The 69,799-nt window shown below is 31.4% G+C and overlaps 9 protein-coding genes and 1 non-coding gene across 18 annotated transcripts; 1 reads left to right on the top strand and 9 right to left on the bottom strand.

Moving 5' to 3' along the window:
- Positions 1-433: 433 nt before the first annotated feature.
- Positions 434-7,404, bottom strand: LOC137808424 (folate transporter 1, chloroplastic-like). Of its 2 annotated transcripts, XM_068609526.1 has the most exons (12): positions 7,223-7,404; positions 7,027-7,143; positions 6,869-6,945; positions 5,835-5,911; positions 5,297-5,390; positions 4,508-4,601; positions 3,810-3,883; positions 1,644-1,754; positions 1,025-1,096; positions 885-905; positions 712-779; positions 434-581 (listed from the first exon to the last, which is right to left on the bottom strand). In XM_068609526.1, the coding sequence occupies exons 1-12, from the start codon at positions 7,224-7,226 to the stop codon at positions 449-451; spliced, it is 942 nt and encodes a 313-aa protein (XP_068465627.1). In that variant the 5' UTR covers positions 7,227-7,404; the 3' UTR covers positions 434-448. The 2 variants fall into 2 exon arrangements, with proteins under 2 accessions (XP_068465627.1, XP_068465626.1); XM_068609525.1 differs by lacking the exon at positions 7,223-7,404 and having other exon boundaries at positions 7,027-7,150.
- A 2,561-nt stretch (positions 7,405-9,965) lies between these two features.
- Positions 9,966-13,310, bottom strand: LOC137808422 (uncharacterized). Of its 3 annotated transcripts, none has more exons than XM_068609522.1 (2): positions 12,523-13,310; positions 9,966-10,795 (listed from the first exon to the last, which is right to left on the bottom strand). In XM_068609522.1, exon 1 carries the CDS (start codon positions 13,118-13,120, stop codon positions 12,527-12,529), a length of 594 nt encoding a protein of 197 aa, XP_068465623.1. In that variant the 5' UTR covers positions 13,121-13,310; the 3' UTR covers positions 9,966-10,795; positions 12,523-12,526. The 3 variants fall into 3 exon arrangements, with proteins under 3 accessions (XP_068465623.1, XP_068465625.1, XP_068465624.1); XM_068609524.1 differs by having other exon boundaries at positions 9,966-10,107; XM_068609523.1 differs by lacking the exon at positions 9,966-10,795 and adding an exon at positions 10,924-11,241.
- A 947-nt stretch (positions 13,311-14,257) lies between these two features.
- Positions 14,258-16,274, bottom strand: LOC137808421 (peroxidase 72-like). Its single transcript, XM_068609521.1, has 4 exons — positions 15,873-16,274; positions 15,431-15,622; positions 15,090-15,255; positions 14,258-14,892 (listed from the first exon to the last, which is right to left on the bottom strand). The coding sequence occupies exons 1-4, from the start codon at positions 16,095-16,097 to the stop codon at positions 14,480-14,482; spliced, it is 996 nt and encodes a 331-aa protein (XP_068465622.1). The 5' UTR covers positions 16,098-16,274; the 3' UTR covers positions 14,258-14,479.
- A 4,148-nt stretch (positions 16,275-20,422) lies between these two features.
- Positions 20,423-29,219, bottom strand: LOC137808420 (uncharacterized). Of its 2 annotated transcripts, XM_068609519.1 has the most exons (17): positions 28,924-29,219; positions 28,755-28,846; positions 28,556-28,594; positions 28,397-28,453; positions 27,952-28,026; positions 27,523-27,588; positions 25,974-26,016; positions 25,595-25,640; positions 24,856-24,949; positions 23,094-23,146; positions 22,872-22,956; positions 22,672-22,774; positions 22,498-22,590; positions 21,969-22,035; positions 21,708-21,774; positions 21,525-21,578; positions 20,423-20,775 (listed from the first exon to the last, which is right to left on the bottom strand). In XM_068609519.1, exons 1-17 carry the CDS (start codon positions 28,958-28,960, stop codon positions 20,638-20,640), a joined length of 1,209 nt encoding a protein of 402 aa, XP_068465620.1. In that variant the 5' UTR covers positions 28,961-29,219; the 3' UTR covers positions 20,423-20,637. The 2 variants fall into 2 exon arrangements, with proteins under 2 accessions (XP_068465620.1, XP_068465621.1); XM_068609520.1 differs by lacking the exons at positions 23,094-23,146; positions 24,856-24,949 and having other exon boundaries at positions 28,924-29,176.
- A 1,980-nt stretch (positions 29,220-31,199) lies between these two features.
- On the bottom strand, positions 31,200-35,634 carry LOC137808419 (uncharacterized). 2 transcript variants are annotated; one of them, XM_068609518.1, is made up of 6 exons: positions 35,121-35,634; positions 34,918-34,999; positions 33,183-33,818; positions 32,964-33,083; positions 31,858-32,115; positions 31,200-31,548 (listed from the first exon to the last, which is right to left on the bottom strand). In XM_068609518.1, exons 1-6 carry the CDS (start codon positions 35,479-35,481, stop codon positions 31,389-31,391), a joined length of 1,617 nt encoding a protein of 538 aa, XP_068465619.1. In that variant the 5' UTR covers positions 35,482-35,634; the 3' UTR covers positions 31,200-31,388. The 2 variants fall into 2 exon arrangements, with proteins under 2 accessions (XP_068465619.1, XP_068465618.1); XM_068609517.1 differs by having other exon boundaries at positions 32,964-33,818.
- On the bottom strand, positions 35,593-35,664 carry TRNAH-GUG (transfer RNA histidin (anticodon GUG)). Its single transcript has one exon. It is a non-coding gene; the product is annotated as a tRNA-His (tRNA).
- An 11,282-nt stretch (positions 35,665-46,946) lies between these two features.
- On the top strand, positions 46,947-51,138 carry LOC137808418 (uncharacterized). Of its 2 annotated transcripts, none has more exons than XM_068609516.1 (7): positions 46,947-47,367; positions 47,842-48,433; positions 48,837-48,953; positions 49,045-49,110; positions 49,231-49,296; positions 50,109-50,162; positions 50,952-51,138. In XM_068609516.1, the coding sequence occupies exons 1-7, from the start codon at positions 47,234-47,236 to the stop codon at positions 51,039-51,041; spliced, it is 1,119 nt and encodes a 372-aa protein (XP_068465617.1). In that variant the 5' UTR covers positions 46,947-47,233; the 3' UTR covers positions 51,042-51,138. The 2 variants fall into 2 exon arrangements, with proteins under 2 accessions (XP_068465617.1, XP_068465616.1); XM_068609515.1 differs by having other exon boundaries at positions 49,042-49,110.
- Positions 51,139-54,205: 3,067 nt separating this feature from the next.
- LOC137808417 (phosphatidylinositol/phosphatidylcholine transfer protein SFH12) lies at positions 54,206-58,689 on the bottom strand. Its single transcript, XM_068609514.1, has 15 exons — positions 58,667-58,689; positions 58,322-58,442; positions 57,849-58,062; positions 57,267-57,366; positions 56,913-57,179; positions 56,646-56,723; positions 56,437-56,538; positions 56,308-56,357; positions 56,043-56,142; positions 55,857-55,931; positions 55,667-55,729; positions 55,281-55,383; positions 54,697-55,082; positions 54,511-54,585; positions 54,206-54,406 (listed from the first exon to the last, which is right to left on the bottom strand). The coding sequence occupies exons 2-15, from the start codon at positions 58,347-58,349 to the stop codon at positions 54,395-54,397; spliced, it is 1,653 nt and encodes a 550-aa protein (XP_068465615.1). The 5' UTR covers positions 58,350-58,442; positions 58,667-58,689; the 3' UTR covers positions 54,206-54,394.
- A 1,795-nt stretch (positions 58,690-60,484) lies between these two features.
- Positions 60,485-64,069, bottom strand: LOC137808416 (thioredoxin domain-containing protein PLP3A-like). Of its 3 annotated transcripts, none has more exons than XM_068609513.1 (9): positions 63,913-64,069; positions 63,747-63,839; positions 62,370-62,444; positions 62,215-62,262; positions 61,965-62,107; positions 61,786-61,858; positions 61,576-61,637; positions 61,164-61,261; positions 60,485-61,097 (listed from the first exon to the last, which is right to left on the bottom strand). In XM_068609513.1, exons 2-9 carry the CDS (start codon positions 63,828-63,830, stop codon positions 60,985-60,987), a joined length of 696 nt encoding a protein of 231 aa, XP_068465614.1. In that variant the 5' UTR covers positions 63,831-63,839; positions 63,913-64,069; the 3' UTR covers positions 60,485-60,984. The 3 variants fall into 3 exon arrangements, with proteins under 3 accessions (XP_068465614.1, XP_068465612.1, XP_068465613.1); XM_068609511.1 differs by having other exon boundaries at positions 63,747-63,835; XM_068609512.1 differs by having other exon boundaries at positions 63,747-63,830; positions 63,913-64,063.
- Positions 64,070-65,035: 966 nt separating this feature from the next.
- On the bottom strand, positions 65,036-65,961 carry LOC137808415 (ATP synthase subunit a, chloroplastic). The gene has a single exon (XM_068609510.1). The coding sequence runs from the start codon at positions 65,959-65,961 to the stop codon at positions 65,062-65,064; it is 900 nt and encodes a 299-aa protein (XP_068465611.1). The 3' UTR covers positions 65,036-65,061.
- Between the last annotated feature and the right edge of the window lie 3,838 nt (positions 65,962-69,799).

The raw sequence follows: 69,799 nt of genomic DNA, 5'->3' as shown, positions 1-69,799 counted from the left end.
ATGAAAGAATATAGTTGTTTGATATAAGTTATTAGTTTAAATTAAAACAAAAGATCTAAGTTAGGATCAAACTAAAAATGAATTACTTATTAAAATTGATAGATGAAGAGTTACTCATTAAAAAACTTTATATATATATATATATAATGTTTTTCTCACTCAATCAATTCAAGATTTTAACTTCATAAATCTTAATCTTATAAATATATTCCATAATCTTTCTAAATTAACTTAAGCTATACTTAAATCTTATTATTATTATTATTTACTATATTATTGATTTTAAGCAATTATTAAAGAATTAAAAAGTAAAAACTATAAAAACATATCTATTTATTAATTCTTTTTTATGTATATAATTTTTGGTTCTGTTTTTATCTATCATTTTTTTGATAATCGTGTTAAAGATCAAGGAGAGGAAAAAACCATGAAGGAAAATGAAATACTCTCAGTCATTCCTTCTAGTCGGTTTAAGCAATTTTAGAACATTTTCATACACAATGAATGTTATTGAAGAAGCAGGAGCATTCTTCAACAGGTTTGCGGTAATTCCTTTGTAATAACCTCGAACACCTTCAAATCTGCAAGAACAGAACAAAATATATAATGGCAAGAAAAATAGTTCAATATCAAAATGATCAAGTTTCTCTTCGCCATAATTGTCAATAGAGAGATATAAACTAAATCTGGGTGAGTTTTAATGCGTAGTACCGTGCAGTTTCTTTCACAACATGCCAAGTGTCCTTATATCTTGGAACCCCATCACCACTAGGTCGTTGCTGCAGAGACAGGAATTTCAGAACAGCTCAGAGAAAGATGCAGTGATGCACAGTTAATAGAATGGAAATATGCAATGTATCTTCGTCGTAAAGACGTTCCAGTACCTGTAATCGGGCTCGCATAACCTGAAAGAAAGGGGGTGAAATGCCTCGTAAGAAAGCAACTTCATCAATTACTGATATATCAATTTCAAGGACTATATAAGATATAATCCTCCTTCAAAAGAGGGGACAGACAGTAGTACCTGAAATGGATAGGTTAGCAGTATCGCAGCAAGTTTTGATGTTGCTCCAAGAACAGCATAATCAACAGAATTCTGGGAAAAATAATACAATATGAAAACATTACAACTGTAAGCGTTGGATAAGAAGAATGTTTAATTTTTTATAACTCAAAATCAATTGCAACCATTTGTAAACATCAGATAAAAAAGTAAGTTAAGAGTACCAGACTCGAACATATCTTATAAAGCTATAAACTTGAAACAAATAAAATGTAGGATATGCATAAAGCTACATTTCTCTCATTTAAATGTCCCTGAATACTACATAATCATTTGAAAATGGTGAATAAAAGCTAACTGAGGTAACTAATATGAGCTAAAATATAGTGAGACCAAAAAAGTACACAATCAAGTCAAAACTATAGGCATCCCCTACTCACGTGCAGGAACCATCTGAGTCGTGATTCAGGACATGCATCATTTTGCTCTACCAAACTAAAGTCATGATTGTAAAAGAACGACTTAGAGAGCAATGCAAGTGATCAAAAAGGTCAATCATAAAAAAAATCATTTGAAAAATGTAAATAGTCCAATGCATGTGAACTCCAGAGTTAAATGGATCCAAGGTCCTCTAACTCACCAGCAATTTATCTGGGTTTTGATTATGAACTGTACTTCTCTTACTCCTAAAATCAACAGTCATTTTACGCAGTTCCTCATATGCTGTGAACTGAATAGCACCATGAGAAACCTGTTGAGACATAATGAAAAACGCAGAAGTATGATTTTGAGACTTTTGTCAATACTTAATATAGTTGAAATAGGCATCGGAATTTTAAAATTGGCCTTCCACACCCTAGAGAAAAAGTAGCAACCTAATAATGGCTTTAGAGAATATAACTAAAAAGCTTCGGCAAAAAGTTATCATAAGCTAAAGATTTAATATAATTAGTTTTCAGAATGTACGGAACCTAGTTATTACTACTAATATCCTGGTAAGGAAAGAGTTAACAAATTTAAGTAAATATGTAATCCAACCAACGAATTAGATTTTATGACAAGCATATTCCTCCTTTACTATTAAGCTTAACACTATTCCAACCAAATTTTCTGCAAGGTACTTTTTATTACCATGTAATCACTGGTAGTGAACTGAATTTTTTTAAAGAAGAATTTATCTATTACAATTTAGGGATTTTATGAAAAAAATTAAAAAATAATTTAGAGTAATGGTCAACATATGGTTAAAACAAGAATTTCCTTCAGGGAGTTAAAAGCCATTTAGTTAAATGTTTCTAAGTTGTACATATTTTGGATAACGATTCCCAAAATATTTTCTCAAACAAATTTCATGATGATATTGTATTCTGAAAAGGAAGGTTTTGGTGTACACTTAATTCCACCAAATTCAGGAGAATTTTAAAATAAAGTTTGAGAATAAAATGTATACACAACCTGAAATTTGGGGTAGTTGCAACTTCTCACCTTAAACTTTTAAACTGTCAGTAACATCACAACAGATCCCTTCGCCCTACTGCCACTAAGTAACAGAAGGAATGTTTGTCATGTGATGATCATCTACCGTGATCACTAAAATACATTGGCACTGGCACTATATTTAAACATAATAAGCATATATTAAATGTCATTGGGCAAAAATATTGGAAGTGAGTTTAGTAACCTTTTATTTTAATTGTACTTTTGCTCCCCTAATGAATATTATCAATATTGCTTTGTCAAATCCTCAACCCAGCAATCTCTTCATAGCTTCAATGTTCAACAACCTTTAGAAAAATAGCTCGCACTCTCAAGAATACCAAATCAAAAGTTTCCATGAAACTACAGGTAAAAGAAGTATTCTAATTTCACTCATGATTTTTACTTGAATAATTCCCACCAGACTGCAATTTTTAATCGTGTCCTCACATAGAGTATGTGTGAATGCTGGAGATGATACGGAAAATCATTTGCTGAGATAAGTCAATGATCATGTAGCAATCATACAATAACCACATCCTTAATAACTTAACAGCAATTTAATGGAAGGATCTCTTGTGTTTTTAATATTGTATAATAGTAGGAGGCACAGACACCTCTTTAGAATATAGTGTTAGCATTTGACAGTTTCCAGATAAATACTTGTTGGACATGTGTCAGACACTCGTCAATTGTGTTGCAATTAAAAAATAGTTTGATTCAAACACTTATTGGACATAGTTTGAGTACAAGTAAAGTGTGTATGGTGATACCTCTTCGTGACAAAACACATCTATAAGAAAAAAGTAAAAAGAAATCATAAAATCAACTTAGTTTATAAATATTAAAGGCTCAAACATTTTTTTCAGGTTCCTTTTCACAGACTTAACTAGTTGTTCTAATTATTGACAGATCTGATTTTAGTATTTTATTGTATGGGCTGTTATTAATGAAAATGTAAAGCTGGAAAATTTGATTTTACAATGTAAATTATACATATATATATATACATATATATATATATATATATATACACATACATACATAGATGTGAAAGCATTGTCCCCATGTCCTATACTTCGGTCATTATGCCCGACTAATCAAGTCGGTATTTAACAATAATGTTAAATGGAGATTCAGGGTTCATAGTGGCTACTTGCAAAGGTGTGGTGTTCATCATAAATTGCAAAAGATAGACCTTAATCTTTATTTAAGCACAATACCACACATAATATTTAATTTACAACTAAAATTTTTAAGTGCCAAGATTGACATTAAAAAACCAAGAGCCAGCAACATACCAGAAATAGACCAAGAGCCAGCAACATACCAGAAATAGACCAGGAACAATCCCTTTGTAAAGTGCACTAAATCCTTCTTCCCTCAGTATGGTCTTAAATGCATCTGATATTGCATTTTTTAAAATAAAATTTCACAATTAGTTAGCAAATCATATATCGACGAATATAACTGCAATAGACAAAACATGCTAACATATATAGTGATCATGAGACTATCACATTGCAAATAGTAACTTACAGTTACTAAAAGGAAGGATCAATAATGAAGTCAGTTACTCTTGGGTTACAAATTCATTTTACATGAAATCTAAATCTCATCTTCTTTCTCTCTCTCTCAACTCAACCTTAATAAATATCATCCAAGACAAGACAATGCAATAAAACAAATACAATGAAAGTGCATGCTTAATACTAGTTACTATTGAATCATTGAATACACATAGTAGAGATATAGAATCGATCATGATTCCAAGACCACTTTTGGGTGAGAGAGATAGATGCTCTGTCAAATACTACTACTCAAATTCAACTTTTAGATATTAATTTCAAGAACAATTAGGAGTAAGGTGACTAAAATTAAGAATAGTCTTGTGTAAAAGATAATAATTAAGCTATGCAATTATAGCTAACATCTAGAGTCAAAGCACAAAGAATATGAATGCTGTAAAAACTAAAATCCCAAGGTAAGAAGTTAAAAAATGAAGTTAATTTAAGATGGAGAGCTGACCATAAATCCCAGAGTATGGACGTGTCTGATGAAGTGGAGTTTGAAGCTGCAATCTTGTTTTTACAAGCCAGACAGGATTTGTGCACAAGGAAACCTGGCTAAAGGCAATGGAAACCAAAATAACTTAAGATTCAGTTGTGATCCCATCCCACACAAATATGTGCCACAATGTGTTTGGCAGGCTTTTGAATCCTAATCATACAACTATGAAAGCTAAGCAAAGATCACAATGGATAGAAATTTGAAAACTTGAGTGTATTAGTTACATGTTCAAACAGTACTTTTCATTAGAAAATTCATCAAATACAGTTTACCTAAAGTACTTCATTGTGGTTTTGATTCCTCCAAAGTGAATGTAAATTGAGGGGCTCACTTTATAGAGTCTTAGAAAGTGTGGGCTTGAAACCTAACTCATCTTCACAAAACCAAAAGTAAGGCTTGCACTTACTTATACATATTATAATTTGGTCATATCTCCCATCGACGTGAGATCTTCAACATGGAGAAAAGTAACATATCCATCAACGAGAAAGAAAGGGAATAGATTTAAATGATTTCATATTTTATTATATTTACATGTATTATCTCACAATCTAAATTGTTGATTTTCAAACCAATGGCCTTATCATCTCCTTTTTCCCTCTAAAGTGAATCACTCACTTTGGATATGTCAAATTTCTTCAATGTATCACATTTCATCTCTTGGCAAAATTTAGTGTTGTACAACATACACACCTAGAGTTATACATGCGGCTTTCTATTCATAACATTGGGATTTTTCTCACTTACCAAACCTCCTGCTTCAGCAGCTGAGGCAAGATGAAGACCTGGGCTCAACTTCCCCTCCCTGTTCCTTGCATATCTTTGTTTGGCTTGGTCATAGCTGCAATATAAAAAAAAGGTTTGGTACACTGACTTCGATCTTCTAGGAAAGCAAGCAGATGGACCAGTAAACACTAACGATAATAATTAATCACTCAATTCTGGCAGGTAAAAAAATTAAGACGGGGAGGATAATCCTTTGGCAGGATGAAGAACAGTGAATTTGAAGTTGTTTGGTGTTAAATGAAACTAGTATTAACTGTAACTAAGAGATATTGTCATACTAATTTGGTGAGTGAGTACTAGAGAGATTTTCAAACTTGTTGAAAAAAGTTAAAGTTTAAGTCGAGAGAATGCATATTTGCACAAACACTAGGACTCAAACATCCAAGAATCCGCCATCCTATATAATATCATTCTCTCCTTGATGTCAGATATAAAAATGATAGGATAAAACATAAAATTTGACTTCAATCAAATTATCACTGATGGAACTAGTACTTACAAAAAGAAATATAAACCCCATGAAATGGTAGACCCAAGAACCCCAGGAAGAAAGCCTGCATATAAGCCTCTTAATCCCTGCAAGATACAGAATGGAAAATAAGTAACAGATTCATAGTATTACATACACAAAGTACTTAAAGCAAAAAGTGTCTCCCTTAAAGCAATTTTGCCATTACCTAACCAATGAATAATATGTGGAAGGAAGGACATTGAGCCTTACTATTGGTCTTAACCACAAGTGCAACTGTGATAATATTTGTGAAAGTAAGACCATGGACAAGGTGAAAGATGAAGTCTAATGACAAAAGCAACCATTCATCAACCAAAAACACTGACTCATGATTCCCCCGTCCCCACAATCACCCTTGCCTGTTGGGCCAAAAATGGGCAACAAGAAACCTTGGCACGTACTCCCTCTGTTGCACTTAATATGACATTTAAAGTTTTGATACAAGTATTAAGAATGCAATTTGGCATAGTGCTGACTTTATCACATTTCCAGATGAAAATACTTGCAACACAGTCTTTTCTTAATTAAAATGATTAGAAATTTCAAAATCTTAAGGATCTCGCATCTTATCTAATGATAATTTTGCAATTTCTAATAAAATTCAATCCATAAAAGAGAAAGTGTTCAAAGGAGTGAGTTAAAAGTACTCGTCTTGTCAGATTTATTAGTGCTGAACATCAGCTGTACTACCTAGGAAGGGAGTAAATGTAATTCAATACATTCTAACAACTCTATACCTAGAAGGTTCAGCAACCATTCTATCAAGATAATTTGCTCTCTTAAGGAATAAGGACATACGAAAATCATAATAAGTAGCATACTTCACGAATCACGATATGCTAGCAAAAGCCATGAGCTCAAACAAATGACTTAAGGCAACCTTCCTATGTATATAGTGATCAAAATACATGACCATTGAACAGAAAAAACTGAATCTCCGATTGACAATTAAAGAAGAACGTTGATAATTGAACCCCTTAGTTGTCAAAACATAGACGTAGGTGGATTGAGAAATGACAAACCTCGGATCGAGCAATGGTGAAAATGGCGTGAGCAGTGTTCTTGTAACCGGGAAGATTCGAGACTCGACCATCGTTAACTGCAGAATCAAACAAAGCTTCTTAGAATGGAAGGTGCGAAAGATCAGAAATCTTCAGTTATACGAGAAGAGAGAGAGAACCTTGGAACCTAGTTCGAACAACATCAAGGGGATGCATAACGGCGACGGTGGCGAATCCAGCAGCAGCGCCGGCGGTGGCGTTCTCCCACTGCCATTGGTGGCGCTTGGACGATTCCGCTGACATAAATACGATATAATATGGGAAGTTAATTGGATCTATCACATCACATTAATGAATAATATTGTGTGTACTTACCCATTTCTACAGCCCTCAAAGAACACTCTCTTAACAGAGTAAAACGATAGTTCACAATAATAGTAACAACAATAATCTAATCGAAGACAAAATGCACATCGTTTCGTTCTTCTGAAGATCGCTGCCAACTACTAGGCGTCAGATTTCACTGTTATCTCCGTCTTCAAAATAAAAAATCATCTTCCTTCCTGCTTGTATTTAATCGGTATTTTTTTTTTGTGATCTCCACGTTTATCTCTTTTTTTAAAAAAATATTAATTAAATAATTTTTTATGAAAATAAAAATCAAATCAGACCAATTGTAATTGTATACATATTTTCTTCTAATAAATATTAATAAAAAAGTATAGTTATATAAATATTAAATAAGACTATCAAATAATAATTATATAAAAATAAAGGTTAATAATTATAAACAATATATATTAAATATACATATAAAAAAACTATAAATAAATTATGAAATTAAGAAATAAAAAATTAATATAATTCTTTTGTGTTATATGAAAAATTAAAAATATTTAAGTAATTTAAAACAATAATAAATACAGAACAGAAATGTTTATTATATATATATATATATATATATAATATACATTTCTCATATCCAATCTAAAAAATTAGGTATTAGTCATATTTATACTAACATTCATATTTAATTAATGGAAAGATTTTTCATCAAAATTAGAATAAGTTCGGACAACACCATTTAAAACGGCTTATTTTTTTAAAAAAAAACACCTAAATATCCTCAATAATAATAATACATTCCACACAAAAAAATATAAAACAACTTCATCATATTGAAAAATATCCTCCATAATTAGTTTTCTTATTTTCCAGTTATTTCTTAAGATTAATTATCATATTTTTCTTATATTATCAATAATGAGAAAGAGGAATAGTGCATCTATATTTTTAAGAAAATAAAACTAATAATAATTACATAAAAAATAGAGATGATTCATAGTATTTTATGTTATTGAATAGGTAAGTGATTTGTAGGGTCTGTATTTATTTTTGACATTTAAATAGTTTATTTTTATAATTCTAAAATATAATTAATGATAAAATGAAATATGAAATGTATATTGTTATAAATGTATACATTAAAGAATCTCTCCTTGTATTGTTATAAATTATTTGTATTCCTATGTTTAATTAACATAAAAAGTGAAATACTTTTCTTAAATTAGTGTATTTCTAAACTACTTTGTAATTTTCTCATATTAACTTCTACAAAAGATTGTTTTTAACTTATTTATAAACTAAATTTTTGTTTTCGGAAAAGATTATTTAATTTTCATTCATATTATGTTTTCCTATAAATGATTATGAAAAGAAGTTATCCAAACAAGCTCCATAAAAATAATATAAATAAATATTAGTATTTAAGTTTTATATATAACAATATATTATAATAATCTTAATTAATATCCTTTGAAGTTTCATCTATAGTTAGAACTTCATAATTTCAATATTCTTAAATATAATTGATATCTTACAATCAATCATGCTAGATCCTTAGTCGATTAAATTATGTTTTTCTCTCCATAATATGATGATACCATGTAACTCAAATAACAAAAGAAGAACTAAAAATATCTATGGCTGTGGAAATCGATGGACATAGTGTTTGGCAATCCAAGCAAGACAAGAAATGAAATGAAAATAAAATCTGTGTTTAAAAAAAAGTAGATTGCCTGCATTAACATGTTCAATCATTTGAGTCAATCATTGGATGAAAAATCAAATGATTCACATCTCAAATTCTTATTTTATATTAGATTTATCAAGATAAAATACAAAGCAAAAGCTCAATTCCTGTATGTATAGTGTATATTTATCCATACCCATTTGCAAAAGCTCAGATTCTAAACAGAATATGTAGCTCGCCACCAAAAACTAGAAGCAAAAACTGTTAACACATTCTTAATAGGTAACCAATCGTGATCACCTTAAATAAACTTAGAAATATATAATTACAGTCTAATACACGTTTAGACTTACCTTTACAAAAATAATTGTCTGTCTTTTAAAAGCTTTCTCTAGAATTTTTGTTTTCAAACACAACAATTTTTGTATGATACTTTTCAAAACAAGTTTCTTCAAAACATTACCCTCAGAACATTCAACTTTTTTACTGTGTGATACTTTTAAAATCATACTCAGAATTCTGATATGTCATTTTTCAGTCAAGTTCTAACTAAACTATTCTCTCGTTTGAGAGGGTTAAAATTCAACTCGTGAAAAAAGAAAGCTTTTTTATCCGTAAAATTATGTTCATTCCCAGAAATAATTTAGATATTCCAACAATTATGGGGAACCTGATCCCCAAAAAATATAATTATCAAGAAACGTGATTTCAGTAATGAAAATGATTTCGCATTCCAAATACCCCTAAGATAAATTAGACTTTCACTTAAAGCAAAATTAGGAATTGACAGTTACCAATGCATTAATAAAAATGTAGGCTTGGCCATACAACAGAATTTGCCTATCCTCAAACGTTGGTTCCATATTTAGGTCCAATTCTCTCAAATGGTTGAAAATCGAAAGGTATTCAAACAAAAGTTACTTTGTTCGATAGTCACTGTTAGGTTTCCATACACTAGTCGAAACACAAAATAAAGACCAAATGTAGACAATTATTTCAGTAAACCAAGATCTGCACACGACATTGACCCCATAAGTGTATTGAAAGCTTCTTTCTTAGCAAGAAATTAAAAATTCAAGATAGCAATACGTCAGAAGAAACAATTATTATTAATACGGCAAATAAAGTTCATCTCTCATAAGTTAGCTTGAACTGGAAGTCCAAATCTCAGCACCACTCTTGGAACTGGAAGTCCAATGTCTAGAGACGGCGTCTTTCAAGATAACCGCTGCGTATAAGAGACACTATCAAACTCATTCTCACTGTTTAGCTTTCCTCCTTGATAAACTATTCTGCTTTCAGACTGATTTACCCATGCAACTATGCAAGGATAGGTTTTAACATAAAATGAAGTGCAGTTCGCACATAGGAAAACTCGTTATATCGGGGAGAAAATTTCCTTCAAGAGTCAATCAAAACTTGTGACCCACAGCATATGCACATTGCATAAGAGCAACAGGTGGAAGAGATGTATCAAAACCTCATAAAAGGAGATAAAGAATAAAGTCAATACCACAAACTGTAGTACCGTACACACCCAATAGATAGCAATCGGGACATAACAATTCCAGTTGTCCTACACATGATTGGGCGGTTATGGTAGTTCAGTTGACAACCAATTGGATCTAGAACTTAAGCATCAAGTAGCATGTATATGTTGGTTCAAAAATGATCCCTTTGTCATAAACCAATTCTACAACATTGGTTAAGAAATGATAAAAAAAGGCAATGAGGTGGGAGCATAGTGTGCTTAGCAAAGTTTTCAAATACAAGAAGGCATAGCAGTTTCGCATTGTAACAAGGCATTAATTGAATTCCATCACCTGCCGATAACTTGGGTGTGAGGAATAAGCTGCGACACTTGATCAAAGCAAAAAATACTCTACCCCATGTTTTGTACGTCACCTTGTCTTTTCCTAGGCAAGTCCAAATATTAAATACTAATTAGAAATTGAGATTGCCAAAAATCTCTTATGGTAGCGTTTAAACCAAATTATACACGGTATATGTATAACACTATTTCCCATTTTCAGGACATACATGCTGATTCAACTTACATCTTACTTTTTATTGTCACAGTTTTCCATATATAATTCATTGCGCTAGGCAACATTAGTTGTCTATTAATAATTTCATAGAAGTTCAACCTGCCAACACTTATTCTTATCTTTAAAATAAAATCCACACCATTTGCAAGAATCCTTTTAACATTACAGTGTATGAGAAAACAGACAATTAACATTTGCTCATCACGTACAGTAATTTGTCTCAAGGAGGGATAATTAATCACATTGAACCTAAGAGCTTGAAACTTTGGTTGTTGTTAGGATCACTGCTGGCAAAATTACTTTTTCTTTGATCCCTACAAATGACCATGTAGATAACTCACTACATCAAATCTCAACCATTAAAAAAAACTACTTAAGTTACTTTCAAGTTATTTACATCCATTCAGGATGCTTGCTTCGGGATATGTAATTACATTCCCAAGAATGCTTTTCTTGGATTAACTAAAACACATGTTTGGTTAGAATTTAATATTCATGGAAGTATTTCTTTCATAATTTAAATTATAGTAAAAGAAGTGGGAGTGTGGAAATGAGAGTTACCAGATGTTATGGATAGTTATATGATAACAACATCCCCATCCGTACTCATGACATGGGAAATAAAGTCAAATAAGAGAATGACACTTCAATGGGAATTGAATCAACAAGCCCAGAAAAATATCTTTAAAGCTTGTGACGAACACAGGAATGTCATATTCCCAAGTTCACATTTCTAGGAATTATGTTACATAACATGGAACAAACACACCTCAGCACTATGTTATCATGCTCTAATTGTTCAATTAAACATAGATATTCCATTTGAGCTAACGAGCGTAGGTGACAAGTAGGTGACAAATAGCTAGGCAGATAACTCAGTTTATGTAAACAAGTTCTCTAGATAAGCATCGTACTCAGGTATTATGCCTGATTGGTTTTGCGATAGTTTCAAATGTCATCAACCCAAATTCCCAAATCCAGGTAAAAGCTACTTCATGTAGCTTCTTATTTTCAACATCCGTCATCAGCTTGGAAAGAACAACCATAAGATCCACTTAGCCTTCGATAATTTTACAAGCCGAAAACTTTCTAATTCTTTATTGAATAATGGAATCTCTAGTAACCCACTAGCCCCAAAACAAAATGTCATGAAACACAACTAATAAATTGGTGGACAAAAAGATTTTAAACTGCATTAGCGGACACGCGAGACCCAGCTTGCTGAGGCCAAAAAACCGTAGTGCTCAAAAAGCATAAGAGTTCCATAAAAATCAACTCATTGTGCTGATTGAAATAAAAAAAATGTAAGAGTGATACATGCTCTATTTAGAGCTTATTGAACTAGTAGCTAATGACAAAAATACTAACTAATCTCTACTGTGAGAACTAAATAACAACCTATGTCGGGGAAAATGACCAAAATCACTGCAAATGCGGCTGATGGGGTCTCAATTATGGTGGCAATATAGTTGTCAAAAACTTCCAAACTATGAACACCACGCGAGCAACATGTCAAACATGAAAGTACACTCTCCAGCGACCCTAAACAAAACACAGGATCCTACAAGACAAAGCTAATCAGCAACATTCCGTACCTCATTATTCCATGGAAACCTTTGCGCCAACCGCCTTCATCTTGGCAATGATACTCTCAGCCTCTTCCTTCGTGACCCCTTTCTTCAACACCGCAGGCACCTTCTCCACCAAATCCTTCGCTTCCTTCAACCCCAAACTCGTGAAGGTCCTCACCTCCTTAATCACCTTGATCTTCCCCGCCGCATCGAAACCCTCAAGCTTCAAATCAAACGCCGTCTTCTCCGCCACCTTCACCTCTTCCCCCTCTCCGCCGCCGCCAGCCTTCGGCGCACCCCTCGGCACGCCCCGCACCCCCATTCCCGGCACCATCAGCATCATGATCGGGAGCTCGTTGACACCGCGCTTTTCGCGCATCACGTCCACCAGGTCCATCACTTCCAGTAATGTCAGTCCCATCACCTCGTCCACGATCGCTGCTACATTCTCCGAAGCGTGCGACTGCGACGCGCCGCAGTAACCGCGCGCGTGGGAGGGTCGTGGTTGGGGTTGCGCGGTGCGTAAGATCGAGATCCGTGCGGAAGCGAAGGGAGGGCTTTGACGTGGAGTGAGGGTTTGAAGGAGATGGGATAAGTGTTTGAAGCGGGAATAGAAGCTCATTGTTAATGGTTGTAGAAAAAGTTAGTGGTGAGTTTTGTTCCTCAACATCGCATTGAATTGGATATGGGAATGGAAGAAGGTGTTGGAGCGTAATGGTGTCAGTGAGTGTGATGAGATGAGAGTGGTGACAGGGTCTCTGTCTTCCGCCTAAACCCTACACCAAAACGACGCTTATCTCATTTACGAATTTGCCCCCTCCGTTCACACTGAAATGGAAAGTGATAGAATAAGCACCCTCGAATTTGGGCCGGGCCGGGCCGGTTTGGTTTCCGGCAGTTTCTTCCTGCACTCCTACATTTTTTTTCTGCACCCCACAATTTTGTAAATTCCGAAACTGACCCCCACAATTTCAGGATCTGGGAGTGTGTTACGGATTTATCAATCCGGAAGTGAATCATGTTGCATTCCGGATGAGGGGGTGTTCTAGAAACAAAGTTTGCATAAATTATTGATTTCCGGATTGCTGAATTCGGAAGCCTAATTTCTATTACGGATTTATGGATCCATAATGATTTTTTTCAATTATGGATTTCTGAATCCGGAATGCATATTTTGAATTATGGATAGGCGGATCCGGAATGATTTTTTCAATTATTGATGTTTTGCATTTTTTATTTTGTATTAACACTATCATTCATTTACTACCGGAAGCATCAATCTGGGAGATTACCAGATGCACCAATCCGAAAATTTACCGGAAGCATCAATCCGAAAATTTACCGGATTTCATAATCCGGAATACAAAAAAAAATAAATGTATAGTTTATATAGGGACAGTTTTATCTTTGCGCAACTTTGTGGGAGTGCAGGAAGAAAAATGTAGGGGTGCAGGAAGAAATTGCCTTTCCTTCTTCATGCACTCCATGGTTTCCCATATGCACCCTCCATGGTGGAGAAAGACGAAAATACTCTTAAGGAAAAAGTATTAAAAGTAATTACATTGAAAATAAGATCTTAATTAATGAAAGTTAACAGTGTCACATTTTAATAACTAATAAAAAATTAAAATCAGCAAATACAACTTTAAATTTTAAAAATATGTAAAACTTAATTAAAACTTTATGAAATTATGCAGAAGAACTAAAATTTAAACATGATTACAATGCAGCAGTTTGATTTCTCTTCACAAACAGCGAGTACCTAAAAATAATACCTTCATTAGAGATAAATTGGAATACACAAATTTTGTGACACACACAAAAGTGATACAAAAAAGCCTAACCCCTGTGGAAACACACTGACAAAGGGGTCATGATGAATTCAACTTTATTATTTAAGCACAAACAAACATAAATTAAATGTTGTCACACATGCATGATTATACTATGTTTTATAATATCTGGCAATGATATTGCTTCTTCAAGCGTTGATATGCCGGCAGTTCTCTCTGATCTCTCCCCTGGAATTTGTCAAAGGAGATATGTTTCCCATCTTGATCATGGACTTGGCGAATTGTTCAAGGAAAATGTCATTATTTTCAGCATAGGACTGCACTAGTGCAGCTGATTCTTGTGTTGTGAGAAGGATTTGATCAGAACTCAAGAGACCCTTGTAAGCCAAAAGGTTCTTGAAGTAGGTGTTGTCAAATTTATATGGGGTGGCATAGTCTAGGAAGAACAGGTTCTGATCACCCCCAGATCTTGGACACCTATTGCGCAATGCAGTAGCATAGTATTGGTCAAGAGCGGATTCTGGCTTGCCATGGCCACTGATTTGGCTATAGAGTCTTTGCCTGAAGGTGGTGCATCTGGCATTTCCTATAGTATGGCTCCCTATACCAATTGCATAAAACTTGTTTAGAATAGGAAACATATAAGATAACTTTGACTCAGATTGGTGCATGGTGACATGGGGATAAGAGCACATCAACAATAAAGTCTTATCTCATTGTGCCTATCAAAATTTACCTATATGTACAAATTTGAGCAGAAAGAGTAGAAACATGCAAGTTTGAGTTTAAGGAGTATACCAGATAGAGCAACTAGATCAACAAGGTGAAGCCCCTGAAGCTTGAATTTTGTTAGGATGGTCTGGAATGTGTTGTTTGGGGCTGGAATGTTGTTGTTGGAGCCACTTATGCTTGCATCTCTAGAGTCCCTTCTGCCTAAAGGTACTTCCCAACTTGGTCCACCACTCTGTACATGTATGAAAGGGACAGTGAATCAGGCTTGATAAAAATGGGAAAGTCAGGTATTTCTTGTACAAAATTTTAAAAATAGGAAATGAAATTTTTGTAATTAAAAGAAAAAATAAAAACAACATTTTTTTCTGAAACCAAATCAACATGAGAGCGGTTTGTGAAGTACTTACAAGAACAACTGAATCTCTTGCAGCTAGAGTCAAGATGTCAGCACAAGAAACTGTAGAAGGGCATTCTCTCTCTAATGCAGCTTTAATTGCATCAATGACTTCAAATCCTCTGGCTGAATTACGGTTGGGATTTGATCCCTTTTCACTGATGATGCTTCCACTGCTATCTAACAGCAATGAAGCATCACAACCCTGCAACATTAGCCTTGCATTAAGAATTTGAAAATGCATCTGGATATATATACATATAACATAAAATAACTACACATGTATATGTTTAATGAGACTTATATATAAGCACTAACATCAAATAATAATTTAACTATAGGATTAAGAACTACTAACATCATATAGTTATGATGATACTAATAAACGCTAATGATATGATGTGTGTTTGCTATACATAACTAAGTTTTGGTTACAAAAAATAGAAGGGAAAGACCTTGACAAAGCAATCATGGAAATGAAGCCTGAGAATAGAAGCTGCAAGTCGGGGTTGCTGTTCAACATACGTTGCAAGGATGGACTTGACGATATGCTGAGCTTGTGGGCATGAATAGTCATAAAACTGAGGGTAGAGGTAACCCTCTTGGTAATAGTTACAGAGGCACAAGGGAGCAAAGGCTAGCAAAGAAAGAAGCAAGAAAAAGCTCATGGAAGTGGCCATTGTTGTTTATTTCAATATCACTTCAAGTTACAATAAAGATAGAAAGTGGTTGAAGAGAATTAAGCTGTCAAACTCGGTTGCATTGCATGGTGCTGTGATGGGGAATGGTATTTATAGAAAAGAAAGATGATGGAAAATTACTGCATTACAAAAGAGATTGGAGGAAGGAACGGAAAAAGTTGGAGTTGGTAGTAGCTAACCAATTTTCATATCCTCATAGACGAGAGAGAAAAGAATGTAGTTAGTAAGCTTTTCAATAAAATAACTCAACTAGTGTCTGAACGATTCAAATATTGTCAAAATTTATAATATCATAACTTCAACATGAGGGTTTGGTGTTATGCATTTATGTCATGTAACAGGTTATTGAAGGTGGAGTTAGAAATACCCTTTGGAAATTATAGTCTGGGAGCATTATAATGTACTGCCACATTACATATATCACGTTTTTATTGGATTAATGATGTAGTATTGTAAGGAGCACGTGAGAGTTTGTAGTTGGCATGCTTAGTAATCACTTGAACCTATCATTGTGTAAACAAATGGTTTGAAGTTTAAGATCTAAGGTAACATAATATTATAGGAAAAAGCAAACATGCTTGACATAGAAATAGCCGAAATTGGACCCTATTCCTTCGGCAATGTTAACGTATTCTTGCAGTTAAAGTCATGTTTGATTATACCTAACTGGTGGTATATCTTATTTCAAGACCTGTGACGATTCTTTGTTATTTCACATACCCAATCTTTTGCTTTACATTAGACAAGGAAGATCAAACCTAATGGTAATTTTAAGATTAACTTTTGTTTATTGGAAAGTGCTTGTTATAAGCTTGTAAATTTTATAGAACAATTTCCTTAAGGTCAAAGACTAATTGGTGTTTAATCAACAACTAAAATAAAGATGATTTAGCAGGACCAAGCTACCTCAGTCATGTAGAGCTTCCAAATGTATACGACAATATCAGATGGCAGCTTGGTCAATCTGCAGGTTATGATCTGTGTCTCATGGCACGCCATAAAAATTAATTAAACTTGACTCACCTAATCAGTTGACTTTCTAATATACTTCATTTCAAGTTTTTCTATATTACAAAAAAATATTTATTAATTTTTCTTATTAACTTTCTCACATAAGATAGATTTTGTTTATCTTAATTTCGTTGCTTCACTGATGTATGTTTATCGATAAATTATAGATTTACTTTTCTTTCGTTAATATTTTTAGGGTTATTTTTTTAAGTTACACTATTGATTTTAACCACAGTATTATTTATACATTATTTGTTCTTTTTGTTTAAACGTTATATTTCACTGTTCTTGATAGGAAAAAAGTCATCTTTTTAAATAATTACGGGTGGTTATAATCTTCAATTGTGATCATCGATCGCGGTCCGAGATGAAATATTTGTAAATGTACTCCGACACTCAAATTAGGATTCGATATTTGGTGATTGGAGTATTAATTATTGTAATAGATGTTTACATTTGTCTTGGTGGAGTGCATATTTATAGCGTCGTAATAGACCTCTGATTCTAAGCTTGAATGGTGATTCATCAGGTTAATCTGAATATTATGATAACATCTCGTACTATAATTATGTTAATTATATTATAAGGGATGTTTGTTAGGTCTTGAGAATCACTTTAATCATGTCAGTTGAATGATTTTTAGATAATTGACCCATGTTTGAACTTTAAATAGTATGGCGTCGACACTAACATTCATAATTTTGTAACCACTACATTAATCAACACAAGACACTAATAAGTTAAGTGTATGCTGTTTTAATTTTATTGTAAATTATGTTGAAAATATTTAAAAATACAATATAATATATATATATATATATAACAATGGAAACTAAAAATACTATTAAAATAATTTATCTATAAATGAAAACCACAAGAGTTTAAAGTTAATTACAAAATATAATTATCTTAAAATAGATTTATCTAAGAAATTTACATAAAAGAGTCATATAAATATTTTTACTTTTATCATGTTCCATTTGTATATAGAAAACTTCAATAGTTAATTATAGTAAATAGTTATAATCTAATAAGTCAGTTAATGAGTTAACCCCAGTGAGAAATATATTGAAACTGCTCTAGTGGATGTGGATGCCTTTTGACTTGAAAACCTTGAACAAGAGTTTAATTATTATGTATCTGTGTTTTGATATGTTTATAGGAATAAGTAAAGAAAAGTAATAAGGTAATAAAAGATAAATTTGTGATAAGATGTGGTGATGGAACAGGTATGGTTGGATACCAACTATTTTTGCACAATATATATATAATATTTTCAACTCATTCCTTTTGTTTTAGCATTCTGAATATAAATGTTAGCCTTATGAGCATTGAAGAGAATAAATAATAGGTTTGGATTAAAAATTGTGTTAGCTCCAACTGTGTCACTCTCTTTCTGTCTTTTATCATATCATTCAATAACTTCACCTACAGTTGTCAAATCAAATTCATCTAAAATTATGCGAAGGGAATGGTTAAGGCTGCTGCTAATGCTGAAGAATGTGAAGAAAGTAGAAATTTAGGATTACTGATAAAATCGTATTTTCACCTAACATGCTGTGAGAGAAGAAACTATATACTATTTTAATAAGTTGAATAAGTCTTATTGGCAAAACAAATGGTATTTTCTTTAATGTTTGTATTCAGTCCGTAAAATGAAAAAAAATATATTTTCCTTTTATTTGTTAAGATAAAGATTATTAAACTAAAATATAAAAAAATAATATTTATGAAACAAAAATTTATTAAACTAAATATTGTTTTCCCTGATAACTTATTTAACTTTTTATTTTTATCTAAAACGCTACAATCTACAAATCATAAAATCAATAAATTAAACGGATCCCGCTTTTGAATTGTTTATAATTTGGAAAATTCAGTTGTTGTGTATGAATATGACACTCTAAAAATTGGAATAAAATTAAAAACATCTGAATAAACCTTGAATATTTTTATATAACCCAACTTAATTAGGGAGGTTAAGCCGCCAAAGTTTACTCGTTTAGAAATCATAATCGATTATCTATATAAATATTTTAGTATTATTATTTAACTTTACATAATTTATTATTATTTTAGTAATGATATTATTAATATTTATTTGTATGTGTTTTTATAAAATAAATAATTTAAATAATAAATAAAATAATTTGGATATTTTATCAATGTATATGTTTTTATATTGTAATAAAATAAATAATTAAAAAATAATAATGAATTTTATATTTTATAACTTGATATTTTAATATGTTATTATTTAAACGTATAAAAATTTTTATCTTTAAGATTTGATAATATTTTTGTAATTTAAAATTTATTTTTATGTCAAATTAATTTTAAAAGTTTATTTTATAAATTATTTTTTAAATATAATACAAAAAAAATATTATAATACCCCCAATCACTTATATTACAAACTCTTCACTCTTTTTATCTCAAGAAAACAATCTCATTTTTCACTCTCTTTTTTTCTCCTTCCCTTCTTTTCCATTTCCACCTTAATCCAACTAAAACATATACTTTCTTTACAAATATACTCTCAATAACCCGAAACTTGAAGCTAATATTTAGGTTTTTTTTGTGTTTTTGCATTTCTTAAAGTATTGATTTTCACCATATTTTTTCTTTTCGGTAGTGTAAACAGTATTTGAATGGATCCAAACACACTGAAAAGCTTCTAGGCAACTTCTCCTTCACCATATCTTTTAGGACATGCACTCAACAAAAAATTTAAAACTCAACATTGTCATTGGTTTCATTTTGCTTACGAATACAGAAATTCAGAAGTGATTGTTATATACTCCGTATTTCAATATCTGAAAAATCCTTTTCATTAAGTTATGAATTCTAGATTTTCATATCCACAAGTGAGTTATGAATTCTGAATTTTCATATCCAGAATGGTGTGTTGTAAATGGTGTTGAAAATCAACATCCGTAACTCATTTATCTTTTGCTCCAGATCGATCATCAATAACATAAAGTCAATTTGCTTCCACTAGTTTCACAATTATTAGTACTAATTTGAAACATTACATACTCGATATTTCAATTAGTTTGAGCAACATGATTTGCAAATCAACAAAATCATTAACCACATTCAAGGACCATCCCACTATGCGCATGCTTGGCTTAAATTAACTTTTAAGAAATAATAGTTCATATTCAAAAAAAAATTAAGTTGACAGAAATTACAATTATTTATTTAAAATAAACCAAAAACACATTTAATTTTTTTTAAATATGGAATCAAACAAAAACGATAGAATCCTATCAAAATTTCTATAAGATTCATTAAATGGAATTTAGCAACTAGGTTCATACTATAACTACCCTTTCCTTTCTTCTATCTGTGAATTTATGTTTACAAGAAAACATCAGAGAGGGTTTTCAAAACCCTTCCAATGAGTTGATCCAAACAACATATTTGGCAGAAGAAATTCCCAAAAAGTAGACAACATGGTGGCAGATTGTTAGTAAATAAAACAAAAATGAATGACGGTACACTTTCAAATGGCACCATATTTTCTTTCTGAAGGTTTCCATGCACCTTGTGAAGGACCAGGAGAACGTTCCCAGGAGGCTTCACTGCCGAAGGCACTATTGACTTCTTCTGGGCGTGAGTAGCTATGCCCAACTCCACTAACCTATTTTCGTGACACATCAACAAATGTCAGATATGCAAATGAAGTAGGCAATCCTGCTAAACAAACTTGCAAACTGCAATATTGATCTTTGCTGTGCAGTCTTACGGCATTTCATTTTTGTTAGTTTGAAAAAAGATAGGAAAGTACAAAATTTAGGAACAATATCAAACCCATGATACGTCTAAAAATATATCAACAGCAATGCTGGCAACACAAGCTTGCACATTATCTATTATTAGGTAAATTTTATGTGGGTCACACTCAGTGTATCTAAGTTTTATAGTGAGACACAACAAATTTACCCAGAAATAAAATGTGTCTGAAGCTTCCGTTTTTCTAGTTACTATAATATTTAATGCCTTTGGTGATGTATTCAATACCCGCACTTCTGCATATTTAAATGTTTTCAAAATAAAAATCTCATTTTTTTAAGTGAAGCTTAAACATAACTTTGCCATTAATGAAGAGAACAGGGGAGTATTTTCTTAGGTCTTGCTAACAACCATCTTATGGGCACTTACTAATTAATAGGAAGTTTTTAAACTTTTAACTTTCAATTGCTTAACCAGTATCCTCAAGCTCATGGTATAGCAATTTAAGGGAGTGATGTCGTTAGTTTAATCAAGCTCAAGACCTAATAAGAGTAATTTGCTGACTCTTAACATATACCCAATATATAATCAAGTTCAGAATTAAAAAATTATTAGTCAACAGTTCCAATAAAAATTGGCAAGTAGCTCAGAACTCACTGTCTCTAAGCACGCAGAAAGGATAGTCATGCCAGGCAAAGCATCAATTCCACGCTGCAAAAGGTTAACATGTCAGATATTCAAGATGTAAGTGGTGATATAAGCAATGAAGTCACAGAACACTGAGGAACAAGGACATTATGTCTTAGGCTTGCAACTTGCAAGTGAAAGAAAAATACTGACCTGCCGTCCCACTTTCGTCTTGTAAATGAACCCTCCACAACAGAAGAGTGTTGAAGAGACAAAAAATCTGCCCAATAAAATGTTACCATAAACTGAACATAAATAAAAAAGAATAATAAAACATTGGAATGTGTATAAGATGACAACAAGAAATCGTTTCAAGTCATTTATTACTACTACAATATTCAGCCCCTAATTTCAGGTTTAATTCTGTTATTTTGCATAATCGAATACGAATTAAATATAAGAGAGTTTCTATACATGCAAGAAAGCACTCCAAATATTGCCCATCCTCTTGTGCGACCACCCCCTGGGTCCTGTGTATAATCTGCAACAATCAACAGAACTGGCCATTCATTCAACAGAAATGATAGTTGAAAGAAAAAGGAAAATTATGTAAAATTGAACAAACATGACCTTTTAGTCCCTAACACTTAAAAATCATCATTTTTAGTCCTTATACATACTATCTTAAGTCTCTTTTAGTCCTTACGCATTTTAGAGTATAAGGACTAGAATAAATTAAAATTAATATGTATAGGGATGAAAATGGATTAAAATATTACTAGTAAGGATTAAAATGAATCATTTTTAAGTATAATATAAGGACCAAAATTAAAGTTTAGACGACTATAGGGACTAAATGAGTAACTAAACCATTAAAGTTAAATACCATAATAGGCATAATTACCATACTTGTTCAGTCTTCATATTAATTAAATGCATATAAAGAACAAGAGCAATAACAGTAGAATTTAAATTTTCTAGCCCAGTACTTAGTATCACTCACCACATGTTTTTGTAAGCACAAATTGAATTGGCTGATAACCCTCAACTGGGATTGTGATATTAACTTCATATGGGGTATCACGGGCCACCTCACCTGGAAAAAGTTGAAACATTAAAGTTTTATCGAATGTAACTCAGCAGGAAACTGATGATCATACAATAAGTGGGACCATACATCTCCAATCAACAATCAACATTGAAGGTGACAAAGTTGTAGGAGGCTTCCCTTTGTCAGCAGATCCAGACAATTTAATTTCCAGGCCCTTATCTGGATTTACCTAATTAGCAGCAGTTAACAATTGTCATGTCCCCAGTGCCTTGATGAAAGCAAAAAAAAACAGTACGCCAGAGATTAATTCAATAAAAAAAATGTACCTTTAAACTAGGCTTTTGAACCAGGGAAGAAAGTGAAGCAACCGCAGTCATAAACAGGACTATCTGAGTTTGCCCTGTATGAAATCTGTAAAAAGAAAACATAACATATTTGTAATAATTGAAGGAAAGCTTGGGTAAATGAAACACTACCGCTGATAACAGAAGAATAAAATGTCAATGATTAACTAAAAGAAGTGATAGCATAGCAGCAGCAATCCTGACCTAAAATCATGGTGGACTTTCTCAAAACCGATTTGGGTCAAGCCATTATAAACCTACAATTTCATAAAAAAATAAAATTCAGTATTATAATTCAATTTAATAGATAATTTAGTATTATAAAATTGTATGTAGATTTATAATACTAAATTCAGTCTTGTAAATATACATTTCATTTTGGCATTATATTAATTTGGCTTGGCCCTTCAAATGGTTTTTAACATCAAAACAGTCTACTATTTATAAAAAATAATGTCTAAAAGCTTCTGTACAAACGGGGACCAAATTGAAATTATTCAAGTTGCATTTAACTGGCAAAAAACATAGAATAACAGAATAGAACAAAAGACCATAATGTACTGCATATTGTGTTAGGAATCTTCAGAATTGAACAAGATCACGTGTTCTATTTTGCATTGGACACTAGTTAAAAATAGAACATCAACTTCAATTACATACATACCAGTCCTTTGGTCTAGTATTAAGAAAATGAAAATGGGACTTTTTCCATATATCATTCTATTATAATTGTAAAATTTATTAATATTTTTTACTTCGTACAAAAATTATTAATATTATGAAAATTCCAAATTATCTCAAAATGCTGTTGGTTATTAAAATAATATTTGAAGCAACACATATACGAAAATGTGAAACATGAAACAAATCAGTAGACTATACTAGAAAATGGAGATGACAACAAATAGAAGATAAGGAGAACGAGAAACAAAATTCAGAAGACAATAATTGGGTAATGTGTTCTTGAGTGCAGACAAATTAAATGAATAACGTGAAATATCCAAAAAAAGTAATTGGAAACTGATACACCTCAGAGAAGAGAACGTGATGATAAAAGATGGGTGGCATGCCAGAATATGATAAAGAGGAGCCAGCGTGTGACCAGAAAGAGAGACACAGTACACTTGATAATTAAAAAAATGAACAGAATGAGTATGTTTTATTCTTAGTTGATCTACCCTTTTCAATGGGACCAAATTGTCCCAATTTTTAATTTCTATGTTCTGTACTGTTCTATTTTATAAATACAATAAGTATATATATGTTATGTTTTGTTCTCCAAATGTATTTCTGTTCTCTGATTTTCCTTTTCTAAATATTGTTTGGTCTGCTGCAAATGATTGGTAGTAGAATGTTGGGATGCCTGTCTCTATTGTGATGCTTTTTGCATGCCTTTTGTGTTAAAAAAATGTTATGTTCTGTTTCTGTTCCTACTTGTCTACCAGGCACTATGATAGGAATAGAACTCCTATTAAGAGGATTCATGTGAGAAGGAACAAGCAGCTGTAGAGGATCAGAACCCTTAGTGGGTAAGTTTCACTGGAAATAATCAATTAACAGAAGTTTTTTAGTAGGGTGGGGCAGAGGTCAATTAGTTGCTTGTAAAATAAATAGAATTGGGAAGAGGGTTGAGGGGGTATTGTACAATTTGGGAAGTGAGGGAGAGGGCCGAGACTCTCAAATTACTCGGCATTCTTGTATCATACTGTATGTTCTTTGGGCCTGGTTCCATATTAAGACAGATCAGAAAAATTAAAGTTCTTGCAAAATATTAAATCTTGTCTCTGCCTCAATGACCAAAATTTATCATATAAGACTACTTTGATGTCACTATTTTTTTTTTTTTAGTAAATTGATGTTCCAATGTTCTCGTGAGGACTGAAATGAGAGTTCCCTCTAATTTAATTCCAGGTATTATGCATATTTTCTTCAAGCAAACATAGTGTAAGTGGTAGAAACTGCTCACAAGTTCCCATGATCTTGGATGAAAACCAACAGTGAAGCCTTGAAATACTTGAGGGCCTGGTTTATCACATGGTATTGCAAGGTCCACTAAAACTCTGAAAGACATCAAGGTTGACGTGATTTTTTACACATTCAAATCATATTTTAACAACTAACATAGGAAATCAAGAACAGTAATGAAAAGCATACATTATTTCTGAAAGGCATACATCATGATATGGACTAATATCAGTTCTAAAGTAATTAGTTTAGTAAAAATATTTCTATTCACACAATTTCTTTCCCTTTTCACATTCAAGAACTGAAGGAAACTGTATTGATTGCACACAAGGTAATCTGGTATTAATATATCTAGTATCATTACAAATCAGTATAATTATGGACAATAACTCCTAAACATTAGCTCTATGAGGCAGCAAGAACCAAGTGCTGACCAAGGCTATTAACAACCATGGACTGGGTCTAACTGAACTCTAAAAGTTAGCTCAAAGAAGAGAATTGCCCCAAGACTTACTCAGACAAGGAGGACTATGGACATATTCCTAACCATGTGAAACATCTTAACATACCTCCTGTTGTGGAGAATAATTCTTGTAATTAATAGTCCATTTATCAATAATTAGCCTATACAGATTCTTGTAAAGCACATTCTTTAATGTGACTCACAAGTTAACATAGTGAAATACTAAATTGATAAAAACCAAATGAAAGTTTGACATCTGAATTTTACAATGACAAACCTGCAGTTTGATTCATATGTGACATTACATATGCATCCAGGACGACCTGCAATAGGAAAAAACAAAAAAAAACATATGTGATGTGCTACCTGAAACAGAATTTAAACTAGCAAAAGTCTTTTCAATGTGGCACCACGGCAGTTTATGACCAACATCATGGAGAAATTCTGCTTTACACAGATCTCTCAACGATTTGTTATTATCCCCCTGGTTTTTTCCTCAATTTATCAGAATTTTGTTTATCCTGTACATTTCAATTACTTGTGCTTCTAAACAGCCCATAAAGGTAGTTCACCAGAAAAAAAAAAGGAAACTGAGTGGAAAGGAATCAGGTTGGATCATTGCTAGTACTAACTAATATCTCAAAATATGTTCATACCTTTACATTGTCCATTCAAACAACTCCCACATACGATATTAACCTGCAAGACATGAATGTAAATTGTGAAAGGTTAATACACCACATAATACGATGCAATGCAACCACTATGCTAAAGAAGTACATACTTCTTACAGTAATGAACCAAAAACGTGAAGTGTTTAGCATGTCTTACCAAATTAAGGTATTTGGTACGCCAAGCTTATCTCACTAGCAGACAGCTTACAAGATTGTAATTTTCTTTTTCCAGTTTTATTCTTGTTGTTTAGTTGCACTTCCTTTTTTACCCTCTTTTTTTTTTAACAATATACATAACTACTATTTAATACACTAGTTTATTTAGGGGGGTTTCTTCATATTGTTGGAATAGAAATTGTGAATGAAGAAGTCCTCCATTGGGTAAAAGTAAACAAGTTGAGTAACATATAAGAAAGAAGGACATGACTTAGAATTTTATGTTAAATGTAGTATTAAGTTTACTTGTGTAATTCTCTTCTAGCTTGTTGAAGAAGGTTTCCTCAATGTTATATCCCACTTTATATTTAATAAGATGTGGTATCGAAATCTTTGGAGCAATCAAGTGATCAATTAATACAAGTACTGAAGTACAACGTAGTGAATCCATAAAACTTCAAAACCTTCCTGGGAATTGTTCAAAGTCAGACGGCATGTCCCATTAATAGTAGATAAAGATAGTACCAGTACAAGTAGTGTCGCCTTTTCTAAAACTTGTAGATGAAACAAATACAACTTGTACTTGAGGGAGAGCATACCATATGAAAGAGACCCACTCTTGAGAGGAAGATTGTTGGAATAGCAAGTGTGTGAGCAAAGAAGTTTAAAATTGGGGTAGAAAGGAACAAGTTGAGCAAAATTAGGCGTGAAGGTGACATACACCTAATGTCTTAAGATTTTTTAGTTGAATGCGATGTTAACGCACTTATGTAATTCCCTTGTAGCCCATTAATGGAAATCTCTCCAATGTTTTTAACTCCCACATATTTCATAACACATACTACTCTTCATTATAGTAATTACAGTATTTATTTTAATTTTTTAATAAATTATTTAACCATTAAAAAACTAATAAGAAAAGTAAATTGACAGAAAATCTGAAACTACCTAAACATATTTTTTTCTACAAAACAAAAAATATAATCCATATAAATATGTCCTGTATTTCATTTTGACATTATATAAGCTACTTCAACAACAAAATTTCTCAAACACGTTTAATTCAATATGCTAATTTAAAAGTTTTAAGTTTTAATCTAGCAATTTATATGCTTTAATCTAGCTTAGCTTAGAAGTTTTAAACTAGCTTATCAGCTAATCTTGGCATATATATCCTTAGCCTATGGGCACATATCGTGTCTCTATACTTGATAATTAACATAGTTCTAGATTCCATCACAATTACTATCTAGGAACTTGTGCTTGGTCATACCCCCTTTATTCATGAGATAACCCTCTCTATTCATGAGATAAAGTCGTATGCTAGTTGATTACTTGATTTAAAAATAAATGGAAATTTCAGAATTGCACCAACCTGGGCTGTTCGTCCCATTTTGTCATAACTTTGTTCACAACCCATAAGATCACCACTATAAAACTCCTACACATAGTGAAAATGACTTAGAAAGCAGGGGAGACAGTATTAAAAAAAGGATGTGGTCAGAGAGCAGTATGTAAAATATCTTGAAATAGTACATTTTTTAGTTTATATGTCATAAAAGTCTTCCTATGCACTTACATTAGTACCTGCTAATCTCTAACCGCAAAGGATGTTGCATCAATTAGGGTAACAATTACACTCCACTGGCAACCGTGTATAAAACACAAGATTTCATCATGTCTCTAGCTTTCTCCCCACTTAACACCTTCCCCGAGGACCTAGTTTTCTAATATGTATCCTCACTCGTGGCTTTTATTTTGTTCACCCAAAATTCAAAATATAGAATAGACAGAAGAATCTTACTTGTATAAAGTCAGATTGGCCAGAACCAGCAACAAAGTAGTTGAATCTATCAAATCGTCCAAAATCAACATATCCCTGGATAGTTTTGGCCATCAGGTAATGAGGTTAAAATATATAATACACCAAAGAAGATAAGCATGCCTCCAAAGGTAGAGTCTGAAAAAAGATAAACAACAAGAAAACCAAGGTCCCAACAATAATTGCTGTTCATCACATACATGACATCAGTGACCCAATTGAAATTTTATGTTACTCTTGGTCAGATATAAGATCCAAAATTTCTGCAGCTCAACCGAATTTAAGTGTTTGGAAGTCAATTATACATTTAGATGCAAAAGAACGAGCAAACTCTTCCTCCGATAATAACACAAAAACTACTCTACCCACAAGAGGGAAAGAGGAAGAATTAGAGCATAGATAATGAAAACAAGGTGACATGCACTACCGTTTGTGATCTACTCTCCACATCTTTGCAGAATCGTACGGCCAGGTCAGAGCCTTGCTGCATCAACACAGTGAAAAACTCAGCAGCATGCCAAGGCCTAAATTGAACACATGAACAAGATCATTCATAAAGACAAAAACAACAGTCAGAGAGCATTACCTTTTGATCATACTCGAAAAGGTAACCACTCCAGCCACTCTAATTAACCAGTTAAGCAAAAACAAAAAGCATAACTAACCGAGTCATCATTATACTAAAACCTAAATAAACGAACCACTACACAATTAGGATTATGAATATCAAAATGCAATCCTCGATAAAGCGCATAACACGTAGAGCGTGTGGAAACGAAGGATACGAAATCAAAAATGCGACTTGAATTGTCGAAAGCGTAGCAGTTGGAAGTCGGCATCGAAACTGAAGCCATCCATGGTATCTGCAAAAGCACGCCTGAAATAAAGCGAAGTAAAAACGACATTGGTTTTAACGAGACAGAGATAACGGCGTGACGAGAAGGACAGACACACCTAGGCATAAACCGGCGAACGCCATCGAGCAACGCATTTTTGGAGGTCGTTGTTGCTTGGGATTTTGGGGAAGTCAATACGAGGCGGTGTCAGTGAAAATCTACATCTAAGCGACGAGTCTGAGACATGAGAAGTGACAGAGGAAACGGCATTTATTTGGAATCGTCGTTTCAGGGAATTCTTCTCAGTGACCTTGATGCGAACACCTAAGAGGCCTTGGCGAAGGTTCCGTTCTGGGCACGATGGCAAATTCACCCGGATTCCATCCGTTGTACATTTTATAGTTATTTTGATTTAATCATTCTTTCTCAGATCATATATTAGTTTTGTAATTACTATTATTGTTTCTCTCATATAATCTTATTTACACATTTCAAATTATTTACTTCCTTCAATCCGAGACACTTCTCTTGGATATATTGTCAAATACGTGTATCGGACATGACATGAGGATACTTGTTTGAACACTTATCATTGAAATGTCCAATTCAAAAAATATTTATTGAATTTTTGATAATTTTAACACAATTCTTACACAATTTAAAAAAAATACATTAATTTTTTAAAAACTTAAATTTATTATATAAATTTTTATTACGATTATAAAAATAAAAAACAAATCATTTTAAACCAACAATGAAAAACATTTTTCTGTTAACAAAAATTGAAACATACTTGTACACATAAATCTTCATTGTCAATTTATATAATTTATAATTATATAATATATACATCCATATTTCCATGTCCTACATTTTAGAAATTATACATATTAAATATGTCTGTGTCGTATCATATAAGTGTTTATGCTATATAGTTCTAACTCACTACAAACTATCAAATATTTATTTTAATTACCATCATTCCTTTTTTATCTTTTATTTTTTAAAAATATAAAAATACAGAATGTCTCTTTTTTCATTAATTAAATAAAATGTATTCTTTCTATTGAAAAAATTGATAAAAGATTAGCTTTAGTCCTTCCACTTTTAAAACCATGATTTCTCTTCTATTTTAAAGCTCTGATTTTAGTCTTTGATATCAAGTGGTTGTCACAAATACTATATGATACCCATTTTCCCCGTCAACAAAAATATTAAATATTAATGAAAGCTATGATGAAGAACGAATTTCACTTATTTTTTAAAATTCTAAAGACTAAAATAAAAGATAAAGTTTAACAATTATAATTCTTAATAAAGAAAAATTTAAGTCTAAGATGATAAAGAAAATTATATTATCACTGTACCATATACTAGTGAACATTATTTTTATTATTATTTTATTTATAATAATAATAATAAGAATAATAATATATTATTGGAAACACATGCATTACGTTTACGTGTATATGTATCCACTTTTGTTATGATGATAAAATAAAGGAATATTATTAAATTATAAAAAATAATTATAAAAATCTTAAACAATTTCTGTAATTTTATTATAGATATTATTTATTTATTTATTAGATAATTTTTATTATAAATAATTATTTTAGTTTAAAAAAATAATTAAAGAATAAGATAGTAAGAATTTGTATAAAAAAAGGGTAATAATAATTGGAAGAATAATAGCAATAATAATGTTATCAAAAGTGCTTAATGGTAATATAGTTTCTTCTAGAGTTTGATTCCCTGGATTTTCAATTTGATTTTATTTACCAGTTTGGCTTATCACATATTGAGTATAATCAATTTAACAGTTTTTACATAAATGCATTTGGTGTAATGGTATCAGTGTCTCCTCACTAAAGACTACTTGTGAGTTAATCCAATCATGGCCTTCATAAACTAAAGTGCTTCCATATTGGCAGAAACTGCAATCAATGACACAACAATTGTAAATTGTGATTTTGCTAAGGTGATTTAATATAAGTTTTGAAAATGTATTGCAACTTATGTGCAGGGTACTTTCCTAAAATAACTATTGCTGGCATATTTGATGGACCACAAACTGATTAAAACGCTTCCAGTTTTGTTAAACATGTAGAAATATAAAATTATAAAAGAAAAAAAAAAGAGGATTTGTATTTCATTTTTATTATACTTACATATTAAAATTGGTCATTAAATGGGATGGAAATCAGTATTAGAATTATTGACAGAGATGCATTAATTAGGCTTGAGAAAAATTTAATACAAATTATGAAAGACTACAATAATACAAAAGTCTCTTTGCTTCATTTGAGTGAGAGTTGTTTAACAGCTGTGATGCTGTCTAAAACTGGGTCAAGAAAACTGGATTTTAACAGGATTTAACCAGCAACAACGTAGTTGGATAAGAAAAATTCTCATTGACGCCATTTATCTATCCAAAAAGTCAAGATCAATATCATTCTGGATCCTATTCTGTCAAGTAAATTTTAGCTATAAAATGGCGTTTCCCTTCATACAACATAAAACTTTAATCATGCATTCAATGCTCAGCCCTTTTGTTTGCCAAATGAGTTCATGAATATATTACTACCATTGCAAAGATGACAAAATTAAACCTTGAAAGGAAGCGCATGAAGGTGGATATAAATCTTTTGCTGAGATGAACAATCCCACCAATTCTTGTGACTGACGAGTCATCATGAAAATGCTTTCAGCGGAACTCTTCGTTGCCCATTCCTCTATAATCCTGCATGAATTGTTCAAATTTTCAAGAAACATCGTGGATGAACCCATAGATTATTCAAAGTTAATGGGTAGACAAATCATTATTCCCTAATCAAAACAATTTTTTTTAAATAGTCTCCTTATTTTAGCTTAATAAGGGGAAGAAATGAGTCAAAGTATCTCGTAATCAAACATGGAAAACGTCAAGAAAAACAAAAGCAAACCTAATTCCAAAGTTCAAACCAAAACAGAAAAAATGGAAAGAAAACCCTTTACTATATTTTTCAAATTAATGGATTATCATGATAAAAGAAATAATTTCATAACTGACCTTGATTGAGATTCTGTTGCATTGTGGCAGTCAGAATAAAGCACTTTGATGATGGGCTGTAACTTAAGTTTATGAACTGGGTCTTTGTCCTCTGTACCAGAACAATTACCAGAACAAGACCAAGTATCTGGATTTAAAAGAATGATTTGTAGAACGGGGGCTTTGGTTGTTAGATCTCTAATCACAAACCGAAATAATGATTCGTCACTTGCACACTCCACCAACCGATTTGCAAACATTTTGCCCATTGAATATTTGCTGTTGACAAATATAACGCATTAAAATTTATTCAGGGTATATCCGTATTTAACAAACAAATATCAAAATATAATCCTTCTGAGTTTTCAAGTCCTCCTTTGCAACAAAAACAATAATCCTTCTCATGCTTAAATTATATATCAAAAAATACCCGAGAGGACTTGCAAATAACATGTAATAGAATAGCTATGGTTTGGAATACACAGCATGCGTACAGTCATTCTCGTTCACAGGATCAAGAAGAATCAGCAAGGAAGATAGCTTTCATTTTGCCTCTGGCCTATAATATATCTATTACAACCTTTTGTTTTCAAGAATGTCAAGACAAGACCATGTTCACTATTAACTCTTTCGTGTCTAAATGCATGGTATTAGTTGGTAAAGTCTATGTATGCACACACTGTTATGGAAATACTATAATATTGTTCCAACTTCCAAGGAATTTAGATAAATCTGTCTTATTATGAGCCATACTTATTTAACTTCCCTCAAAATATTCATATAGTGCACGCACATAAAAAGACAGTACTGTACCACTTCTTCCCACCCAGGCATGTATGAAAGAAAAACTTAATACCTTTTTACACAATATAAATTTCTACTAACCAGTTAATGTCAATCAATTTCATTAATTCACTTAGTATTCCCCAAATTAGTTGACTGGACGAATCAAATTACCCATCAAGACATTAATTTCACTTAAACAAATCATATAAGTATACATGTTTTAGCAGAGCTATTTTCCCGTAGTCAACTGCAACTGAGTTATAATGGCACAAAACATGTCACCGTTTTCTTTCTGTTATGGAAGGAATTAAGACACACTGATTTATTCATTCCATGCAAACCTGAACATGTCCTCGGGTCCTCCAACTGGCAAACAAGTTGAAATGTAACATTTGAACAGCCGTACTCCTTCATCTACTGGTGTATGGCCCTCACAACATGGGTAGGCTCCAATGAGAGACCTGCATTGAGGGCATGTAAATTCACGCCAATCAATATCCTTTGTAAGATTTGATAATCTAGCCATGAAAATATCTTCAAGAAAACCGTTAAGTAGAGACTTCTGATTTCCCAGAATTTCCAGGGTCTCTGTTGGCATCCCTTCCCTTCCAGCAGTTCCACATGAATGATGCTCACTGTGTTCATCCCCGAGATTGTTTGTCATTCGAGCACAACAACTCGGAGTTTCAGAGACATCTTTGGTGCCATTCGAATCTGGATGTGAATCAGAGAAATGACCACAATCAGGTTTACTCTTTGCAACTTCACATCTCAAATTCATAGAAAGCTTCTCATCCTCAGAGTCTACAAACCTATAATTGCTACCAAAAGCAAGGGTCACTCCTCCATCATCACTGCAAGTTGAAGTTCTTTCATCATCACTGCAAGTTGAAGTCCTTTCATCATTCAATTCACAGTTTCTTGAAACTTTGCCGATAGCATCATCTCTGGGGTTTTCTGCTACAGAAGTACACTCTTGCTTTCCACACCCTTCTGGAAAATTATATTCCACAAGATCATCCTTGCAAAGTGTGACAGAAGCAGAACTTAAAAGACAGACCCCTGGCACGCACGTATAGGAACTGACATACCTCATCACCATCTTCTCACTTATTCCTCCAAAAGAGCAACAACAAGCCCCAAACCAGTTGTCAGCCACTTCTCTCCAATTCACCGATGGCATTTCAACAAAATTCCTAAAAAGTAAAGCAAACAAAACCTCAAGAACAAAAACAATTAAGAAAACCATTAGCCCATGACCCTGTAACTACCAGTATATTAACAACCTTTTTCTAAACAAATTCAACCTCCTATACCAATCAACCATGAGTGACATAAGTATGAACTCTCAATGATACTATCCATTGTTTAGAGGTATGATGCACAGACAGGCATATCACATGCAATGCGTATCAAATAAGGCTATAGTGTAGTTCTGAAAATAAGATAATATGATACTGCAAATACATATTTAAAATTGTATAAAAATTCATCAAACATTACAAATATACAACTGCAATGGTACAAATCCAAATTAAAAACACATTTTTTAGACATTGCCAAAATAAAAAATCATAAATCACTGTCATCATAAATTATTTTTATTACTTACATATATGAATAACACTATCAATCAAATAAATTCTTTAAAATAATTTATAAAGAGTACATCATCCTTGATTTATGAAGAAACAATGTCTATATTTGTATATTACACATACTTTACGTTTATTGTGACTTTATCAGATGTAAATGCTTTAAAAACGTGTATACTTCACCAATATGTATCGTTAAAGTATTCAAGAGTATCAGCATCATATCATCATATACATAAAACAACTAAAAGTATTGATGCTTCGTAGGTTTAGAAACTTCATCTATAGATAAAATATCTTAGTGTATCGGTATCGGCAAACACGTGAAGCAAATTGAAGTACCTGTGATTCATAAATAATTTCACGTTTTCAAAAAGAAAAATTATAGCTATATTTAGATAAATTTCTCTTTAAACATGCAAATGAAACAAATTCTTACAAATACTTACTTCTACATAAACTAAATCTAATTTAGCTTATTAGAGAATTTTACTTCATTTCTTCTAATTTAGCTTAGAAGAAAATATAAAGAAATGAAATAAAATTCTCCAATAAGCTAAATTAGATTTAGTTTATGTAGAAGTAAGTATTTGTAAGAATTTGTTTCATTTGTTTCTATTTAGTTTCTTCTTCTATGAGTGTTTAAGGCTAAATTTATCTATTTCTGAGAAAAAAGCAGAATCAAAGAATGGCATGCTACCTGAGAGGAATTCTGGTCAACTTGAAGGTACAAGTTCTGCAGTAAAAGTCAACTTCTCCTGCAGAAGACAATTTTGACACATCTGCAACAAAACAAGAACTGGGAAATAAGCACAACTTATTGAACAAACATTAAAAAAAAAAGTTAAACATAATTTAAAAAAAGTCAGAAATGAATAATCAGCAACGACATTTAGAGATTACCAGATTCTGATATAAGAGGGTCAGGCAGCGGAGATGTTGAAGGGTGAAGTGAGGAGAGAATGGGATGGTCGACGGGGAGGAGAAGGAGGAGCTTGACCTCGATGTGGTCGGAAAGTGGGCGAAATGTTACCGGAGAGTCGGCATCGACCAAGACGGCTGGAAGTGGAACCCTAAGGGAGAGGGAGGAAGTTGTGAGAGTGAGGAAAGAGTGTGAGGAGTGAAGGTTGACGGCGAGGTCGTGGCATTGGAGAGAGGGGTTTAGGGTTTTGTCATTGGGGAAGAGCATTAAACGCAGCGTTGGGACATGGGACTGTGCTTCCCATGTGTAACGCCATCCATCTTCGCCCTCACCGCCGCCCATTCTACTACCTTCCTTGCTCTGTGCAAATATTCCAAGAGACAAACATCAGTGAGAGATGAATAAAACCGTTAGTTAAAATAAATAAAAAATTTAATTTTTAAAAAATTGTAGTGTGGCTGCTGGGATTCGAGCCCAGGTCTCCACGGCCACAACGTGGAATTCTTACCACTAAACTACAGCCACATCTTGTTAACGTTTCACCATTTTTAACATACAACATATTTAATAGACATCAACTTTAGAAAAAGAAAAGCATGAATGAAAAATCTACTACCATCTAACGCGAGCTCATGTCCGTTTCCCCTCCAAATACCTTATTTGTGTTATAGAGTCTCTTGTGAATATTTAAGGACTAATTAAGGTTTATTGTGAGCGTTTTAGGAGTAAATAAATCTCATTATAAATACTAGTAAAAAGATGCATTATTTACATTTTTGTTATATTGAATTTCACACGTATTAAATCTCATGACTAGTTCTAATATAAAAATTGGTCACCTATTATATTCTCTACTTGATTTTGGTAAAACTTATATTCTTATATCAATACCTTTCATTATTACTCTATTTCAAACCATTTTCATCTTTAATTCCCATCCTTCATTTTTATATATTTTAGTGACCAGAGTAATATAAACGCATGAACATAAACACCAATCAAAAGATACAATGTATTTTTACTAAATTTACAATGTAATTAAACCCACATTTTTAATTGTGTCCTATTAAATATCTTATATGCATCTATTCTAACATTCTTAAATATAATTGTATTTAGTTGATTCCATATACATTAATTAAATATCAGTTATCCACATATATTCTATTTTCAAAATCATTAAACTATAGAATGTTGAATTGTTAGGAATGAAGCTCGAGTTGATTATGTTGCATTGTATTGACCTTGGTCCAATTTTTACATTTAATCCATACTCCCTCTACAAATATACATGTAATGAATAGATAACTACTTATTTCACTTTCGTCCCCATATATAACACATGTTTCAAAACACCTAAGTATACTCTTGATGGTGAAAATATTGTTAGCACTTGTCTTACTTCAACCTCTCTTTTTTCCTTATTTTTACTTCCTCTGCCATATTTTTCCTAATTGTTTGGCACTATCCTAGTAAGACCTTTTACAACTATAAAAAACAAAAATGGTGCTAGTGGATCCCTTTGTCTTAAACCTTTTGTAGGTTTAAATTCTTGAGTTAGGCTGCCATTGACTAACGCATGATTCCAAAAAACCATCATCCACTTAATCACTTGTTATTAAAACATAATATAACCATCATATATCCAAGAAATTTCATCTCACAGAGTCATAAGTTCTTTTAAAGTCCACTTTGACTATTACACAACTTTTTTTCCTTTTTCTAATTTTCTCTACCACTTCATTGGTTATTAACACTTTATACATAATTTCTCCACCCTTAATGAATGCAATATAGAAGAGATTTATTATCTTAATTAAAACACCATTCAATCTAATAGATAGAACTTTAGAGATTACTTTGCATACACAATTTACCTATGCAATCTACCTGTGAAATTGGTTTATACTCATTTAGGCCTATGGGATTGTCTACTTTAGGAATGAGTGGCATAAATGATGCATTTAGTTTAAAAAAATTTGTTGCCTCCATTACATCACCTTTCATTACCTCCTAATATTTCTTGATAAAGCCAAAATTAAATTCATCATATTTTGAACTTTTGGTATTGTTACATTGCCACATAGCCTCCTTAACTTCTACCTCTACTATATGTTCTATTAATAAGTTATTATCCTCAATTGAAATGAATTGAAAAATGATATTTTCTAGCTTAACATCTACACAACTACTATCACTCATTTTTTTTGGTAAAACTCTTTCATTTTATTCTTGACCACTCTAGGTTTCTCATACCATTCTCCTTGAAATTCTACTCTTTTGATCTCATTTTATGTTCTTCTCCAATTAATCATTGAATAAAAATATCTAAAGTTCATATCCTCATGACTAATCCATTTAGCCCTTGTCTTTTGTTTTTGAACCGCCTTTGTTTTCTGTTTGATAATTTTTCAAGTATGAGAACAATATTTTTCACTCCTCTCTTCCATCAAAATCTAAATTACCTTCATCATCTAACTTGTCCAACTCACCTATTTTCTTAATAGTACCTTGTTTCTTATTATTATAAGGTTTCTAAATATATCAATACTCCATTGTTTTAAGTCTTATTTTAAAATTTTAATTTTGTTTCTAATTTTTATCATGTTATCTCACTTACCTCGTAGCTATTCCAAAGTTTTCTCACTAACTCATCAACACACAGTTGCATTAATCTACACATCCAAAATTTTAAAAGGTTTCAGACCTCAATCTATATGCATGTTCATAACAATAGTAGGAAAGTTCACCAAATTACATGTACCTAATACCACTAAGACCCCTGCGAGTAATGACTCTCATCACATTTAAATTTATCTTAATATATGTGTGCATGCGTATTTTAGAGAAGAAAACACGCATGTATAAGAAAGAAAAAACAGAATAAAACATGGAAAGGGAATTAACTACCACTACAGATTAGTGGAACTAATATTTATTGTTAACTGGTTAACAATAATTGAACAACATATATATTAATACACAGTAGGCAATAAGTTATATGCATCATTCACATTCTGACAATGTGAACCACAAATTTTTTTGTCTCTACTTAATTGCTCGATAATATAATATACTAGCCTTTAATATTCAGACTGAATTAAACAATAAATTGTCATTGATATTTTAATTAAAATGAAATTTACGTATTATTTGGCCATTTTAGTACAAACAGGTAACAATTACAAAATAACCCGCTTAAATAATTATTATTATCACGATAAATAGTTTTATATTTATCAGTTAACTTAATTATTTATTTTAATTCAGATGTATTGCTAGTTAACAGTTATTACCTAGGAATTACTTGTCTATTTAAAAGTATGGTACTATTTCATTAATTATGTGGTTAGATATGTTTTTCATTACTATAACTTGAAATTATAGTTCTAGTTTCTAATCCAATTTTTATGCTCTTATAATAATAAGAAAATTATTGAAATGATTTTTTATACATATTTTTTTTCATCTAATAAATGAATTTTCAGTCAAAATTATATTATAATATTACAATATTGATGAGTCAACATGAAATATTTTAATATCATAGTTCACATGAATTTGACACGTAAAAAAATTAATAAGGACTCATTGCAATAGTTTCTCTATTTCAAATACTTAAGATGTATAAAGTTCGAACTATGAACAAAAATCAATTTTAAATGCAAGTACAAAGACGAAAAAAGATATATCTAACACTTTCATAAAAATTTTACCCACTTTAATGTATAATTGAATATAATAAATATTGAATTTTATCGAAGATCACATACTAAAAATAAAAACTTTTTATGATATATAAATAGGTTGAAAGATTCATTTTATAAAATTGAATTAGCTTTAAATTCAATTCTCAATAAGTTATCACAAATAAAATAAAGCAAAAGTTGTTTATAAATAAAGCAAAATTTGTTTATAAATAAAGCAAAATTTGTTTATTGATAGACTTCTTCATTTAAAATTGGTATCCTTCCTTTACCTTTATATACACTTTTCATGCTCTCATTTGTTAGAGTCTTGAGTTCTAGCAGGGCCTTCATTTGTGGTATTTGAGTTCACGGGTGTAAATGGGTTATTTGTTTATTTGTGGTATTTGAAGAAATTTAGTTTTATAATTTGCATTTGATTATATGAGTGTGTGAAGCATCCATTCCAGCGTGGATTTGCATTTGATGCCCAAAAATGAAGAGGCATAGGCAGAGAGATTAGGGGCTCCTACAATTAAAATATATTAAATCTCACCCTACAACATGCTAATAATAATGCCATCTTCATACACAACAACACACAATATTATTATTCTATGGAAAATGTTATTTTAAACCTACCCCTTACCTTTCTAACATATAGAAATAGCTACCTTTTCTCCATACTGCTGTGGAAATAAAAACTAATTAAATATGAGCACTATATCAAATTATTCAATCCATTTTTGTCTTATCTTAATATTCGCTACTTCCTGCAAATACATAGGATGTGACTGTAAAAAGGGAATCTAACAGCTTTTTCCCAACTACTGTATTGAATTTCTGGACACTCAGAATAACCTTCTTTATCACAACTTATCACGAGACAAGATAAAAGTTTTAGTAATGCCGCAAAAGCAAAAGAGAAACGCACGTCCATTGGAACAAAAGGAATTCTATGCTTTTCAACTCAAAACCCATTCTAATTAAACCATCTTCACATCTATTATCAGTGGGTCAGTGTAAACTTTTCTATAATTTTTTTTTAAATAAATAGAAAGAGCTTTTTTATTTTTCTCTGTTGTTATAAAGAAACTCATTAAAAAAAACCTATAAGCATTATTGTGATAAATAATAGCATTTTAGTTCAGACACAAATAATTCTATCAGTTTAGAAAATTTAATAAGATGAAGAACGTGGAACATGGCTACAGAGAATCAGGCTTAAAGGTGATGAGTACTGAAGTACTGTACTTGCATTAACAGATATTTCAGATCAAATTTTATGGATACTGCATCTTCCTCCATATTCATTCTCATGTTCATTATGAGAAATCGCTGCACCTTAATTAACTCCATTCACTAAAAAAAAAAACATTAAATAGAAATAAATATTAAAGATAAAAAATAATCACTACCTCTATTGGAGAATAGGATTGCTACCACAGTCAACTTGGAAAGGCATGGAATAATGGTTGATAACTTTTTGTGTTGTTTGTGTGGAAAGGAGGAGGAGTCCAACTACCATCTGTTTTTTGCTTGGCTTGTTTGTTGGTGTGGTGTCTGTCACTCACTCTGATCCTATGTTAAATTTTATTCAGTTTGGGCTATGTAATGTTTCTGGTCTGGTTAATGATTTTTAGAGAGCAATTTAGGTTGATGTCGTGAGTGAAATTTGAAAACACAGAAACAATGTCATTTTTAATAGGGGAAAGGCTGACGTGTCTGAAGTGTTTGTAATGATTCAAGTTAATGTTTGGTCTTGGATCTATTCTAAGTCTCTTTTTAGGATGTTTTCTTTCTCTGATTGGTGCTTGGATCTAGTGACTTGTACGATGATGACTTTTTGACCTCTTATGTGCGTGTCTTTTACTAGTATTGTGATCTTGTCTATTCAGCAGATATTTGTAGAGAGGAAGGAAGAGTTTAAAGTGTTGTTTTGTATAAGGGTTAAATCACTCCTTAAGCGATTCATTTTATTTATTTATTTTTTTACTGATAAAAAATAAAATACTATTTTAAAAATTAATTTTTTTTAATTTTTAAATTAATTTTTATTATTAATAAATAATTTATAAATTAATATTTAATTAACAACTAAAAATTTTGGTATAATAGTTTGTAGTTGCTAAGCAATATTAGTCTTTATATTAAAAAAAGTTGAACTGGAAACCCCTCAAATACATGAGACGGAATGTATTCTTTATCGACAACTAATTAATGAGTCGGCTAAAAAATGGTCTTTTGGAAGTGCATTATCCCAAAGCTTGCCATGCCACCATTGGAAGTGATGGACAATAAGGTCAACCATGTAATTTATGACTGCTAATTTTGTGATATGATGAAAATTTGATTTTATATATACATAGAGAGCGACAAGAAAGATGAAGTTACTCCCTCTACAATGATTGTTTAAGATTGTGCATTTTATTATGTAAATACACTAATAGTTTGTGTTTGGTGTATATTGATCCAACATATAAGTAATTATGATTCCATGCCTAATTTGTTATCCCATATGCCTCAAAGTAATTTATTATGTCTGTAATCATAATCAATTATGGGACTTTATGTTCCAATTTTTTTATTATGTATCTATACCAAAATTTATAATTTTATGATTTGAAATTTCTCACTCACACAATCAGACTGGTTATATATATAATTAATAATGAGTACTTTTACGATGATAATTAATTATTTGAAGGTTATTTAAGTAACAATATATATTAAAATTGTGTTATTTTATTTATCTTGTCAAACAAATTTCTTAGCTGAAATATTAAATTTACAACAAAATATTTAATTTGGAATTATTTTTATTTATGACAAAAATGTATTTGTTTAAGAAATATAGGTTTGAAAATACTTAAAATTTGCATGTTATTTAAAAATTAACCTTAATGAAATAGATTTAAGGACATTTTAGTAAATGATTAAATTAAATATTTAATTTTTTTTTTCATCTACATCGATTACCTCATTTACAAAATTTTCACTGGGCTACTTAGGAGGAAGACAAGGAAGAGCATTTGATGTGGTTGGTTGTGTAGAAATGATAAGAACACTCGCGCCTAAGGAATATAGTTTTGGTTCGAATGGTTTGGTGATGTTGGTGGATTGGGAATATAGTTTTTGGTTAAGTCAGCATGACTAGTTACCAACCTTATTATGGGTTAAGTATTTTCTACTTTTTTCTATTCTCATTTAATTGCAATGGTCACCAACAGGTTTTGTTGATCATTCATGTTTATGGGATTATGTTTATAAATAAACAATTTTTTTAACAATGTAATATCTTGAAATATCTTATATTATAAAATCAAATAAACTTTTTATTCATTTTTACTCTTTTAGATGTAAATAATTTCATTTTTCACTTTTTTTTTCTTTCTTGTCTTTTCTTTCCATCTTAGTCCAAACAAATTCTAAGATTATAATCAATACAAAGTTTTTTTTTTTTAAAAAATATGAAGTTTGATAATCATATTTTTTATTTTCCATTTAATTTTATGATATAGTATAAAAAATAATGTTTGTCGAAAATGTTTTAACCAAAATCTTCCCAAAATCATTTATATGATTCCCAAAACCATTTCTATGAAAGTGATAAAAATCTAATTTTCTTGAGTTAAAATATAATTTTAATAATATAAATTTTCTAGAGTCCACTATAGGAACGCATAAGTATTTAATAATATAATTTTAGAGTGTGCTAAACAAACATTAACTAAGAAAAGAAAAATTAGTGTGTCTAGCCCACACTAAATAATTAAAAAATCAAGCAATTTGTATCGGTCCAATCCATACTTAAGGGGGAAAAATGTAGCATTAGAGTGAGATTGACCAAATCTAAGTGGAAAAAAATAAAAGGAAAATGAGAATTAGAGTGGACTTGATTGACTCTAACTTGAAAAAAATATTGTGTGAACCTGACCGATGTTAAAATGGATTAAAAAATCAAATCAAATTATGTATCATGTCTCAATTATCTTATGTTAGACATGATTCAATTATCCTATTTCAACCTTAGGGATTTTCATCCGAAATCTATTGAAAATTTCATCTTACCAATGAATTTTAGTAGTTATTGATGGATTTTGTCCTTCTGTAGTATGTTTGTTTTGTAGTGCCCCTAAAATTCCAATAAAATCTGAATATGATTCTAATGAACAAAGTAACCAACAAAGTGATAACTGGAAGCGTCTACTCTGGCCAACAACAAGAATTGTTTAGTCCTAGTGTGAACTTCTACGCCATAAGATTAAGCGTCTAATGTGAGCCCAAGCAAAAGGGAATCCTAGGATCTTTCGCATGCAACATTCACACACTACTCAACCACCAATTTCAACACCAAACAAACTCACAAAATACAGAAAATCCTATCAACGTATAAAAACGCAACCCATAACTCACCTTTACGCCAATAATGGTAATGAGTTCTTCTTCTCTGCTTACTCACCACCATATTTGCTCTCCCACTTCAAGATTGAGGCTTTCAATTCGTGTCCAATTTCAAACACTTTTCCTACATTATAGTTAGGGTTTGTCAAACCACCCCAATGTAAACAATAAAGGTATCCAAGATTACTTCCCTTTTGTCACCCATGAATGCAAGCCAAATGCAGATTAGGGAGACAGTGGGAACCAAGGACATTTACAAGAAACACAAGGCACACAATGAGAAAGGAGAAATAAAAAAGGAGAAAGTGAAAGTGAACCTATGAAACTTCTAGATCCTCTTTGCTGATAAAAAAAATGTCGATTAAAAAAACTTATAGATTTTTTTTTTCTTCATATTACACTACAAATATTTTTAATTTTAATTATTATTTATAGTATGTCATTTATAATTAATGTTAAAACTAAAGTGCAGCAGGGGAACTCGAAGTCAAGTCCTTAAGAAATGTCCATAAAAACTTTAACCATTACACCAATCAAGTTTTATTGTCATGTTATGATTATTATTATACTTATGAGTATGATTATCAATATTAATATAATTAATAAAATAAAAATTAATAAATTAATATATTTAATATCATTATTATTAATTATTATTAATTATTATTAATATTATTAAATATTTATTAATATTATTAAATATTATTAATATTATTAAATATTATTAATATTATAAATAATGTTAATTTTATAAATATTTTTATTAATAGTATTTATATTATTAATGTTGTTATTACTAATATCATTAATATTATTATTATTATTATAATATTAATTATATTATTAGTTTATAATATTAATAATTTGTATACTTATTAGTTATGATTATTATTATTTATGAATATTAATTATGATTTTATAATTCTTTATATTATAATAATATTTTAATATTATGTATATAATTATTATGATAATAGTTGATAGGTAATAGAGATTCGTGAGTGATAGTTTGTAGATAATAGAGATTCGTGGGTGATAGTTTGTAGGTAATAGAGATTCGTGAGTAATAGTTGGTAGGTAACAGAGATCCGTAGGTAAAAGTTGGTAGGTAATAAGATCCGTGGATAATAGTTGGTATGTAATGTTGAATTTACCTACGGATTCAAAATTTGTGGGTAATGTCCGTAGATAATATTGTTCATAAATAATATCCGTATGTAATGCTGAATTTACCTATACACTCAGATCCGTGAATAAAAATTCGTAGACAATACTGATTTTTTTTTAAGTGTTATATTCATAAGCGTTTGCATGACTGACACTATTTTTTAAACAAATAAAGTATTTATAAAATTGAGGATACATTATTAAAATATTAATATTTTTGCATGAGTTAAACCCACTCTAATTTTTTTTTTAAATTATTATATTTAAATTAATCTTTGTGTCATACTAATGTTATGCTTATATTATTTAATTTGAAACATTCTTCTAATGTCCATATTTATCTTTGAAATCCATCTAACAAATTCTTTATTATATATATATATATATATTATTTTTTTATTTTTTTTTAGTGTTACCTTGGTGTTTATTTATTTCACTTAATAGTTCCTATTTCAGTCAGTGTCCCATTATAGTGAACTTATTCTACATCCTCCACTTGATCGACAATGTGTTGTGATAATTGTTGGCTTCTTATAGTTATATGAACATTAAAATTAAAATAAACTCCCATGCCGCATCAATTGAATCTTATAAACACACAAATGTCAGGCAAAAAGGATAAGCATGCAAAACAAAATATCACAAAATTAATGTGTATATTTCAATTCCGAAATAGAAGAAACGGCTAACAAATTAGATGTAAAAGAAACGCAAGAGGAGAGGTTCAACTCTTAATTTACCTATTTTAAATCAGATTACATTCACTAAAAAAAAAAAATACTTATTAGGATGGGTAAAAAAAGACATTAGTTATAATAAATGAACGCAAAAAGTATAGTTATCATTAAAATTTGGAAACTAATATGTTCTACATAAAAATAGTGACAGTGCTACGTGGGACACAAGTGATGTGTTTTTTGCGTAGACCTAACTTACATGCTTCCCGCACAAAATTATATTTTATATTGTTTATTTAAAGAAACGTGAGTTTAACCTACATATTGGCCACATAATTTTTAAATAAGTGTGGGCTTAACCTTCATAATTTTATTACATATTTAAATTTAATTTATATATATATATATTATGTTTGTGTGAACTTAACCTACAAAATTTGAAATTTTTATTATTATTTATTATTTAGAAACTAAATATTTGGTAGTTAAAACCTTGGTTGCTAATTAGATACCAATTTAGAAACTATTTAACAATAATAGAAAATAATATAAACTAATTTAGAAACCAATTTTTCTTTTAGTTTCTAAAATGGTTTCTATTTTAGTTCCTATTGTAACTAATTATTTTGGTCTCTAAAATAGTGATTTAACGTTCACAACATCCTTCCACTTTCTTTTTGCAGCTAATTTTGTTTTTTTAGTGTAGTAACTTGTTTTAGTCTCACTATTTTTCTTTTAAATTTTTTACTTTGAATTTAATTTTAATTTTTATGAATATACTACCGTGTTCTTAGACTTTTTTTAAACTATTTAACAACAATTAAGAGAGATAATTAATTTATTTAGTAATCAGTCCTATTTTTTTTTATCTGCGCAGTTGTCTTAAAAAAATTATTGATCTTTCAAATCCATAAATGGATATAAAATTTGTAAATAATTTATATTATCTTTTTAAATTTATAATTAAAATTATAGGAGCTCATTATCCCACTTTCCTCCGAATTAATAAATGTATTGAAAGAGAATTGTGATTATACATTTTATCTTATTATTACTAATTTGTTCTTAGCCTTTTTTTGTAATCATCCCAATGAAAGAAACATTTTGGAAGAGTTTTACAAAAAGAATCAAGCTAGTTTCTTATCAGAAGATTCCTACATAAGAAAGTACTTTTTAAAAGTAAAATAATATTTTTAACATGAAAAGTTCATTATTTAAACCTTTTAAACTTTTCATTTTTATCTTATAAAACTATTTCTATGAAAAGCTATACAATATGTGACCAAAACAATCTGGGAGTAAATTAGGTTTAATATTACTGAAATTAAAGCAATTCAACAATTTCTCTCAACCTTACCCCAAACCTGAGATAACAGTGAAGTATCAGAAAGAAAAAATGATAACCCTTACCCATCGGAAAAACTATGGTTGGCTGAGAAAACCCTTGACCAAATACAACTACAACATTCCTTAATCTGGGTTAAATAATTAAACCAAATCACCATTCCCAATCAATAATGATGGTGGCTAAAAAAACTGGTTTGACAATACAATTACAATTTCTCCAACAGAGATATGGCTCAAATAATTAAGTCAATCACAGTTTGCCCTATGAGTCACATTTGATCTTAACCAAAATTAAATAGTATTGTTTTGAAATATTGTATATTATTGTAAGCAAAACAAAAGGTCCACTAACCTTTTACCGAGGAAAAAGGTCCATACCACTAGCTCAGCTTTAGAAAGAATTTACTTATATTCATGCATATTCCCACTAGGTGTCATATCTGTGTCTATCCTAAAAGCATAAACACAGTCAACTTGGTGATCCCAGAGGACCAGTATATATAATAACCTTGCTGTCTAGCACCATAACCTTCTTTCAGGACCCTTTTTCAAAGCTCTATGCAGTTGCTTTGGGAATTTCCCTGTATAACTAGAGTTCTTTGGAGTGAGCATAGTGATCTCAAAAAGACTTAACGAGGGAAGAGAGCAAAACAAGGAAAAAGAGCTTCAACTTGTGCATGCTATCAAATATATATATCAATATATCCCATCTTGTTACATTGTAAAAAGTGAAAGGTCTCTCAAGCTTGATAGGTTAGCTAGCTAATTAGCTCGATCACTTTTGTTTGGGGATCTTCAAGTTTTTAAGTAATTATGGAATTTGCTAGTTTCCATCTTCAGCATCAGCTTCAAGAAGAATCTGCTCAGTGTATAACTTCAGCAACCCCACCACCTGACTCTAAACCTTCCATTACCACTAGTCAATCATGGATCCCAAGCAACATGTAGTAAGTTCCTTCACACTCCTTCAAGATGAACTCACTCAAATACTGATCTATAACTTATATCATATAATATCCCCTAAATATAGTAGTAATAATTGTCTCAGGTGTTACTATGAATTCTTAGAACAAGGTCTTACGAATTTGAATTTAACCCCCTTGATTATATATTAGCTGGCTTCTTATATTGATTATTGGACTTGTGGTTCAACAAAACTAACAACTTAGGAGTATGGACATATATAGTAGAAAAGCATATACACCAGTTTGCACAGAACTCTCCACTACAAATCTTTTAATTATTAAAGTCTGCTAGCTGAAATGATGCTTCTAAATAATACTATTGATCTTGATTTCACATTTTACTATTTCATGATTATTCTACTTTTTTTCCTTGATTCCCTTTTAGCTGTTTCATCTTTGAAACAGTGATAGCATGCATCCATTGGCTTATATATCTACGTGTGAGTTTGTTTGCAGCAATGGTTGTAACAGTGGCTTTCTAACTGAGAGCTTTACAAATTCAAGAGAACTACAGCACAAGCACGCCATGACTGATTCACTTAGAATTTCAACAAGGCAAGCCTTTGGTTTCCACAATGGAAAAAGCTTCTCTCAACAGCCAGTTAGTGATCTCTTTCCAGCAAGAATGAGAGGTGAAATGATCAACACCTCCATGAAGGCTGTGGAGGAATCATGTTCACTAATCCCAGTTCATGAACCACGATATCCTCCTAGTTTCTTATCCAGTCTTGGTGTAACTGGTCCAGAGTTTGTTCCTGCGGAGAATGTCTTTCATAATAACAAGTCTATTGAGGGAAGGACACAAAGCAAGAGATATAACAACTTTGGCGATGCTAGCTTAATTTCCAATTTACCAACCCTAGATATGACCTCTTCCTTGGTTTCATGTTCTTTGGGTTTAAATCCTAAAATGTTTGATCTGCATACAAGCTATAGCGAGAGTTGTGAAATCCAACCTTGCTATGATACATTTGGTCTAAACGAGAGCATAGCTTTGTGCCACAGCGACATGCATGGCAGCGATAATAGTCCATCAAATAGCTCAAAAGTGAGTACCATGCTTTCTCCACATCTCTTCTCACATGCAATGCATAACAAATGCACAGATACAACGAACTAAACTTTTATGGTGCTTTAAATTAATTCATACACGCAACTTTGTTTTTAATTTCCCATCTAACGTTTCTATATGTTAACTTTAATTCAGGTAAAAATATCGTTCATTTTAGTTTCTTTTTCTTATGAGTGTTGGGCTGTTCGCCTTTGATTTTTGCAAAAGTTATGCATTAATAGTAATCATTGATTGTGTGCATACTGTTTAAATCAGGTGTCCTGGTATTTCTGTAAGCATAACGAAGGCTAAAACTAATTAATAATTTTGAGCAATATTTGGAACATTATGTCTCTTCGTTATTCGATTGGATTAGTTAACTTTTTGAAGTAAATTTCAGATTTCATCGTTTATAAGTGAAGTTGCAACAACCAAAAGGCCTAGCAATTGCTCTCTACCAAAAGAATCTGAAGCCAAAGCCAAGAAGTCAAGGCCATCATCATGCCCTCCCCTGAAGGTAATATTTTATGATGAACAGCTATTTAAATTGATGATTTGTGTCACTTTTTCACGTTAAACTAAAACCATGTGCACTGAGTTTAAAGCAGATAAGAAAGGAAAAATTGGGGGATAGGATTCAAACTCTTCAAAGATTAGTGGCACCTTTTGGGAAGGTAAATCGTATCTGATCTCTAATTAGTGTCTGTCATACACAATGTGTATATACATATATATATATATTGTTTTTTCCTTTGAATTTGACACTCTAAATTATCTTCTTGAAAAATTCGCAGACCAGTACAGCCTCTGTCTTAAGTGAAGCCATTGGCTACATCCATTTCCTTCACCAACAAATCCAGGTGGATATTCAGACACTATATTAGATCAATCGTTCTTTCTTGAACAAAATAATTTTAAAATTGTGTGATGATTATAACTATAATCAAGATCTTTGCATTCTTATACAAATATAAAAGTTAGTTTACTAATAATAATTTCAAGTGATATTTAATGCTTTAATTCAAACCAATTAATGCTACAAACTTCTACTTTCTCAATTTACGTGTTTCTTTACTTTAATTAGAAAATTACTCAAATCCTTCAACAGTTTGTCTATTGCATTTTCTTAGGTATAAAGTATGAACACATTAAGTACAACTCAATAAGTTATATAAATTATTTTAAAAAGTAATTGCTAAAAGACTTTTATGTTTTTATTAGTCTAACTATTAATAAAAAGAGACTTCAAAGATTAATTTCTTATTTATGTGCTGATATGTTATAGAAAACACCTATAAATCAAAATGCCATGTAATGATATAATCCTAATAAGAGTAAATATGTTCAGTCAAATGAATTGAGTGCAACACTTTAGGTGTTTCTGGCATATTTATTAATTAAAGCTACTTTTATAATCAAGTCTATATTAGTTACAGAAGCTTAAATTTTTGTTATAAAATAAAATAAAAACACAAAATATTACACCTAAATTGTGTTGTGTCCAATGTAAATTATAGCTCTTAATTAAGCTGCACGTTTTAAGTGTATGTGGAACCTAGGGCTACTCAATTAAAGGTCATTTAACTAAATAGAAATTAGGGAAAAGGTATAAATTAACAAATCATCTTTGTATATTTCTTTCAGACTCACATTCTCTCTTTATTCACTACAGACTTTGAGCACTCCTTACATGAAATCCACGCAAAGCAATAGAATGATGCAGCTGGTAAGAAATGCATATATAAACTTTAGTTTTGTAATTTTCTTTATATTTCTGTCCACAATTTGACTCCTATAGGCTAAAGTATAATTAAAGAATATAAATTATTTATATATGTGTGGTCATTAATTAAGAGGATTTTTCAGCTTTTTAAAGTGAATAGTTTAAAAAATAATTAGTTATAATATAACACTGATAATTAGAATAATAGAGATTGAACGTACATAATCATTTCCGAGTTACTATAAGAAAATCATGAAATAAAAACTAATTTTTAGATACCAAAATAATTAGTTACAATAGTAACTAAATTAGAAACTATTTTAGAAACTAAATAAAAATTTGATTTCTAAATTAGTTTCTATTATTGTTAAATAGTTTCTAAATTGGTATCTAATTAGCAACCAAAGTTTTTGCTACGAAATTTAGAAACTAAATAATTGGTAGTTAAAACATTGGTTAATTAGATACCAATTTAGAAACTATTTAACAATAATAAAAACTAATTTAGAAACTATTTTTTTTTTAAATTTCTAAAATGGTCTCTAATTTAGTTATTATTGTAACTAATTATTTTGGTCTTTAAAAATTGATTTCTATTTCATGATTTTCGTGTAGGGAATGTTTTTTATAATTTTTTTAGTTATGGAATAGTGCATATGTAATTTTCTACTACATTCTGCAGTTGTAGAGAAGAGAAACAAATTTAAAACATATATATGATTATGGCATATAAATATTAGGTTATTATAATTGAATATGTGATATTGATTATTTGTTGTTTTGTGGGTACAGGGTAGCAAAGAACTGAAGACAGACCTAAGAAGCAGAGGCTTGTGTCTTGTGCCCTTTTCTTACGCATCATTTATTCATCGTTGTGTTTAGCCATTTTCATATTATTATTAATTAGCAGCAGATACCAGAGATAACCCAGAAATTTAATCAAAGAGGCTTTATTGTGTGCTTGTTTTAGTTTATGACCGATGACAAGGTTGTAATGTAATGTGTATACAGCATTGAAAAATTAAAAAAAAAGGACTTTACTTCATTATTTTTGAAATAAAAGGAAACTCAATTAATCTTATTTCTGGCAAATAGGAAAAATAATAATTATCAGCTATATATTGGTTGCTGTAATAAGATTACACTCAAATTGCATTTTCTGTAAAAACACTAGTGCAGAAAAGGTCCACAATGATTCTTTTAACAATTTTACAATGATTTCGAAACTGTTACTGTTACTTATGAACATGGAGTCTATTTTATTGAGGTGTAGACGGCGATTATATATAGAATCATTGTGTATAACTTATAATATAATTTTCACACATCCTTTCTAATTTTCACAAATTCACTATTTTTCTACAAATTCTCTCCCCACTCCAAACAAAGCTTAAAGTGTTAAGGTGTTGGAGGTAAAGAATGTCATTATAATATTTCTAATTATAAGATCAATATAAACAAAAAATATTAATTATAATATATTTTAAAAATATATATTAAAAAGTTATTTTATATATAAAAAATAAATTTAAAATTGATTTTACTTCTTAAACTTTCATATTAATGTGAAAATTCATCCCTGATTATAATATTATAATATACCCATCTAAATTCACCTATTCAATTATAACTTAGCCAAACAAATACATAAATTCATAGAATCAATTTTTATATATTGATAAAAATGTATTACAAACATTCATAATATATCTTTATCTGTCTAATTCCTATACTATATCAACTAACCTAGTGTTATAAAAATTTAGGAAATATATGGACCAAGAATGTCTCACATATGATATGACTTCCGAAAACATTGATTGTTCATCCGTAAATAACTGCATTTCAAAATATGGTTGACATAAATTAGTTTTAAGATATATATGGTAAAGAGTTATAAAAATAATTTACCATCATGTAATAAGCAATCACACCATGAACTGATTAATACAAAAACCGCGTTAAAAGATGCTTAATTAGTAACGTACGGAGTTAAGTTTATAGTGTACTTACCTATCAATGATATTCTTAAAATTTGTGGATGACTTCTTGTGTAAGGAACATAACCACACAATAGTCTTATCATCCGAACCGTTGATAAAACAAGTAACTGCCAATGACCCCTATATCATCCATGAAAAGTGTTAGTAAATATTTAAAACATGAAATTGTAATAATTGACGACATATAATTAAGCTTACAATGACACACAATGGAGCTCGCAGAAGAAGAAAGGATCACCATAGCATAAACAGAGAGCAAACGCGAAGTGCAAATAAGAGAAAGAAAGTATGAAAGTGTAAGTGATGCGCTTCAGAGTTAGGGTAAAAAATGATTTAAAAATGTAGCTATTTGTAATAGTCGCATTTGTAAATGAACTTAATTTCAAAAATGTCACCGTGTTTTGAAAGACTGCGTCTAACGTAAAGACGCATTTAATAAATAGTAGTTATTTTTACATTTTGCACTAGTGAAATATACATTCAAAGTATAATTCCTAGTCTGTGATGGTAGTTGTATCTGATACCCATACATTAGTTTAGTCCACCATGATAAGTCCTCATGTCTCAGTCACACAGTAGACGCAACTCAACAAATGAATGTTTATCCATCGATGTCAATCTCATCCACTCATAGCACTTATACAAAAAACATTTTTTTTTTTTAATTTTAAGATGAGAGGGGTAAGTGAAAGTGTTAGCCAGATTTGGAGTAGTGTATGGATAACAGTGGTAGGTGAATTGTGGAAATATAGGAATAAGATGATCTTTAAAAGCGAGAGGATAGATCATATAGAAATCTTCACAATGGCACAGCTAAAGGCGTGGTCATGGGTAACAAACAAAGCCTGAGGGATAAGTTTTTCATACTCTGATTGGTGTCTTGAGTCACTAGTTTGTATGAGAACTGTCAAAAATTACTAAGTGGTTTTTTTATGGGTAGAGAGGTTGAATGGGTTAGTTCTTATGGTTTATATTTACAGGTGAATGTATCACAAACTAGGTTTCACTTTTGTATGTTAGTGTAAGGAGGATAGTGAGGAAGGTGATCTAAGTTAAACTTTTGTATAAGGATTAAGGTATCCCTGAAATGCCTCTTATTTATTTATTTGTTTTTTCTGATAAAAAAAATGATGTTTATCTCCTTCAAGTTTTGTCCTTGTTTCATGCCTTGGCCTCATCACCAATGAGTTTCTCCATCATTGTTGAACCAAAAAAAAAAAAGTGTCAACATGTCTAATGGTCTCTTTTCCGCCCCTCATCCAACTCAAGTAAAATCATGAATTAACAAAAGATAGAAAATTCCAAAAAGCTACCTAATGCATTTCAAGCTTTGTATTGAACACAAGTGTAAATTTGAAAAACTGTAATTGAAACATGACAAATTATATTTCATGCAAGTCCATACTTTTAACTGGTACATGCAAAATATCTTCTCTGCATCTACTGTTGTGTCCCTACAAATTACATTATTCTTATGATCCATATAGCTATAAGATTATACATTTCATTAGCTTATTTCACATTAGAAAATATTTGATTCTGGTATTAAATGGTTAATTTAGTATTTTTTTATATATTTAAAAAATGTTAGTGGCTTATGGTTGCTTATAATTATATATTTTTTTCAATAATTAATTTGATGAGAAGTTGTTTCAAATAGCCTCTAAGTATATTTAATATCTTAAGCTTTCTGATTGTGTTAAAGAAAAACTATAATAGCACATAAGAAAAAATGATTATTTTAAAAAAAAATAAAATTATTTGATGAAAAAAGGCTTAAGCAAACATGCCTATATATATTGTATGAAATGAAATAGGAACTTATTTTCCATTTTATTATTCGTTACCCATAAGCCACATGTACCACGTTTGACCATGTTGACTTTTTCATTGAAAATACTTTTTGTATTAACTTTTTTAAAATTGTTATTAAGCTTCTTAAAAAAATATATATGAAGCTCTCTTTTGTGATGATTAGAGTTTCATATATATATATATATATATATATATATATATATGTATATATATATAATATTTATGGAGTACGTCGAAAATAGGAGTGGGCTTTTGCATACATTATGTATGTTGGTGATATACAGAGAGAGAAAGTCCAATCCTTGAGTGCGAGCGTGTTAGTGTTCATCATTTGAACATTTTATGAATATAATAATAAAATGGCATTTGGGAAGTCTTGGGAATGCCGAGTGTGTAGAATTAAACTCCACTTTAAATTTACCAGGCGAACTGCATATAAAACAAAACATTATTAAGCAACACAAAATAGTATAACAACGTTGTACATGGTTATGTAGTTGTAGTTGTAATTGTAGTTGTAGTAGTGTACGTACCAACTTCTTCTTCTTCTTCTTCTTTTCAACGTAAGCTGAAAGCTCCTCTTGCTTAGTAAGGGAATCCTCCAAAGCCTAACAAGCCCCACTCATTATTTTTATGGTGTAAACATTTTATGAAGGAAGTTTGTGAATGCAAAGATCATGCTTGTGGCTTATTTGCAAACAAATAATCACTTATTTTACCTTTTTGGTTGCCATGAGTTCTTGCTCCAAAGCATCTGCACGGGTGATAGCAGCATTGAGCATTTCCTCCTTCTCAGGTGGCATGCAGATGGTGAAGTTGTTCATGTTGGTCATTTTCTCTTCCAACTCAGCCATGCGCTTCATCACAGTCATGAACTCTTGAGGAGAGATGGCAGGAATGGTCATTTGGTCGTTACCCTGGCCCTTGTTGTATTCACCACCGAAGTTGGAGTAGAAGTTGGCGTCTGTGAGCTTCTTGGGCATGTTCCTGGTCATCCTCACCATCGTCACTATGCCCATCACAAATGCCATCACGCCAGTGAAGATTTGTGAATTCACTTTCTCGTGAATCTTGAAAGAATCCATGGCGTATGCATCTGCTCCATCTGCCATCAGTTCCACAAAACACATTATTCACTTCACAACTTGCCTTTTCAGTATAGCATTTTGACATATACAGAAGTAACACTCCTCATATGTTTTAATTTGTCATAGGCACCACAAAAAAGAACTTTAAGAAGTCTCTGTCATTAGGAATATGCATTACAATAAAATAGAGCCACCAAAGAAATTTTCACTTCTACCTTTGGATACTGCATATTTGTCATTGTCTTCCACCTTTTTCCAAGCAGTTTTTTCAGCAGAGGAGACAAAGTCCTCGTAGTTGTAGCTCTTGGCAGAAACGGCCTGTTATATTTTGTTAAGGTTTAGTACTTAAAGCTAAGGAAATGCCCTCATGATAACTTCCAAAATAGTTAATCTTCTGTAAAACAATTATGTCCTCATGAAGATACCAAATTTTTTGCTTCACAACACCATAGTATAATCATCCAGTTTAATGTGTGCAACTTTTCCATTTGCATTAACCTCACTAGATATATATTTTGTGATAAGGAAGTGACACTGATTTGCAGATTTCCATTGTTAACTAGATTAAGGGTGGATGTTATGAAAGATACTAATAACATACCTCACCAAGGACAACAGACAATTGTGTGGTGAGATTTGCCTCGGACGTAGTAGTCTCGGGTTCCTAAACACGCTTATTGATTAGTTTGAATAACAAAAGGAACCAAAGAGTTACAACAAAAATCAACAAATGGTACTGTGTGTGTACAGTATCAAATGGAAATGCCAAATGAAAGCTATGGCTATCTCACCTCAGAAGTTGTCTTCTCTTCCATGACTGGAGCCTCACATTTCCTTGAACATTTGTGCTCACCATTTTGAACCATCTGCTAGTTTGTATATATTAGATATATATTAATCACATAATTAACTTGCAAATCCATAATGGAAGCAAATTGTTAATTAGATGAAAGCATAAAAAGGAACTGCAACTCCACCTTCATTATTTCCTCATCCTTCCAGGGGCCCTTATCAGAGCGCATGCAGCCTCCTTGATCGGCACAGGTACATTTGCCTCCCAAAAACTCTGGCAACTCACTGACAAAACAAAACCATTAGATTATAAAGATTGTCAACAACCTTAAGTCAATGGTGATAAATGTATTTGAATGCTAGAATGGAGCTGAAAAAGGATTGAAAATAGTAGTCACACAAGGAAAATCAGGTACTACAATGTTACAATATCCGCTACCATGAACTCACCTCTCATCAATCATTTCAAGCAATTTGCTTTGGTACTTGTTGCCAAGAACCTGATAAATTTTAGCTCAATCAGATAAAATCTTATTTTCGGAAACGGGCAGATATTTAGGATAAGGTCTTTGTTCTCACATGGATTTTTGATGTGGTCTTTGGGTCAAGGAAGGATTTAACAGTGCCCCACAACATTCTGAATCCAGAACCTGCATTGATGATGAACATGCGGTTCAAGGTCTGCAATGAAGTCACCAATTTCATGATATTACAACTCAGTAATCCACAATATTTTATTTGCAACTAAACTTTATGTAAATCTTAAGCAAAATAGAAGAAAAACATACTTCAGGATAGTTGTCACCGTCAATCTTTTGAAGAGCAGTGATGAGCTCCCTGGCATGCTTGTTGAAGTTCTTAAGGCCCTGTGGCATTAAAACATAGCAAGTTTGCATCACCCTTTTATATTTTTCACGTTTCTTAATCTCTTTCTAATAGATATGAAGGTTCATTTGAAAGTGTGAAGTGAATAACGATAGTGAGTTTAATTTGTGATGCTATTTTTAACTTCAAAATTGGATTGGCTTTATAGATAAACCATTTCCTATACGTACCACTCCTTGCACATCAAGGATGGTTGTGCTTTGATCGATGTGTTTCTTTGCAGCAAGGGAGCAAGCTGCGAATTTCACATCAAATGTCCTCTCGAACTCCTTCACATGGTATTTGACATAGCGGTCCATGGTTGTGACCTGCATCAACTTGGTGGCGTCGACTTGGCCCAATCTCTCGATGTACACTGGTCGACCATCTTTATCGACTCCGTGATGTCCATGAGGATAATATTGCAAGACTTCATCCAGTTCCTTGAATTCAAAATCCTAGTATAAAAGCCACAAAAATGAGTAAGAAAAACTATTAACAAATCCCCTGAAGTCTCACAAATATCATTGTTAAAAAACAAATACCTCGGTGATGGTATCAGCACCAAATTCCTTCCTCCACTGAAGCATGTCAGTCCACATTTGCTTAGACTTCTCAAGGTCAAATTTCCTTGCCTTAAGGAACCTGTTCAAAAAAAATGCAATAATGCAGGAAAAGTGTCAAGTTCCTTCCTCCTACTCATACCCAATTGAGTAAATATAGTATTTAGCCCCTTAAAAAGTGTTACTCTATTTCTTTACTCTCTGAAAATCTCTGCATATACAAATTGGTTCCTAGAGTTATCAAGATGCTAACAAACTCATCAACTTGTAATTACAAAAACTGTCAAGGATAAGAATAACAACAGTAAAATATCTGAGTTCCAAATTTTCTCTATGTAGGAATAGACCCATGAATGAAAATTTGAATGGAAAACAGAGTTAATTAGAATGGACTAATTAATGCAGATTGTTAATATTAGGATTGCATTGCTATTAGTATTCACTATTACAAAAGATGAATAGTTTCCACCACTCTGAAACATACATGGCCAAACCTTGTGGAATGTAAACAAATTATATCAAAACTTAGCTTAATAATGTGTTGAACAAGAAAATTAAGGTGACCTGAGCAACATGTGATAATCATCGTGCTTCTCTGGGAGTAGCTCGTCCAAGATGAGAGCCTGACGGAACTCATCAACGGCTTTGGATTCTTCAGCATCGCGGATATCCTCGATTTCAACCGACATGACCTTGCTGCTGCTTCTTCTTCTACTCCTTGTCAAGGAATTCCTCAACTTCTTCTTCAATGAACCAACACGATCACCCTTTTCAAGAGCTGCAACATTTGCCACCATCAACAACAATTGGTTTAGCTTTTTTACAAAGTTTCTGTGGTTTTGATCGAAGAAACATACTATTTTCTAATCCGATTGCAATTTTACATCAATAACATATGTTGAACTTGTACGTAAATATTTATCACTCGAATTATCAACAGAAACTCTACAACACTAAAAATTTACAAAGGATTTACATAGAAATTGTTGAATGTTAAGGCGGAAAATAAAGAAAGAATGATGGAGATGGAAACTGACATGTCTTTGGAGTTAGGGGTCCAGACATGGTGTGGCTTTAATTTTTAGCTTCTGCCGGGTATTCAGGAGAATTATTTTCTCGTCATACGATAGTAGAAAGAACGTTGCACTCCCAAATGCCCTGCATGCATGCAATAACCTCACAATTCAATGATAACCCATTAAACACCAACAAAGCAATTAACAACACAACAACGTGCATGCCATGGAAACACACGACGAGGCTCGATCATGAACGTGCCCTTTTGTTTTAAAGGTTGTTTTCATTGTTATTCCGTCAAAAATAAGTGAAATGAGAAATGAAAGTGAAGAGGAAGAGAGAAAAAAGAAAAGGAAAATAATGACCTAATAATGAAAGCGATGGGAACGAGGAGAAAGGAAAGTAGAAGTTATAAGAAGAGAAGAGAACACTGAAAATAGTTTGTTGTTTCAGAGACAGCGAGGCTTCCACGATAGGCCATTGACAAATTCGCCATTTTCTAAATGGAGAAGAGAAGAGAAAGCGAGAGATGGAAGAAAGAGTTTGGGCGAAACGTAAGGCTATTCCATTCATCTCTTTCCCATGCTAATTTTCTCTTTCTCTTTTCTCTTTACCCCTTCTAAAATGCTTAGACAAAATATTAATTAACTCACTTTTTAATCAATAGTTTTAGTTTTAGTTTATAAAAATACATAACATAAAATAAAATGTTATGTATTTTTGGTTTGTGATATTTATTCTCAAGTGAAATAACACAGGGCAAACGATTTTAGGGTTTTTTTTAAATGATTAATTTATTAGTTAAGTTTTCTAATCAAAACATTATCAATATAAAAGATTTAATTGAATTTAACCAATTAAACACAAATCATTTTAAGAAAATAGTAATGAAATTAAACATTTAAAATTTAATTAATAGTAGACGGTGTTGTTAATATTAAGCATCCACATTCTAATATATCAATTTTGAAATCCATTAGTAATAATTAAATATTTGATAAGATTTATTTTACCAAAAGTCATGATGAAACACATTACTAATACTAAATATTAATGTTTTAAAACAAAACATTTTGCTGTCGGGAACCTTAGTTTTCGTATTTGATTTCTGGAAATGCTTTTAGAGTTTCTATCAAAATTGTTTCAATGAGATGGTGGAAATCTCTTTCTTCCAAGTTAATTATTTTTCTTGTAATAAAATATACTCTTGTTAAATAATTTCACGTGATAATAATTTTAAAAAATTATGATACTCTTCGATTCTTAAGAAACTTATATAAATATTTTAAAAATATATATATATAATGTATTAAATAAATATTTGTATTTCTAATAATATTAAGTGTCAACAGACATGAAAAAACTTTTTTTGTACTAAAATGTCTCTTATAGTATTAAGTATAATATTTAGCAAATTTTCCTTTTGCCTATAGAGATATAGCACTAACCATTTTCTTCGTTACTTGATATGTTTGTTTAAATTTAAGTTTTTATGCATATATTAATCTAATCACATGCAAACCTCCTCAAATATGAATCTATGTAATATAGTTTTGGAAAATGTATTAAAAAGCAATGTCAAATAATATGCGAGAATCATTCTATTATTTCCTGATTTTGAGGATACAAAATACTTTGTATATTAACATCAATCCAACAAAATTGGAAGTTAGCTTCTTGAGTAAAAATACACTAATGAGAGAGACAAATTTTGAGTAAAAATATATTTGCATAGCCATTTTAACTATTGGTTTATAAATTTGTTTAACCCTAATGGAGACTTTTAGTAAATGAAAATATCTCACTAAAGCTATTTTTTTCAGATGCTGCCTAAAGTAGCCTTTTTATTAGTACAGTGTGAACATATCATTGCATGTTATTTTACATTTATCAACAAATTCAAAAACTGATTTTACCAAATAATTGAATTTAGCATATTAACTTTACAATTTTCAGCTAAAATTTAATTATTCGAGTTTTAAGTAACATCTCAACTAGCTTCCAAACACCTATTTAATGCTTACGAAGAAAAGGATAAGCAATGTTCACATAAAATAAAATCCCACTTTTAAATATCTATTAAGAAAAAATTATAAACAATTTTCACATAAGATGATGTGAAAGTTTATGGTGAGGAGATCTTTTATATACGGGCACTTCGTTTAATATTGTGTAATCATTAATTTCATGTAACAATAAAGGATATAATGATATTCATAATGCACTCATTTTTGTTTTTGGTACAACAGCAGTAATAATAGTAATGAAGTTGAAACCCACCCAACTTCCTTAGTGTGCCAAGACTTTCACAGGATACAGAAAAAAAAACATGTCCTCCAGTTTGAAACCACAGTTTCAGGTATAGTATTCAAGCACTGGCCTATTTCTAGTATCTGTGTACTGCACTCACATGAACAATTAAATCCATTTTAGAAAATCTATATCAATTTCTTCTGTTACAAATGATGTTCAACATTTTGACACCCTTGGATGGGAGAAACGTTAGGCGTTTCCTACGATTTCATAGAACAGTGGTCGCGACGTAGAGTTTCCGTATGGTTGCTATGGATGCATACCACTTCCCAAAAGCAAAAACCAAAAGTGTAACAAGGATACAAGCCCGAAATCCAAAATGATGATAAACTGCAGATTCTTCTTTTATGAAGCCACTAGCTGATTAATTTTATTCAGAATCAGAATCAGAACCAGCAATTGTGGAGGATCTGACCACTCTGCGTGTACTGTCAAGATATTCATCATCTTCATCGTCCTCATCTTTCTTCTCCGCAATTATACCTGTCAAATGACAGTTAAGAAACTTTCCAGTCCCTAAGAAACAAAAAGGTTAATTAAAAGCGCTACCTTTCTTTATCAGCAGAACCTCCAGTGTTCTTGTAGTAAAATCATCTTTCCCTCCCAGATCTTGAAATCCTACCAATCTATCTACTCCAACTCCTTGTCTGAAGAAAGAAAAACCTAGTCCTTAGCCATTAGACTGATATAACAAATCAATATTATTCACATTTGTTATATATAATCCGTCAGAATAGTTCATTAAAAACACAATTTTATTTCATCCAGGATTACTTCTGCCACATTACACCTATTATCTTCTGTGTTGATTATTAGGGGAAGGGGTTATATTGAGGATAAAGATTGTTAGGGTTTGAAACTCCATTCTCCTTTTTTTAGACCCAAAGGAAACATTGACACACTCTTTAATAGTGAATCACTCAATTGACCAAGACCCAAAAGCCACAGATTTAGGCCTCACCTGAACAGTATGACACAAGGCAAAGTCTTGACAGCCAGTTTTGTAACAAAGAAAGGTGCATTCTGCATTTCATTTTCAATAGTCAACTTCATTCAATTTTTTTACCAAGTCAAACAGTTGGATAAAGAAAACATGGTAAATGATACAGTTACATTGACTCAACCCCAAAGCAAACTCCAAAATCATCTCTATAGAATGGTTCATGCTGACCTCTGCATCAAGCTTGATGAATTTCGTATCAATATGCTTTGGTGCAAGGGACTTTAAATGCTTATCAACTATCCTGGAAACATTTGTTAATGTATCAGACACATGTATCCGTGCATGTCAGAAATTGAAACCAAAAGATGTTGCCACAAGGAATAATAATATTTAAGTGAATAACATACTTGCATCTATAGAACTCCTTATGGTAGAAGTGACAAATCACCTTTTCACTTCCAGTGACTTCGCCTAAGAAATCACCTTCGGTTATTTCCCTGTATTCTCCATGACCTTTTTTCTTCCATTCCTCTCGTTTCTCTACTTCTTTCTATTGAAGACAAATCAAGTTGTGAATAGCAAAGAAATTTATAAAGAACACAAGTAAAACAAAAATTTGAACATCATTTGCATCTTGGTACTTCAGTAGATTGCCACCTTAAGAGCTGCAATCCTATCTGCATGCAACTTTTCCAACTCAGGATCCTGAAATCAGCATTGTGTAGACCAGTTACTGAACATATATGATGAGATTGAAAGGTTTGCAAAACATACATAGAGGATGATGTTGTTGAGAGGTCTGCAAAACATACATCCATTAACTCATCAAGGTCAACCTCCTCATTTACTGAACTTGATGCCTCTGCCTTCTGATGAGCAAGCATTTCCTGCATGGATCATAGCATGTGTAACATTAAATCAATATGTAGCTGCTGACATAAGATGTAGACACAACAATTATAGGAGGAAATTTTGCGAAAATGTTAGTATATACGAGTAATAGTGAGGCTCTTTACAAATAAACCTTTTAGAAGCACTTATAGGAGAAGAAAACAAGTGGATAAAACGAATTGAGCTTTTCACATAAGCTAAATTTGACATACACACTTAACTTTTATAGAAGTTCTTTACGTTTAACTTTAACCTCTCAAAAAGCTAAGGTTCATAAGTTGATAGAAGCTTATGGAGAAGCTCAGTACATTGTATAATCTTATTTTATTCTCCTGTAAGTATTTATGGATAAGACTATCTAAACACGACTTCAATTAAATACAACAAAATACTTTCAAGAAATTAGTGTGAAAAGTATCCATGAGCCTGGGGAATCCACCCTCAAAAGCTAGTTGAAGAGGGAAGAACCAAACACTTAAATAGTCCATCAAGCATCTCATGCTACTCCATGTGGAATTCAAACTCTCCATAATACACACGTCCCGATCATAGCACCGCCCCTAAAAGGCAACATCTCGGTAGCTTTTCACTTTTATGACACAGTGACACTACACTTGGTGACACTTCATTCAGCTCCTTGTTAACCAAAACTTTCCATAGGTAACCCTTTCTAAGACACTAGCAAGTTCTGATACCAATTGATATAAGTACCCAAGCACTTGGTGAACCCGCCTCAAAAAGCTAACCATTACGAAAGAATAACCAAATACCTAAATACTACACCGAGCATCCTATATTATTACTCATGTGAGACTTATGCACCTCATAATACTCAAGTTCCTATCATAGTGCTTCAAAAACTGTCCTAAAAACAGAGTATTCAACTATTCACCATGGTAAGTTTCTTAAACACAGCGTTATTCCATAGTAGCAGCATTAGTAGTTCAATTCTATTTGCGCCTAAAGAAAACACTAGAAAATGCATAGCCAGATTCAAGTAGTGAAAAAAATTACAATGAGATAATATTCCCATGTAAAATTTACAAAACATGATGCAATGCAAGATTTTAGTTCCATTAATCATTGTAAGCATATGACCATCAAATGATGAAAATGAGTGCCGAAAGGGAAAAATGAATTGCGTTAAGACCTAGGTTGTCACGAACAATCAAATGAATAGTGAGGCATGCATAAATTTAGCTTTTCCGATTTTACGCAAATATCAGAGAGAAGTTCTGTTTCCCTTTATGCGAATCGTGAAGGTAGTTGCATTGTGAAGTGAAGAATTATTAAATTACCTTCTGATAGTCGCGGGCAGCTGCGGCCATTACGTTTCCAAATGCCAAATTGGAAAGAGTGGACTTCACCGCGTTTGGATCCATCTTTGCTAACTACAAAAATGAAAATCAGAAATTGTTGGTAACAGTAATAATTATTGAGACCCAAATTAGAGATTGTTCGCACCGTTAAGATGTGTGCGAAGGCGCAGGGGTTTTTTTCGATGTGTGTGATAGATAAAGTTGAGAACGAAGAAGCTTGTTCAAAAATTGAAGGAAGCGGAAATTGAAGGTTTGCTGCGATGCCTTTGTTTTGTTTTGTTCCTTTGGCTGATGGAAGCTGTAGTTGCTACCTTCGTCATCCACGAAGGAAGAAGACAGGGGAACCGGACGTGGGCTGGGCCAGGTTCAGCCCGGTCCAAAACATCAAATTTTCGGAAATGGCTTCCTGCACCCCAACAAAAGACTTCCTGCACCCAAAAAATGACTATGTAGCACAAACACGGACACTGACTTTATGTGCACAAGTATGTTTCAAATTATTTTTTGAAGCAGAAAGATGTTTTTCATAACTGGTTCACATGGATTTGTTTCTTATTTTCATAATTATAATAATAGTTTATACAATAAAATTTGAATTTTTAGAAAATTAATGTATTTTTCTTTTTTAAAATTGTGTTAGAACTATACTAGAATTGTCAGAAATCTAACAAATACATTTTAAATTGACACTTCAAAGATATGTGTCTTATAGATATCATACGAGCGTCGGTGTCTAATAAAAAATTAGATAGTCTTTTCATTGGTTAAATTAATTTGGGTCATCAATTTAAAAATGGAAACGTCACACGTTGAAAAGTCAATAGTTAACAGGTAACATCTGTAGCCAATAAAAGACGCATTTTAGATTATTTGACATTTTGAGACACTTTATCTATCTTATTATAGTAAAGTAAGAAAGAAAAGAAGTAAATTTTCTGCAAAATTAAGGTTATTTTTTAAATATACATTAAATAAATTAGTAAATATAAAAATAAATATCAATACAATGATAATCAATTAGCAATTGAGAAATGAAAAATACGACATTGAAAAATTATTCAATAACATTTATCATCACCATACAATGAGAAGAAATTTTTTAAATTGAAGTCATTTTTAAATTTTAAATTATAGTTTTTTTTTCAAAGATAAATTCATCTTAGTTTTGATACTCACTAAATTTAATTTAAATATATATATTGTATTGATGTTTATATATATATATATTATTTTTATTTTTAATTTAAATATATATATATATATAAACAAAAAAGACTATTTTTTAGAAAACTAGTCAATGATGGCCTTCAATGGATTCACCTATATAAGCCGTAGCTAAAGTAGCAAAAATGAGAGCTTGAATACCGCTTGTAAATAATCCAAGGAACATCACAGGAATAGGAACTACTAAAGGTACTAAAGAAACAAGAACAACAACTACTAATTCATCAGCTAATATATTTCCGAAAAGTTGAAAACTGAGGGATAAGGGTTTTGTGAAATCTTCTAATATGTTAATCGGTAAAAGGATTGGAGTTGGTTGGATGTATTTACTAAAATAAGCTAATCCTTTTTTTGAAAGACCCGCATAGAAATATGCAACTGATGTAAGTAAAGCTAATGCAACGGTAGTATTTATATCATTTGTAGGTGCAGCTAATTCCCCATGAGGTAATTGTATGATTTTCCAAGGGAAAAGAGCCCCTGACCAATTAGAAACAAAAATAAATAGAAACAAAGTTCCAATAAAAGGAACCCACGGACCATATTCTTCTCCAATCTGAGTTTTGCTCACGTCTCGAATGAATTCAAAAACATATTCAAAGAAATTCTGACCGAAAGCGGGAATGGTTTGCAGATTTCGAATAACTAGAAAGGTTGAAACCAATAAGATAGCAATTACAACCCAAGAAGTAATAAGTACTTGGGCATGTACTAGGAAACCCCCTATTTGCCAATAGAAATGTTGACCTACTTCCACAGCAGATATATCGTATAATCTTTTTAATGTGTTGATAGAGCATAATAAAACATTCATGTTGTCCCTGTCCTCTAAAATAAGAACTTGAAAAAAGGGAATTATTTTTATTAAAACATCTCCTTTCCTTTTTGATTTGTCTACTTTCATTTTTTTATTTTGAATACCGATACTAATTACATGAAATTTTTGTTTGTTTTCTATTTTCTTTTTCATTTTTGTGCAATTTCTTACTAGTATAGTAAGCGATTACATAAATCTATGAACCCCTCGAAGCAATTTCAATAATTTTTTATCTTATTATTAATCAAGAATTTCGTATAGATCTAGAACGACCCTCACAAATTGCAAAAACTAATTTGTTCAGAATGAATCGAATTGAGGCTATAGCATCATCATTAGCTGGAATTGAAATATCAGCGAGGTTCGGGTCACTATTTGTATCAATTAAACAAATTGTTGGAATTTCCAAAGTGATACATTCTCGAAGAGCCATATATTCTTCTTGTTGATCGATGATTATTACAATATCAGGTAACCCCTTCATATATTTAATGCCGCCAAGATATGTTTCCAATTGAGCTAAATGTCTCTTCAATATAGAGGCATCTTTTTTTGGAAAACAATCGAATCTCCCCGTCTTTTGTTGCATTCTCAAGTCCCTGAACTTTTGAAGTCGTGTTTTTGTAGTATACCAATTGGTTAACATACCGTCGAGCCATTTTTTATTAACATAATGACACCGAGCTCTTATTGCAGCCCGCGCTACTGAATCAGCTGCTTTTTTTTTTGTACCAACAATTAAGAATTGTTTTCCCCCACTTGCGGCATGAAAAACTAAATCACAAGATTATGATAAAAACCGAGCAGTTCTAATAAGATTTGTAATATGAATACCCTTACGATTTGCAGATATATAAGGTGACATTTTAGGATTCCATTTTCTAGTACCGTGGCCAAAATGAACTCCAGCTTCCATCATCTCTTCCAAAATTATGTTCCAATATCTTTTTGTCATTTATATTTATCCCCACACTTTTCTTTCATTTCCAAATAGAAATTAGATCAATTTTTGGAAATGAAACAAAGAGACTCAGTATATTTAAATAGAAATAAATAAGTGTTCCGAAGGAACCTTCTCTTCTACTGAAAATAGGTCGTTGATAAAAAAAAAAGATCGGGCCATTTTTTCTATTTCATTGAATATGATTCTTTTATTTATTATGTTTCTTTTATTATACAAAATAGATACAAAAGAAAGTGACGGGAAATGAATACGACTTTAAGAATCATTATTTTAGGAATTCTTAAATCCTAGATTGCTTTGATGTATCATATCAATTCTTTTTTTTGTTTCCGAGGTAATCTTGTTATATTGCCTTTGCTTTGAACGGTATATTATTCTTTTGAATCCGGTACCAACTGGCATCATTCCCCCTAAAACAACGTTCTCTTTCAGACCTTTCAACCAATCTATGCGACCCTGGAGAGCGGCTTTTGATAAAACTCTAGCAGTTTCTTGAAAACTTGCTTCAGATATGAAACTTTGAGTATTTAAAGATGTTTTTGTTATCCCCAATAATAGAACTCGGTAGCAAGTCGACTCTTCTAAGGAACGCCCAGCTCGTTCGGCCCACAACAATCCAATTAGTTCACCGGGCAAAAAAACATTAGACATTCCATCTTCTGAAACCAATACTTTTGATGTTATTTGACGCACAATAATTTCTATGTCTATTATGAATGTGAACTCCCTGGGATCGATAAACTTTTTGAATTTGATTAACCAAAGAAATACGACTTTGCGCTATAGTTAGCTCAGCACTAATGAATAATCCCCAAGGAATGCCAAGAATTCTTGTTATACGCCCATTCCAAGTACCTACTCTCTTTTCTAGGTTTATTGATATTGAATCAATCGAACGAACTTCTAATACCTGTTCTACTTTTGGAAGACCTTGTGTTATATCACCCGATCTCGATTTTTGATATATAAATGTAACTAATATATCTCCTTCAGAAAGTATTTCTCCATAATGGCCATGAACAGTTGTTCCAGGAGTCGCCAAATAAGGGTTAGCCGATCTTATTCCTACAGAATCCATTTGAACAGTGAGAATTTGACCCGATTTAAGGTGTGGTGCATTTTTCATTTGAACTATACATACATTTTCGCAAATAAATTGACCAAGACTTATTATTGGAAACGTTTTTTTTTTCACAAGAATTATGATGGAAAAAATGCCAATTCAAATAGAATGGATTTAAAAGGATGTTACTAGATATATCAGGTTTATAAATTCTCTCGTTTTCGTCTATTAAATAATATTTGAACACTTGAAAAGTTTCTTTTAATTTGTCAAGTTGCCCATTTTTATTTATCGAGATCTGATTATGAGTAATTAAAAGGTAAAAATCCAAATTGGCAACTTGAAGGGCTATTCCTAAAGGACCTAACGAATTCTTAATTGGAATCAGAGGATCTCTTTGAATTGGATTCATTTCTTCTTTGTAATATTTTCCATCGTGGAATGATCGTATTTGAAAACAATTCGATGATGAAAAAATTATCAAAGATCGGCATTTATCATTTCTATTCAACAACATATGAATAGTTCCATGATTTTGACTAAGTGATTGTTGAACTTTTTCCCTCGAATTCATAGAAAAAAATGGATTGATGTTGGTCCAGTCCGACTCATTATCTAAGATAAATCTTGAACCGAACGGATCATTCCTTTTTCTTATATATGAAATATGGGATTTCACTAAGGCAATTTTTAAAAAATATCTAACCAAACCATTTATACTTAGTTCAACAAAAGAAGCATGTCCTTTTTCGATAGAAGAAACTTTTTTGTCTTGATCCCAATTTAAGACTAAACAAGTCCGAACTAGTTGAATACTTGTATTAGAAATTCCCCGAATTGATTTTCCATTTCCAGAAAGAATATAATTAATAACTTGAAGTTCCAGATTATCTCTTTCTTGTAACATATCTTGGGAAAAAAATTTGATTAATTTGATCCTATCTGCTATTTCATATAAAATTACCGGTCGAACCAAAACAAAATACTTTTTTTTCGTAATTGTGATCCATTGGGCATAGATCCAATTTTTTATTTATTTTTTATCCTTTTGAATTTTTTTTTACCGTTCTCGGTGGTATCAACATGGCACTGTGTCGGGATATCTTATCCATTTCTCCGGGAAAGTAGATATTCCCGGAAAATATTTTTAATTGAATCTTTTTTTTTTCTTCTCCAATCGGACCAACCCGCTTACTTGACTTCTTATATTTACAGTGATTGGTGTATCTACTTCAACGATACTATTGTTCCGTACCATTATCGAAGAAAATTCTGGTAAAATATACACTTCTTCGGGAATGAAAAAAAATTGATCTACTTTCATTTGGTATTTTGTCTTCAATTCTTTAACTCCAGGATACTCGATTACAAAATCCTCTTTTTTTAAAATGTAATTGATATCAATAGTCCTATATTTAGTAATTCCCGAGCTCTGTGTTCGGTATTGAGGATCATCAAAATAAGCAAAAATACTATTTCTACGAAAAAGACCATTGATTGGTATTTCAATCGAGATACTGGAAGCTAACATTAGTGCTTTGTCTCGTTCTTGAATCGATTGGAATTGAAATGGAATAATGAATCGATTTCTCCACCTCTTTGCTAATAAATCCGTAGTATCATGAAAAATAGCAGGATGTGTAAAATGACAATGATCTATACATATGATTTGATTAATTATTGAATAATCTGAAATCCTTCTTTCTTTTTTCTCAGAAGGATTGAAATGAAACAATTTATGTCTGATTTTATTATTACTTGCTAAATGGTTACAAATATCTCTTTCTCCTGTAGAAAGAGAATGAATGTTCAATTGATCTTGATCTTTTCGGGTTGAAAAAGAGACTAAACCGGACCTGTCTGAGATATATAAAAAGTAGGAAGTCTTGAGTAAACAATTTTTCTCAAAATTTAAGGTTAGTTTTGTAAAAATGCAATAGATAGATAAATAAATAATTTGATAA

The sequence above is a fragment of the Phaseolus vulgaris genome, chromosome 3 (assembly GCF_000499845.2).
Source record: "Phaseolus vulgaris cultivar G19833 chromosome 3, P. vulgaris v2.0, whole genome shotgun sequence".
In the NCBI taxonomy this organism is placed as follows: domain Eukaryota; kingdom Viridiplantae; phylum Streptophyta; class Magnoliopsida; order Fabales; family Fabaceae; genus Phaseolus; species Phaseolus vulgaris.
Note: the sequence above shows the minus strand (reverse complement) of the source record. Positions and strands in the feature narration are given on the sequence as shown.

What these genes read in the sequence shown, in the direction of transcription:
- LOC137808418 (XM_068609515.1), top strand. Translation starts at nt 47,234, where the DNA reads ATGGAATTTGCTAGTTTCCATCTTCAGCATCAGCTTCAAGAAGAATCT. An exon ending in TGGATCCCAAGCAACATGTA is followed by an intron (nt 47,368 to 47,841) that starts GTAAGTTCCTTC and finishes GTTTGTTTGCAG; the next exon opens with CAATGGTTGTAACAGTGGCT. An exon ending in TCCTTCACCAACAAATCCAG is followed by an intron (nt 49,297 to 50,108) that starts GTGGATATTCAG and finishes TATTCACTACAG; the next exon opens with ACTTTGAGCACTCCTTACAT.
- LOC137808417 (XM_068609514.1), bottom strand. Translation starts at nt 58,349, where the DNA reads ATGTCTGGACCCCTAACTCCAAAGACAT. An exon ending in AGGATGAGGAAATAATGAAG is followed by an intron (nt 55,932 to 56,042) that starts GTGGAGTTGCAG and finishes ACAAACTAGCAG; the next exon opens with ATGGTTCAAAATGGTGAGCA. An exon ending in AACTCATGGCAACCAAAAAG is followed by an intron (nt 54,586 to 54,696) that starts GTAAAATAAGTG and finishes GGGGCTTGTTAG; the next exon opens with GCTTTGGAGGATTCCCTTAC.
- LOC137808415 (XM_068609510.1), bottom strand. Translation starts at nt 65,961, where the DNA reads ATGAAAAAGAAAATAGAAAACAAACAAAAATTTCATGTAATTAGTATC.
- LOC137808416 (XM_068609513.1), bottom strand. Translation starts at nt 63,830, where the DNA reads ATGGATCCAAACGCGGTGAAGTCCACTCTTTCCAATTTGGCATTTGGA. An exon ending in TCATCAAGCTTGATGCAGAG is followed by an intron (nt 61,638 to 61,785) that starts GTCAGCATGAAC and finishes AATGAAATGCAG; the next exon opens with AATGCACCTTTCTTTGTTAC. An exon ending in GGTTCTGCTGATAAAGAAAG is followed by an intron (nt 61,098 to 61,163) that starts GTAGCGCTTTTA and finishes GTCATTTGACAG; the next exon opens with GTATAATTGCGGAGAAGAAA.
- LOC137808424 (XM_068609525.1), bottom strand. Translation starts at nt 7,150, where the DNA reads ATGTCAGCGGAATCGTCCAAGCGCCACCAATGGCAGTGGGAGAACGCC. An exon ending in TGCTAACCTATCCATTTCAG is followed by an intron (nt 906 to 1,024) that starts GTACTACTGTCT and finishes CCTTTCTTTCAG; the next exon opens with GTTATGCGAGCCCGATTACA. An exon ending in GTTGTGAAAGAAACTGCACG is followed by an intron (nt 582 to 711) that starts GTACTACGCATT and finishes CTGTTCTTGCAG; the next exon opens with ATTTGAAGGTGTTCGAGGTT.
- LOC137808420 (XM_068609519.1), bottom strand. Translation starts at nt 28,960, where the DNA reads ATGCGTTGCTCGATGGCGTTCGCCGGTTTATGCCTAG. An exon ending in ATCCAAGATCATGGGAACTT is followed by an intron (nt 23,147 to 24,855) that starts GTGAGCAGTTTC and finishes ATGAAATTGTAG; the next exon opens with GTTTATAATGGCTTGACCCA. An exon ending in GTTGATTGTTGATTGGAGAT is followed by an intron (nt 22,591 to 22,671) that starts GTATGGTCCCAC and finishes AACTTTTTCCAG; the next exon opens with GTGAGGTGGCCCGTGATACC.
- LOC137808421 (XM_068609521.1), bottom strand. Translation starts at nt 16,097, where the DNA reads ATGGCCACTTCCATGAGCTTTTTCTTGCTTCTTTCTTTGCTAGCCTTT. An exon ending in TCCATGATTGCTTTGTCAAG is followed by an intron (nt 15,623 to 15,872) that starts GTCTTTCCCTTC and finishes CTAATGTTGCAG; the next exon opens with GGTTGTGATGCTTCATTGCT. An exon ending in CAAGAGATTCAGTTGTTCTT is followed by an intron (nt 15,256 to 15,430) that starts GTAAGTACTTCA and finishes ATACATGTACAG; the next exon opens with AGTGGTGGACCAAGTTGGGA.
- LOC137808422 (XM_068609522.1), bottom strand. Translation starts at nt 13,120, where the DNA reads ATGAGCTTCTATTCCCGCTTCAAACACTTATCCCATCTCCTTCAAACC.
- LOC137808419 (XM_068609517.1), bottom strand. Translation starts at nt 35,481, where the DNA reads ATGGGCGGCGGTGAGGGCGAAGATGGATGGCGTTACACATGGGAAGCA. An exon ending in CCCTCTTATATCAGAATCTG is followed by an intron (nt 35,000 to 35,120) that starts GTAATCTCTAAA and finishes GTTTTGTTGCAG; the next exon opens with ATGTGTCAAAATTGTCTTCT. An exon ending in TTGACCAGAATTCCTCTCAG is followed by an intron (nt 33,819 to 34,917) that starts GTAGCATGCCAT and finishes TTTACTTTTTAG; the next exon opens with GAATTTTGTTGAAATGCCAT.